This window comes from Rhinoraja longicauda, chromosome 1 (assembly GCF_053455715.1).
Source record: "Rhinoraja longicauda isolate Sanriku21f chromosome 1, sRhiLon1.1, whole genome shotgun sequence".
Lineage (NCBI taxonomy): Eukaryota > Metazoa > Chordata > Chondrichthyes > Rajiformes > Arhynchobatidae > Rhinoraja > Rhinoraja longicauda.
Genome location: NC_135953.1, coordinates 31,175,659 through 31,247,747, shown reverse-complemented (window position 1 = coordinate 31,247,747; position 72,089 = coordinate 31,175,659). Strand labels below are relative to the sequence as shown.

Genomic DNA, 72,089 nt, shown 5'->3' with positions numbered 1-72,089 from the left:
AGTCTACTCCATCATTCACTCATGGCTGATCTATCTCTCCCTCCTAACCCCATTCACCTGCCTTCTCCCCATAGCGTCTGACACCAACACTAATCAATAAATTCCTTCTTCTCCCCGCTCACATTGAACAGAAGATACAGAAGCTTAAAAGTATGCCAAACCATATTCAGAAATAGCTTCTTTCCCTCTGTTATCAGGCTTCAGAATGGTTATTTCCACAAGCTAGGCTACTGGCCGATTCACCTCTACTTCATTGGGGACATTGGACTTTATCTCTGGAAATGGTGTACCACAATGCTGAGAACCATATTCTTTACTCTGTATCTTCCCCTTTGCTCTACCTCTTGTACTTTATTGTATCCATATGGAGTATTATCCAATATGATTGGATAGGGTCATAGAGTGATACAATGTGGAAACAGGCCCTTTGGCCCAACATGCCCACACCGGCCAATGTCTCCCAGCTACATTAGTCCCACCTGCCAGCGTTTGGTCCATATCCCTCCAAACCTGTCCTATCCATGCACTTGTCTAACTGTTTCTTAAACGTTAGGATAGTCCCAGTCTCAACTACCTCCTCTGGCAGCTTGTTCCATACACCCACCACTCTTTGTGTGAAAAAGTTACCCCTTAGATTCCAATTAAATCTTTTTCCCTTCACCTTAAACCTATGTACTCTGGTCCTTGATTCACGTACTCTGGGCAAGAGACTCCATGCATCTACCCAATCTATTCCTCTCATGACTTTATTTAGATCAGGATAGAATGCAAAACAAAACTTTTCCCTTAATAAACATATCATACATTCCCATCCAGATTGCTAATATATATGACAAATAGCAAGAGTCCCAGCACTCTTCCCTACATTGCACCACACCCAATTGGAAGAACATCCTTCCTCCACCTACCTTCTGCCTCCTATTTCCAAAACATTTTGGGATCCAATTAGCCATATCCTCTTTGATCCTATTTACCTTAACTTTCTAACCAGTCTACCAAGCAGGACCTGTAGGAAAATAACTGCAGATGCTGGTTCAAATCGAAGGTAGATGCAAAATGCTGGGGTAACTCAGTGGATCAGGCAGCATCTCAGGAGAGAAGGAATAGGTGATGTTTCGGGTTGAGACCCTTCTTTAGACTGGTCTCGACCCGAAACATCACCCATTCCTTCTCTCCTGAGATGCTGCCTGACCCGCTGAGTTACTCCAGCATTTTGCGTCTACCTACCATGCAGGACCTTGTCAGTTGACTGATAAAGTCCAGAAACACAACATCACCCTTTCTGAATCAATCTTCTTTGTTTACTCAAACATCTCAAACACAGGATTTTCCCTGCACAAAGCCATGCTGACTATTAAAGATCAGTCCCTTACTTTCCAGATAGACACAGCATTGAGGAGATAGAAAGGTTTGTTAAAGGCAGCAGATGTCTTGGTGTGACAACGCAGAGAGGACAGAGGAGAGAAAACAAATGCAGTGGGCCGATGGGGTACGAGAGATAGCTAGGTACCTGCATTAAAAAATGCTGGGAAATGTTGGGGAAATTATGAGCTACATCAGAAATAACCAGGGATCAAAACGCAAATGAAAAACTTCAAATGCTATATATCTGAAACAAAAATACTACTGACCAAGCAGTATCCATACAGTCCAAAAAACACTTTTTCTCAGATGAAAATGCATGCGGTCTCAACCAAGGCAAAATAATCCATTTATATGAGAAAATATTTATAAATATTTTACATAATTCGTTTGTTTAAAATCAAAATAATTTAAAGTAGATCTTTTTCCCAGGCTTTGAAACAATTTACTTTATTGTGTTATTAATTCTCCAACAAATATTCAATGGAGTGAACAGAATGTGCAACTAAATACAAGAAAAAGACTTTATAAATATAATATACAGAAACGATCAAGCAAATCACTCAGAATACGAGCAAGGAAACAAAATGCTTCAGAATAAAGTGTTCACATTGCAGATGCAATATATTTACAATAATTTCTGCATTTGATTGCTATTTTTGCAGATAATATTTTTTCTAAAATGCTTTGCAAACTCTGCCAAATTTATTGGTTTGTGCAAGACTTCATATATCAAGTGATGAAAGCAAATTCTCCAGGAGTGAAATATTACATAAAAGATTAGGATGTCATATAGATATTCATTTTGATGGAGATAGAATCGGGTTAAGAGAACATTTTATTCTGAGAGACAGCCATGAAATGTGTAATATAAATACACAAAAATCTTATTTTTCAGAATTTGATTAAAAAAAAGAACAACTAGATATTTGATTTGAGTAGATGGTTAAGGTTTAGATTTAGGTTGATTATTGTCACATATACTGAGTGAAAAGCTTTGTTTTTTGCATGCTATCTAAACAGATCTGATAATACTGTACATAAATACTTTCAAGTCAAATTCGAATGCAGTTTGAACGATTTTCCGGCACTCTGAGTTCCAGAGCCTTTCTGAATTATCTGTTTTTCTGGAACAACAGAGGTCAGATGATAATGCCATGGCAGTACACCCCCAGCCCACTAATGACACCTCTCCCATGTCTCTAAAGCGCCATGGAGTGCCAGAAACTGAAATAAAACAAATATAAAATGTAAACTGAATATGAATGGAATGACCTGCCGACCCATCCCTAGCTCCCACCATCTCTCCGACCGTTCAGAGCCTCAGCTTCCAACCCCACTCCCAACTGGAAAGATGCACCAGCGAGCCCTTCTTCACCCACTGCATGTTCCAGTGACACGGCAGGTGTTGCGATTGACATTGTAGCCCCTGGGGACAGCACTTTCTTTTAGTTGCCACCCCCTGCTCCCTCCCCCCCCCATCTCACTCCCTTGCCCTCTCCCACCTCCTCATTCCCTCCCGCCCCCTTGTCCCCCTCATGCCCTACTCCCTCCTCCCTAAACCCACTACCCGCACCCCCCCCCCACCTGCCTCTTCTGTTACTTCCAGAAGCATAATTTTGAATGCTCTCCTGGGCATCATTTGCTGGACTCCAGACACACACCAGAACTCACTAAATAGTGGAAGTTGGAACTTTGCTTGATCTTTCCTCTTCCTGTCTCTGAGGCAATTAAGCCATTCCATGTATTGCATTTGTCCTACTGCCAAAGATCACCAAACACCGAACCAACCAGGAAGGGACTGATCCTGGTCATGTTTGTCCTTGGCCATTGGCAGCATTGAGTCAGACCTTTTAAAAACTGTTCATTCACATCTGAAGCATAAGATTATCATTATTTCATTGTAACATGAAACTTCTTGTGGACATTTTGTTTTTCTCTATTAAGCTAATGTAACGTTCTACTATTCCCCATTGTACAGTTATTTTACTTATTACTGGTGCTTAAGCAAAGATTGCTTGAAATGAAAGTGATTTATTTTTTTTGAAATGCCTCTTCGAGTCCAAGACGTGACTTGCTAACATTTTACTTTCTGCACTGTTATAGACAATAGACAATAGACAATAGGTGCAGGAGTAGGCCATTCAGCCCTTCGAGCCAGCACCACCATTCAATGTGATCATGGCTGATCATTCTCAATCAGTACCCCGTTCCTGCCTTCTCCCCATACTCTGCTATCCTTAAGAGCTCTATCTAGCTCTCTATAAATGGATAACATTTCTGTTGATAAATTATAATATACATATGTCTGACATGAACTATTCTGTGAACGCAAAGGAAGCTTGTGTTTGATATTTATAATTCAAATATTTCCATAATTCTGAATGAGCTTGTGAATTGCAAAAAATAGACATTACTTGAATTACGTAAAATAAATTACTTGAAATAAATTGGAACACAGTAGGGAGCTTTAGTTTTATATGATGTAAAGCTGTTTTAACCCAACTTATATTTTAGTATTCATTTTTATTAATTATTAAGATAATGCATGGGATTTCATAATTCAGAAAAGTTGATTGACTTACTTTGTGCACATTGACGGGATCAAGTGACACGAGGCAAAATTGAGTCTGCTGCTTCATTAGATATGAATTCATCTGAACTGGGATCTGTCAAAGGCTGGTGAGTTTGCCTCTAACAACAAAATCAGTCAGAGCATGAGAGAACAATTTATCCAGATTATTGGGCATTATGCCAGTAACAATTCTCAGAATTTGAACAACTGTTTCCTTTGTAAGTATTCGTGTGAAATAACTTGGATTGGAGAAAGTAAGCTCAGCAAATGGATGACTCCAAAAGCAATGACTGGCAATGTGAAAACAATCAGTCAAGGAGCAAGTGCTCCAATATCTCATTCTTTCCTGTAACTTAAGGAGGAAGGAATTTTGATGGACAAAGATGTCTTATTTTAAATTAGTACCACTCTTTCCTTCCAATGCAGTTAAATATTTAGTGGAAATATCAATAATCCAAATAGGAAAACTTCAAATCCTGAACATATGGTATGTAAATAGAAAATGCCAATGAAACTCAGATGGTCATGCATCAACTGTGGATAGAGAAATAGAGTTTGTGATGAGTTTGCCGACGACACCAAAATTGGCCGAGTTGCAGACAGTAAGGAAATCTGTCAGAAGATACAGCGGGATATTGATTAACTGCAGAAATCGGCAGAGAAATGGTAAATGGAGTTTAACACGTGTGAGGTGTTTTACTTTGGAAGGTTGAATGTAATGTGAGAGGAGACAGTTAATGGCAAGACCCTAAACAGCATTGATATGCAGAGTTTAGTTTAGTTTAGTTTATTATTGTCACATGGACCAAGGTACAGTGCAAAGCTTTTATTTGTGTGCTATCCAGTCAAAGGAAAGGCTATACATGAATACAATCAAGTCATCCACAGTGCACAGAAAATGGATTAAGGGTACGACATTTAGAGCAGGATATAAAATAGTGGAACTATTGTAATGGATGATAGCAGAACCTCTTCTGGGACCAGCACACAAAGAGCCACCACATTCCAGCGCCATCTTGGATAATCAAACATTATTTAAGTACCTGGAAAAAAAGTTCATAGCGTACCAAAAATGGCAGTACAAGTAAAGAGGAGGGTAAAGGGCTTGTCCCACTTAGACGATTTTCTAGGCGACTGCCGGCGACTGTCAAAGTCGTAGCAGATCGACAAAATTTTCTTTTACCCGATGACAATGACCACGACAATGCCAAGTCAGGTCGAGATTACACCGTCTTCGGAAACATCGCAAAATTCCCACTCTTATCAATGCTTCTCCGGCGTCCTAATTTTCGCTGAAATCACTGACAAGTCGGTAAGCACTTGAGAGTTTTGAAATATAACATCTTGCCCGGGTTACTTGAAAACCAAGCTTCAAACTAACAAGGCATAAACTGGATTGACATCCAGTTTACTAATAACAGTAATAATTAATTTAATTATATGTGGTTAAATGGATTTTTGTGCGGAGTGTGGGCATTTTTTGAAAATGTAAGGGAGATGCATATCTGGTTTCTGGGTTGCATATCAGGGTTGGGAGCCTACTTTAAATGTAATCGCTGATGGCCATAAACATCGCAAAAATTCCCACACTTACCTGACCGTCAAACTGTCGCCTCCAATCTACCTGTCAAATGTCCTGACGGTAAATAAATTGGTTAAACACAAGTATTTTATGGTATCTTCAAATGACTTTACTTAATTTAATATTATGTGCTTCTAAATGCATCTAAGAGAACCTAGCAAACCTGGGGACAGCATGCGACAGCGCCCGCAATAAGCAACAATACCTGGCGACAATCCAGCTGTCGCCGAGAAATTTCATACCGGTTGGTTTCACAGCGACGCGCCAAGATCCATTATGATTCTTTGAAGACTCCTCACGATCATGCCCGCGACACCCCGGCGAACTGTCGGCGACAGCCTAGTTGCCGGCAGTCACCTTAAAATCGCCTAAGTGGGACAGGTCCTTAAAGAAGGCTTATGGTATGGTTTCCTTCTTTGCTAGAAACATTGAATATAAGAGTCAAGAAGTCATGATGCAGCTCTATAGGACTTTAATTAGGCTGCATTTGGAATTATTGTGTGCAGTTCTGGTTGCCCCATTACATTAAAAAACGTGGAGGCTATGGACAGGATGCAGAGGAGGTTTACCAGAATTGTCCCTGGATTAGAAGGTTTCAGCTGGAGGGAGAGTTGGATAGACTTGGATTGTTTTCTCTGGAAAGTTGGAGGTTGTGGGAAGACTTGATAGAAGTACATGAAATTGTGAGAGGCATAGATAGGGTAGACAGTTGGAACCTTTTTCTCAGGATGGAAGTGTCCAACACCAGAGGGCATAGTTTCAAGGTGAAGGGGAAAATGTAATGGTGATACGTGGGGCAAGTCTTTTACACAGAGAGTGGCGGGCACCTGGAATGCATTGTTGGGAGTGGTGGATAAGTTAATAGAATTAGGCCATTTGGCCCATCCAGTCTACGCCGCCATTCAATCATGGCTGATCTATCTTTCACTCTCAACCCCATTTCTCCTGCCTTCTCTCCATAACATTTGACAACTCTTACAAATCAAGAATCTATCTATCTCGGCCTTAAATATATCCACAGCTTTCTGTGGCAAAGAATTCCACAGCTTTACCACCCTGCTGATAATTTGAACTCCACACATAATGTGAATCACTATATTGGAAGAAAATGAAGTATGCTTGGCAATGAGGGCATCTTTATTATATAGAGACGTTGACAACTGTCAATCTCCGCTTCAGAAATACCCAATGACTTGGGCTCCACAGCCTTCCGTGGCAATGAATTCCACTGATTCACCGCCACCTGACAAGAGAAACTCCTGTCTAAAGGTACGTCCTTTTATTCTGAGGCTGTGTCCTTTGATCCTAGATTCTATCAATGGAGGGATCATCTTCTCCACAACCACTCTATCCAGACTTTACACAATTCAGTAAGTTTCAATGAGGTCTCCCCTCATCCTTCTCAACTCCATTGAGTGCAGGTACAGAGCCATCAAACGCTCATCATGCATTAACCCAATCATTTTTGTAAACCTCGCCTGGAGCCTCTCCAATGCCAGCACACCCCTTCTTAGATATGGGGCCCAAAACTACTTCCTTGTGGTGTTGGAGTCGTATACAATAGTGGCATTTCAGAGGGCTTTTAGGTAGGCACATTGATTTACAGGGATTAGAGGTATATGGACCAAGTATAGGCAGATGAGATCAGTTTAACGGAGCATCACGTTCGGCACAAACATTGCGGACCAAAGGGCCCGTTCCTGTGCTGTACTCTTCTATCTTCTATCTTCTATGATTGTTCCATATTGTAGCTTTTGGAGTTCAACACGAAGGGGGCAGCACGGTGGCACAGCGGTAGAGTTGCTGCCTTACAGTGCCAGAGATCTGGGTTTGATCCTGAATACGAGTGCTTTCTGAATGGAGTTTTTACGTTCTTCCTGTGACCTGCGTGGGATTTCCCTGGATGCTCCCACACTCCAAAGACGTACAAGTTAGTAAGTTAATTGGCTTTGGTAAAATTGTAAATTGTCACTAGTGTGAGTAGCGATAGTGTTAATGTACGGGGATCGCTGGTTGGTGCGGACTTGGTGGGTCGAAGGATCTGTTTCTGCATTGTAAACTCAATGTAACCAGCTGTAACCACACTGTAAACACGGGACTAAACTCAATGGTTTTTGTTCAGTCAGCAAATCCCATCTAGAATTCCAATATTGCAGCACTAATTTCATTTTTTTCTCCCCTTCTGATGATTTCAGATATAATTCAACTCCTTCTGTTTACACCTCTCTCAGATGCATCTTTTGCTGTTCACTAACATTTACCATTCTCAGTCAGTTTGCACCACCTTGGCCAATGCCTTTCAATCTCTGCTCATCTCTGCCCCATCACAGATATCTCCTTTAGATGTCTCCAATTTGCGCCCCTCCTCCCCACCCGCTCCTATCATTTGTAACTTTTCCCTGTTCTGATGAAATATCAGTTACAGGTATGCTTATCTGTCCATGGATGTTGCCTGGTCTGCGGAGTATTTCCAGGATCTTCAAAATATAAATATCATTATGCTTTATTTGGGTACATTATTCCTCTTTTACTTATGTGCTGATTAGTCATCCCCCTCTGATATTACCTCATCTTGTTTGTTGATTATTTCCCCCTATCTTTGCTTTCTTTTACCTCTGGGAGTGAAGGTCAAGCCTAGCCTGAACTGCCTTTCTGCTCTACCTTTTGTAACTTAATATAGTATACTTAGTACAGCACAGGAACAGGCCCTTTGGCCCACAGTGCCTGTATCGAACGTGCTGTCAAGATAAACCAATCTTATCTTGGTTCTTCCCTTGTCATATATCTATACACTGTAAATGGCTCGATTGTACTCATGTATTGTCTTTAAGTGACTGGTTAGCATGCAACAAAAGCTTTTCATTGTACCTCAGTACACGTGATTATAAACTAAACCAAACTCCCATTCACACATTTACCAGATAATCTTGTTAGTAGCATATGGTAGCACTGGTTTTAGCCACTCAAAGATCCCCCTGCATTTTAATAGCTTGTTTTGAACTAAACTAAACATTGAAAAGAATAAAAGTTTTAAAAGTTGTTTTTAAAGTTTCTCCAAATTTACTCAGAATGATACATACATAATAAAGTTGTGACATCCAACTGATTGTCACCTACATTGCTTTCCCTCTTTTAAAGAGGAGAGAAAAAGAAAGAAACTGCAGATTCACTGCGATTATCTTCAATAACTGTACTGGAATTGCTTGGATTGTTTCGAGAGATTCAACAGATGTTTTTGGTATTAGATCCATCTTTGGGCTCATTCTTGAATCCCTGAGTTCAATTCTAAACAATGAAAAGCAAACTAAATTGATAATATTTAAGGAAATTTTGGTCCAAGATGTAGACTTTGAAGAAAACTGAGAACCTAACTGTGGTGATCAACATGCTCATTGTTCCGTTTAGAAAAGTCTGAGGCCAACAGTACTCTGAATCCCATACTTTAATATACAATTTATCCTGCCACCGACCTGTGTTCTGGACAATATAATTGCCCAAAATTGTGTACACGGAAATTCAGATTTAAGATTTAACATAACTGATGAAATGGATTGTATAATATAGGACACAAACACTGCTTCAGTGGAAGTACTTCAAGTCTTAATTACCAGTAGAAACATGCAGATGCTGGTTAATACATAAAATGACATAAAGCCCAGGAATAACTCACCAGGTCAGGCAGCACCTCTGGTGACCATGGATAGACGTTTCGGGTCCTGAACCTTCTTCAATCTGACCCAATACGACAACATTCCTAACAAAAATTATTGTCATTAGCATAGGTGTAATGATGTCTTGTTTACTTAGTTGTGCAAACTCACAGTCAAAAAAAGAAAATAATAAAATGTAGAAACAAAGACCTGCAGATGCTAGTTTACAAAAAACCCCCCACAAAGTGCTGGAGTAACCCAGCAGGTCAGGCAGCATCTTAAATAAGTGTGTAGTAAGGCACTGCATATGCTGGTTTGTAGAAAGGAACTGCAGTCTGAACAAGAGTCCTGACCCGAAACGTCACCCATCCTTTTTCTCCAGAGATTCTGCCTGACCCTCTGAGTTACTCCAACATTCTGAGTCTATCTTTAGCATCTTAAATGAAGTGTCTTTCTGATCTTCCAATGGAAATCCAATCTTTTTCCAAATGTGTTGATTTCCAGATTTCCACAGGCAGGCTAATTACCTCATGGAATGCTGCTGGATGGTATTTGAAGCATGGCATATGGATTCAATTAAATGACATCTGTTTTGGATTTCACTTACAATTCCTGTTAGCCATATGTACTTTTTAAAATCTCAGCAGGAATAGACACTGTCTTGGACTGGTTTCTGGTGGATTAATACTTTCATAAAACTCGGTGTACTTTTAGCTTTGAAAAGGCTCAGACTGGATTATATTTTTAATTTTTGGATTATAGTTTTAGTTTTAGAGGTATAGTGCAGAAACATGCCCTTCGACCAGCGATCCCCGCACACTTACACTATACTACACACCAGGGACTATTTACATTTATACCAAGCCAATTAGCCATGCCAATTTTCTCAAGGCAAGTAGTTTTCCAGCTACTTTGTAAAATATTTCCAGTTGGTGCTGAATATTTGCTTGATAGTTCCATAAAGCATAGAACAATAGACTACAGAAACAGTCCTTTTGGCAAACATTGCATGTGCCAAACATGATGCCAAGATATACTAATCTTAATTGTCTGCACATGATCTGCCTTCATATCCATGTGCCTATCTAAAAACCTCTGAAACACCACCATCTTATATGCCTCCACCATCAACCCTGTCAGCATGTTCCAGCCACCCACCAACCAATGTGCAAATAAACTTACCCCACACATCTCCTTTGAACTTTGCCCCTCTATCTTTAATCATCATAATCATAATCATTATCATAAGCATACTTTATTAGCCAAGTATGTTTTGCAACATACGAGGAATTTAATTTGCCATAGTCATACCAATAAATGGGGAAGTGTAGGGGGGGAGGAGAGTGGGCTGCACCAATGCAAGAGAGGTTTGGGCTCAACGGGTCTACTTGGTCTAGTAATTTTATAAACTTCTATCAGGTCTCCTTGCAACTTCCAATTCTTTGACTATATGTTTATCCAACCTCTCCTTATAGCCAATAAGCTCTAATCCAGGCAGCATTCTGGTAAACCTCTTCTGTGCCCTCTCCAAAGACCCACTTTCTTTGAGTGATGGGGCATCCACCAATGCCCTGACCAATAAAGACTAGTATACCATGTGCCTTCTTTACCACTCTATCTACTTGTGTCGCCAATGTTTTAAAAACATGTTAAACTCACTTGAGAGTACTTCTTCCACCAAACTGCAAAGTTTCTCCAACAAACAACAATGTGTCAACTCCACCTCCCTCCATTATGAATCTGGTTCATCTCCTTCCAATGGAAGCAAGAACTCTTCTATCCAGTGTGACTGCCAAACAGGCATGTGAAAATCTGCCCATCTAACCGTTAAGAACACAACAAATACAATGCACCCAAATTATTCTCACCAGTCTATACTTAATTAGTAGGGAGATGAAAGAAAAGGTCATCATTAGTACAAACTAATGGCACGTATTTATCAAGATTGTGCATATTGATAATAATTTTGAGTTTTCCTGTGATTGCTAGGCTCCTGAACAAATCTCACTATTGGATAAAATATGGATAATGAAGCTGAATTGTGGTGTTGAAATGAGTGAAGGGAGTAGCAAATATAAATTCTGGGCCACGTTGGTTTGGTTTAGGTTTATTATTGTTCCATGTACCAAGGTACGGTAAAAAGATTTGTTTTACATGCTATCAAGTCAACTGAAGTACAACAGATAGAGCAAAGGTGACGTGAAGAATATAGTTCTCAACATTGTAGCTCATTAATTCCATAGACAAAGTCCAATGTCCTCAATGGGATAGAGGTGAATTGGACAGTAACTTGGCTTATGGAAAGACCATTCAGAAGCCTGATACCATTGGGGAAGAAACTGTTTCCGAGTCTGGTGGTGCGTGTTTTCAAGCTTCTATACATTTTGCCGGACGGGAGCAGGGAGAAGAAGGAATGGCAAAGATGGGAAGTCTTTGATTATGTTAAGTACATTTCCAAGGCAGTGTGAAGTGTAGATGGAGTCAATGATGGGAAGTCTAGTCTGTGTAATGGACGCGGCTACATCTACAACTCTCTGCAGTTTCTTGTGGCACCAAAAGCATGGGAGGAACAGAGATGGAATGCTGAGGCTCTGTAAGGCACTGGTCAGGCCACATTTGGAGTATTGTGAGCAAATGTGGACCCCATATCTGAGGAAGGATGTGTTGGCTCTGGAGAGGGTCCAGAGGAGGTTTACAAGAATGATCCCAGGAATTAGTAGGTTAGCATATGATGAGTGTATGACGGCACTGGGCCTGTACTCGCTGGAGTTTAGAAGGTTGAGGGGGGACCTCACTGAAACTTACAGAATAATGAAAGGCATAGATAGTGTGGATGTGGAAAGAAAATTTCCACTGGTGGGAGAGTCTAGGACCAGAGATTTTAGCCTCAGAATTAAAGGGCGCTCCATTAGAAAGGAGGAACGTCTTTAGTCAGAGGGTAGTTAATCTGTGGAACCCATTGCCATAGAGGGCTCTGGAAGTCATGTCAGTGGATATTTTTTAAGGCAGAGAGAGACAAATTCTTGATTGGGTGTCAAGGGTTATGGGGAGAAGGCAGGAAAATTGGATTAGGAGGCAGCGATCAGCCATGATTGAATGGCGGAGTGGACTCAATGGGCTGGATGGCCTAATTCTACTCCTATAACTTGTGAACTTGTGAATTGTGAACTTAAAACGTGATTGAGAACATTATGGAACTGAGGTCTAACATGACTCTTTACATCTTAGAACCCCTTGAATCTGAGAACCCCTTGCACACCTTAAAGTAATGTCCACAAAATTATTGAATACATTGGTTCTGATCTTCCAAAATTCTCTAGATTCTGGAAAGTCCCAGGGAACTGAAATTTGCAAATATATTGCGAATGTTCAAGAAAGGAGGAAAATGAAAATCAGAATAGTATGGACCGATTAGCCTAACATCTAACATTGGATAATGATCTATAGTAAAGAGATACAGCAGGATGCTTGGAAATTCATAATACAATTAAACAAAATCAATATGGCATTGAAAGAAAAATCATGTAACAAGTTTATTAGAATTCTTTGAGAAAGGGCCCGAATGAGACCACACCTGGAGTATTGTGTGCAGTTTTGGTCTCCCAATTTGAGGAAGGACATTCTTGCTATTGAGGGAGTGCAGTTCACCAGGTTAATTCCCGGGATGGCGGGACTGACATACGATGAAAGAATGTGTCGACTGAGCTTGTATTCACTGGAATTTAGAAGGAGGAGAGGGGATCTTATAGAAACATATACAATTTTTTAGGGATTAGACAGGCTAGATGCAGGAAAAATGTTTCCCATGTTGGGGGAGTTCAGAGCCAGGGGTCACAGTTTAAGAATAAGGGGTCGGCCATTTCGGACTGAGATGAGGAAAAACTTTTTCAACCAAAGAGTTGTGTATCTGCGGAATTCTCTGCCACAGAAGGCATTGGAGGTCAATTCACTGGATGTTTTCAAGAGAGAGTTAGATTTAGCTCTATGGGCCAATGGAATCAAGGGATATGGTGAAAAAGAAGGAACGGGGTACTGGATTTGATTGATCAGCTAAGATCATATTGAAGGGCAGTGCTTGCTCAAAGGGCCAAATGGCCCACTCCTGCACCTATTTCGCTATGTTTTTATGTATCTATGTAAAGTAAGAATTTTATTGTTCAGTTGCTAGTACATACGACAATTAAATACCCTTGTCTCTTGGCTTGATGTAATAAGCCATGTGAATAAATCAACAGATACAATGTAATAGGATTTTAAGAAAATGTTCAATGAAGTTCTACCTGAAGTTCAAGTTAACAGCTCATGTCACTGAGTTAAAGGATGGACTAATTAATAACAGAGAGTCAGTGTAAATGTGTGCTTCTCAGATTGGGAAGTTATCACTAATCAGATGTTACGGAGATCAATGCTTGGGCCTTCACAATTTACAATCCATGTTTACAACTTCGATGAGGAGACTGATTGAAGTGTAGTACAAATTATTGATGATATAAAAATCATGCTGGAAAACAAATCATGAAGAAAGTTTTCAACGGTCATAAAAAGAAGACATAAAGTGTTTGAGAAAGATTATAGATAGTTTAAGTGACTGGACAGTCATGATCACCTTGAATGGTGGGGCAGCTGAAGGGGCCATGTGACCTATTCATGCTCCTTTTTCTTACTGACCTTTCTGTCATGGGCTTCAACCATTGCCTGAGTGGGAGCACATGCAAACTGATGGAACAGCACCTCATATTCCCCTTGGGTAGCTATAAACCCAGTGGTATGCACATCGGATTCTCCAATTTCAGGTAACTTACTGACCCACCCCCCCCCCCCCCCATGTCTTCCTCCAACCCCCCCCCCCCAAATTTCCACCTCTCTCTTTCCTGTGCCCCACCCGCACGCACCATTTCTCTCCTCCCCCTCCCCCTCCACCCCTCCACTTACATTCCTTCCTCTGGCTTCACAATTTGTACCTTTTCTAATAATATCTCACACCTTTAATCTTTTCATCTCTGACCTTTACCAGCATACCTCCTTCACCTGTATCCACCTATTACTTGCCAGGCCTTGTCCTGCCCCATTTCTCTTCCAGGATTCTCCCCGCCCCCCCCCCGTCCCCGTCCCCGTCCCCACTCTCGATCTCCCACCACAATCAGTCTGAAGAAGGTCCCAACCCAAAACGTTACCTATTCATGTTCTCCAGAGATGCTGCCTGACCAGCTGACTTACTCCAGCACTCTGTGTCTTCTTTTTCGTATATTCAATCTTATGATTCACTTTGACATTGAGGTACCTTTGACAGGTTATGCAACCAGAGATCTTTGGTAAAAAAGAAGTCAGAAGGAATCAAGTGAATAGGTTTCCATTTGCTAGAGGCATACATTGTTCAAAGGATGGAGATTTTTTTACCCTGAAGATGATTCTTCATCTTTGGACATTGCTGCAAGAATTTTTCAGGTTAATCCCAAAACACAATTGTCTTGAGCTGTTTTACTGCAAATCCCCCTTCAGATTGCTACTTGTGAGAATATTTACTGATAATTCCATTGAGTTCACCCAGCCAGAAATGTGAAAACACTGAAGCAATCTGTGGATCATTCAGCCCTGTAATGTCAACTGCTTTACTCTAATTTTGAAACATTTCATTGTTGAATTCTATTTTACCAACTGGACGGAATATATTGATTCAAGAATATTCTTATTAAATTGGAAATATATTTTTTATTGTAAGAATGTTAATGCTAAAATAACTTTTGCAGAAAATATCTTGGTGCAGTTCATGTAGTATCCTAAATGCTTCTGTATTGATGCTAATGTTTCAGTTGCATTGTACTTTATTAAGAAATATTGTAGACATATTAATGAAATTAAGATGACTGAATAATAATGGTGTTAGACTCTACTGTTATAATAATTTTAATTTTTTTACAACTTCAATTTTGCAAATTCTTCCATACAAGTTATAGGATTGCAAATCACTGCCACAGGCAATGATGGTCCAATTCTATACTGCTATCATTGAATCCGTCCTCACCTTCTCCATCATGGTCTGGTTTGGCTCAGTCACCAAGCACGACATCCGGAGGCTGCAAAGGATCGTTCGCACATCTGCGAAGGTTGTTGGCTGCAACCTTCCCCCCATTGACGAACTATACATTGCAAGGGGGCCAGGAAACAAGCGGGCAAGATCATCTCTGACCCCTCTCACCCTGGTCACAAACTCTTCGAAGCACTTCCCTCTGGAAGGCGACTCTGGACTGTCAAAGCAGCCACAGCCAGACATAAAAACAGCTTTTTTTCCACGAATGATAGTTCTACTCAATAACCAAAGTCTGTAGTCCCTTTTTTGCTCTGGTTTATTGTCACCCACATGTTTAGACAGTAATGTTGTATCCTTATTGTTTTGTTGTGGTTATGCTTTATTCTTAATTGTTAACTGTATGTTTATGTTGTCATTTGTGAACGGAGCACCAAGGCACATTCTTGTATATGCACATACTTGGCCAATAAACTTATTCATTCAATCATTCATTCATTCATTCATTCATTCATTCATTCATTCATTCATTCATTCATTCATTCATTCATTTATTCATTCATTCATTCATTCATTCATTCATTCATCTTTTACAAATCTTAGCACTTTTTCATATATAATTTTAAAAATCTGTGCAAACATATGCTGCATGTCAGATTTAACTGTGAAACGTTCTGAATAGATATAAATTGTCTTAACAGAAAATCAATCTTACAGTTGTGCCATTCAAGTCGAGTAATGAATCACATTGATCATAAAAATGAACTGATCAAGTGTCTTTCGAGTAATCATAGCCTGGCTTGTTAAAGCCACATTATAAAGAAAAGATGTACTGAGATAAAATATTTCAAGATAGGAGCACTGAAACCATGAAAACACAAGAATAGTTAAAAAAAATAGAGAATTGCAGGCAAGATGTAATTTTTTTTTCTCTCACGATCATGAGATCTTGAACTACTCTTCCTGAAGGGCGCTGGAAGCACTCATAGTCAGAGAACACAGAAATAGGCCCTTCGGCACAACTTGTCCATGTCTAACAATATGCCCCATCTCAGCGCGTCCCATTTACCTGCATTTAGCCCATATCCCTCTAAACCTATCCTATCCATGTATCTGTCCACGCGTCTTTTAACTGCTGTTGTAGTACGTGTCTCAACTACCTCCTCTGGCAGCTCATTCCATATACCCGCCACCCTCCGTGTGAAAACAATTCCGATTAGGTTCCTATTAAATCTTTCCCCTTTCACCTTAAACTTATCTAGTCCTCTAGTTCCTGATTTCCCTCCTCCAGCATTTACTCTAACTATTCCCGTCAATGATTTTATACACCACCGTAAGATCACCCCACATCCTGGCTGCTCCAAGGTATAAGGTAGCAGGCCTAGCCTGTACGATCTCTTCCTACAGCTTCCAGGATGGCGCCCAACAGAGGTGACTATTTGTGTGCTAGCCACAGATTAGCATGCTTAGATTAGCAAGTTTGCTGATGATACAAAGACGTACAGGTATGTAGGTTAATTGGCTGGGTAAATGTTCGAGTAATGAATCACATTGATCATAAAAATGAACTGATCAAGTGTCTTTCGAGTAATCATAGCCTGGCTTGTTAAAGCCACTTTAGATATGCAAAAAGGAAAAGATTAGTGAAGACAAATGTAGGTCCTTTACAGTCAGAAACAGGTGAATTTATAATGGAAAACAAGGAAATAGCAGAACAGTTAAACGAATACTTTGGTTCTGTCTTCACAAAGAAAGACACAAACAATCTCCCAGAAATACCAGGGGACCGAGGATCTAGTGGTAGGGAGGAACTGAAGGGACCAAATTAGTCAGGAAATGGTGTGAGGTAAACTGTTGGGACTGAAAGCAGATAAATCCCCAGGGCCTGATGGTGTGCATCCCGGAGTACTCTAGGAGGTGGCCCGAGAAATCGTGGATGCATTGATGATCATTTTCCAATGTTCTCTCGACTCTGGATCAGTTCCTGTGGACTGGAGGGTAACCAATGTAACTCCACTTTTTAAGAAAGGAGGGAGAGAGAAAATGGGGGATTATAGACCAGTTGGCCTTACATCGGTAATGCGGAAGATGCTTGAGTCGATTATTAAAGATGTTATTGCAGCGCATTTGGAAAGCAGTGACAGGATCGGTCAAAGTCAGCATGGATTTATGAAGGGGAAATTATGCTTGACTAATCTTCTGGATTTTTTTGAGGATGCAGCAAGTAGAATGGATGGATATGGTGTATCTGGACTTTCAAAAAGCCTTTGACAAGGTCCCGTATAAGAGATTAGTGTGCAAAATTAGAGCACATGGTATTGCGGGCAGGGTATTGGCATGAATAGAGAATTGGTTGGCAGACAGGAAGTAAAGAGTAGGAATTAATGGGTCCTTTTCAGAATGGCAGGCAGTGACGGGGTGCCGCAAGGCTTGGTGTTGGGACCCCAGTTATTTATAATATATATTAATGATTTAGACGAGGGAATTAATAGTGACATCTCCATGTTTGCGGATGACACAAAGCTGGGTGACAGTGTGAGCTGTGAGGAGGATGCAATGATGCTGTAGGGTCAAGTCAAGTCAAGTCAAGTCAATTTTATTTGTATAGCACATTTAAAAACAACCCACGTTGACCAAAGTGCTGTACATTTGATTAGGTTCCAATAGAAAATAAAATGAAAACATACAGTAGCACGCAAACAGTTCACAGCGCCTCCTCAATGAGCCTCAAACGCTAGGGAGTAGAAATATGTTTTGAGCCTGGACTTAAAGGAGTCGATGGAGGGGGCAGTTCTGATGGGGAGAGGGATGCTGTTCCACAGTCTAGGAGCTGCAACCGCAAAAGCGCGGTCACCCCTGAGTTATCATATCATATCATATATATACAGCCGGAAACAGGCCTTTTCGGCCCTCCAAGTCCGTGCCGCCCAGTGATCCCCGTACATTAACACTATCCTACACCCACTAGGGACAATTTTTACATTTACCCAGCCAATTAACCTACATACCTGTACGTCTTTGGAGTGTGGGAGGAAACCGAAGATCTCGGAGAAAACCCACGCAGGTCACGGGGAGGTTTAAGCCTAGACCGCGGGATAGTGAATAGCCCCAAGTCGGCCGATCTGAGGGACCTGGAGTTAGAGAGGGGGGTTAGAAGATTTTTGATGTAGGGGGGGGAGTGTCCATTTAGAGCTTTATACGTGAATAGGGTGACTTGGATAGGTTGGGTGAGTGGGCAGGTGCTTGGTAGGTGCAGTATAATGTGGATAAATGTGAGGTTATCCACTTTGGTGACAAGAACTGGAAGGCAAATTATTATTTAAATGGTGTCAGATTAGGAAAAGGAGAGGTGCAACAAGACCTGGGTGTTCTTGAACATCAGTCACTGAAAGTAAGCATGCAGGTACAGCAGGCAGTGAAGAAAGCTAGTGGTATGCTGGCCTTCATTGCGAGAGGATTTGAGTTTAGGAGCAAGGAGGTCAATAGACAATAGACAATAGACAATAGACAATAGGTGCAGGAGTAGGCCATTCGGCCCTTCAAGCCAGCACCACCATTCAATGTGATCATGACTGATCATTCTCAATCAGTATCCCGTGCCTGCCTTCTCCCCATACCCCCTGACTCCGCTATCCTTAAGAGTATCTAGCTCTCTCTTGAATGCATTCAGAGAACTGGCCTCCACTGCCTTCTGAGGCAGAGAATTCCACAGATTTACAACTCTCTGACTGAAAAAGTTTTTCCTCATACTCCTACTCACACTCATACTCACACTCATACTCATCCTTTATTAGCCAAGTATGTTTTGCAACATACGAGGAATTTGACTTGCCATAAAGTCATACCAATAAAAAGCAACAAAACACACAAAATACATTTTAACATAAACATCCACTACAGTCACACCTCCCCATTCCTCACTGTGATGGAAGGCGAAAAAACAGTTCAATCTTCTTCCCTTCTTTTTTCTCCCGCTGTTGGGGGATTCGAGCCTTCCGTTGTGGGGACGATCTTGACTTCCGTAGCTGGCGGTCGGGCCCTCCGTGTCGGGGCGATCAAGCTCCCGCATCTGGGTGGAATCGCTCCCCCATGCCGGGCGATCGGACCCCGAGTCGGGGCTGGTCGAACCTTCTGCAACTTTGGAGCTTCCTGACATCAGCCTCTACCCGAGACTGCGAGCCTCTCGATGTTGAAATCCGCAGGCCGCGGTTGGAGCGTCGATCCCAGGCAAGGGATTGCAGGCTCTGATGGTAAGTCCACGGCCCCACGGTGGGGCTCAAAGTCAGTCTCGAGCAAGGCCTCCAGCTCTATGATGTTAGGCCGCAGAGCGACCAGAGATACGATCCGGAAAACAATCGCATCTCTGGCAAGGTAAGAGATTCAAAAAAGTTTCCCCTGACCCCCTCCCCCCTCCCCCCTCCCCCCTCCCCCCTCCCCCCTCCCCCCTCCCCCCTCCCCCCTCCCCCCTCCCTCCACATAAATTAAACCAGAGAACATTAACACATACTTTTAAAACACACTGAAAATAACAAAAAAGACAAAAACACCGTTTAATTTAGGAGATGACTGTTAGTTGCAATGTTACTTCAAATGTCAAATCTGAACCAGTAATATGAATAAATTGAGAAAAGCTAAAAAAACATTATGTAATCGTTTCGCAGAAAAGGAATCACTCACAATAAATGAGTCAGAAATATAAAAAAATGCAGAATTCTGAACAAAGCAAAAAACAGAAAATGCTGGAAACTTTCAGCAAGTCAGACAGCAACCATGGAAAGAAAAACAAAATTAATGTTTCTGATTCAAGGCCTTCTGGCAGAATTGGAAGTGCTGTCGAAAAGTCTCATGAAATGTTTTTCTTTCCACAGATGTTGCCTGACCATCTGAATGAATCAGCTACACAGTCCGTTTTCAAGTCAAATACAATTTTATTAGATCATCCTTTCATTTCAAGGAGGTTGAGGCTGATGGTTGCTACCCCACTTGCTGAAAATCTGCAGCATATTTTGTTTTTTGTTCATATTTCTGCAAAGTTTTTTTCTTTGACTTTCATTTATTGTGAGTGATTCTTTTTCATGATGTTTGTTTGGCTTTTGTCAGTCTGCTCAAAATACTGGTTCAAATTTGGCATTTCATTTTACTGATGCAGGTCGCTAATTGAAAATGTGGTATGTTTGAACATATTTATGGATAAGGGGACCATCTTCATCAATCCACAGGCATTATTTTATTGTTTCGACCCATCGCAGAAACAACACAGTAAAGCATCACCACCAATCTGTGGGTACCTAGAGACTCCTGGAGTCTTCTCCCCTCTCCCATTCAGGGACAGTTTCTTCCCAGCTGTTATCAGGCAACTAAAGCATCCTACCAACAACTAGAGAGCAGTCCTGAGCTACTATCCACCTCATTGGAGGCACTTGGACTATCTTTGATCGGACTTTACCGGACTTTATCTTGCACTAAACGTTATTCCCTTTATCATGTATCTACACACTGTGTATGGGTCGATTGTATTGTCTTTCCGCTGACTGGTTAGCATGCAAGAAAAGCTTTTCACGGTATCTTTGTACACGTGACAATAAACTAAACTAAACTAATCTAAACTAAACTAAACTAAACTAAACTAAACTAAACTAAACTAAACTAAACTAAACTAAACTATACTAATCTAAACTAAACTAAACGAAATGAAACTAAACTAAACTCATGGTGTAGTAGGTCTCATGCCCAAAGTATCCTTTTGTACAGCTAAGGTCTTGGTTCCTGTTGGTTCCTGTACAGGTCTCCAACTGTCTCCAGTTCTAATCCTCACTGGAATTTAGTTATAGAGTGATTGGGCAGTACATTGGCACAACTGGTAGAGTTGCTGACTCAAGGCAAAAATGGCCTAACTTAATCCTGACCTCTGGTGCTGTCTGGGTGGATTTGGCACATTCTCCCTGTGACGGTTTGGCTTTCTTCCAGATGCTCTGGTTTCCTCCAGCATCCCAAAGGCATGTAGGTTGATTGGCCACTGTACATTGCCCCCAGTGTGCAGGTGAGTGGTAGATTTTGGAAAGGGTTGATGAGAACGTGAGGAGAATCTAAAATGTAGTTAAGACAAGGATCAGTATAAATGAGTGATGAGACCTGTCTGCTGAAAGGCCTGTTATACCGTGCTGTATATCTCTGAATCTACTATCCAATAGCAATGAAATCACTCACAGTAAATGAAGGCCAAAGAAAAAACTGCAGAAATCTGAACAAAAAAGCACTAAAAACTCTCAGCAAGTCAGGCAGTAATAATGGAAAGAGAAACAAAGTTACCATTTCAATTTTAAGGCTGTCTCTCAGAATTTGGAGAGAGAACAAAATAATTCTGGAAATATTTAGGCAGTATGTGTGGAAAAAAAAAATCTTTGCTTCAGAAGTGTTGCTTTTTTAATCATTCCGTAGTCCACGATCAATTTTAGCCTGAGTAAATCATGAGCAATCATTTTGAGGTAAAATACCACCACTCATGAGATTAGCCAAGACCCTCTGGCAATGATTGATGTCGATGTGTCCAATTATTTTCCTGGTGCCAGATTTAAACCTGATGATGTCAAATGTTAAATGATTTGCCAGAAGAAGCTGTGGAGGCAGGTACAATGGTGACATTTAAAGGACATGTAGACAGGTACATGCCATTCACAGCTCTGCCATACTGACATAAAATGGAGCTCAGATCTTCAGACAACAACTGTTGTAGAACAGTTTCAGGAGAACAAAGAGTGCAGCATGCCACGTTCTAGGTTTACTCATAACTGACAGAATCACAGGGTTGCTTCAGAATTGACAGCAGTCTATACAAACAACCCCCCCCCATCAGAATCATGGAATGGTGCTCAAAGTAGTATGGTTTTAACATCTGTGCTGGTGAGCTACTCATTCCATGGCACTGTTTAATTACATTTGGGAAAGTGTGGGACCATGGATACTGAAGTGTAGGAATGTCCATCTGTGATGACTGTGCACAGAAAGTCTTCAGAGACATCATGCGATACCTGGACTTCTGTGATGAGCAATGTCTTTGGAAATTCTGGTTTGCAAAAGCTGGTTTGCAAATTCTGGTTTGTAATGACAGAAATAAAATACTTATTGCTGCCTTCAGCCACACTCTCATGCCTGGACTATTTCCTTCTAGATGTGAATGTCATGGAATTTCGTAACTTGGCCACAGGCTGAAGGTGAGTGGGGAAAGATTTAATAGAGACCTGAGGGCCAATTTCTTCACACATAAGGAGGTGCAAGCTGCCAAAGAAAGCCGTAGAGTGGGTACAATGGTGGTGATTTAAAGACATTTAGACAGTTAGACAATAGACAATAGACAATAGACAATAGACAATAGGTGCAGGAGTAGGCCATTCAGCCCTTCGAGCCAGCACCGCCATTCAATGCGATCATGGCTGATCATTCTCAATCAGTACCCCGTTCCTGCCTTCTCCCCATACCCCCTCACTCCGCTATCCTTAAGAGCTCTATCCAGCTCTCTCTTGAAAGCATCCAACGAACTGGCCTCCACTGCCTTCTGAGGCAGAGAATTCCACACCTTCACCACTCTCTGACTGAAAAAGTTCTTCCTCATCTCCGTTCTAAATGGCCTACCCCTTATTCTTAAACTGTGGCCCCTTGTTCTGGACTCCCCCAACATTGGGAACATGTTATCTGCCTCTAATGTGTCCAATCCCCTAATTATCTTATATGTTTCAATAAGATCCCCCCTCATCCTTCTAAATTCCAGTGTATACAAGCCCAATCGCTCCAGCCTTTCAACATACGACAGTCCCGCCATTCCGGGAATTAACCTAGTGAACCTACGCTGCATGCCCTCCATAGCAAGAATATCCTTCCTCAAATTTGGAGACCAAAACTGGACCTCTTTGCTCCTATACTCAACTCCTCTTGTTACGAAGGCCAACATTCCATTGGCTTTCTTCACTGCCTGCTGTACCTGCATGCTTCCTTTCATTGACTGATGCACTAGGACACCCAGATCTCGTTGAACTCCCCCTCCTCCTAACTTGACACCATTCAGATAATAATCTGCCTTTCTATTCTTACTTCCAAAGTGAATAACCTCACACTTATCTACATTAAACTGCATCTGCCATGTATCCGCCCACTCACACAACCTGTCCAAGTCACCCTGCAGCCTTATTGCATCTTCCTCACAATTCACACTTCCCCCCAACTTAGTATCATCTGCAAATTTGCTAATGGTACTTTTAATCCCTTCGTCTAAGTCATTAATGTATATCGTAAATAGCTGGGGTCCCAGCACCGAACCTTGCGGTACCCCACTGGTCACTGCCTGCCATTCCGAAAGGGACCCATTTATCCCCACTCTTTGCTTTCTGTCTGTCAACCAATTTTTTATCCATGTCAGTACCCTACCCCCAATACCATGTGCCCTATGTGGGACCTTGTCGAAGGCTTTCTGAAAGTCGAGGTACACCACATCCACTGACTCTCCCTTGTCAATTTTCCTAGTTACATCCTCAAAAAATTCCAGTAGATTTGTCAAGCATGATTTCCCCTTCGTAAATCCATGCTGACTCGGAATGATCCCGTTACTGCTATTCAAATGCTCAGCAATTTCGTCTTTTATAATTGACTCCAGCATCTTCCCCACCACTGATGTCATGGATGGATACATGGATAGGAAAGAAATTAGAGGGATCATGGGCCAAAAAAAGGCAAGTGGGACTAGATCTGTTACAAAATCTGCTCAATATGGATGACTTGGGCTAAATTATCTAAATTTATGCTTTGACTTTCTGGTGCTGAACCATACATTGCGTGTTGCAAACACCAAATTAGATTGTTTAAGCAGGTGGGCTTCTTTTTGATACGCTTAAGTCTTGGAATCATATGAACTTTTCCAATTGATTTAGAATGAGGTTCTGGAGGAAAGGAAGTGGAGGGAATCCAGGGAACTATAGGCTAGTGAGCCGCACGCACGCTTGTGGGAGAGGAAATATTGGAGAGGATTCTTCAAGACAGGATTTATTCTCTTTTGGAAGAGTATAGGTTAATTTAGGGATAACCTGAAGGGCTTTCTACGTGAAGGTAATGTCTTACAAACTTGATTGAGGTTTTTGAGGGGGCGGTGAAGGAGATCGATGAAGGTTCGGTGGTGAATGTTGTATACGTGGATTTTATAAGGGTTTTGATAAGGTCCCTCATGGTAGGTTGATCCAGAGGATTGAAATGTATGGGATTCATGATGACTTGGTCGTATGGATTCAGAACTGGCTTATACATGGAAGACGTGGAGCTGTGGCGGAAGGTAGATATGCTGGCTAGAGTTATGGCACCGATGGAGTTCCACAGGGATCTGTGCAGGGACCTCTGCTATTGGTGATATATCTATATATATTAATGACTTAGACGTAAATGTCGATGGGTTGGTGAGTGAGGTTGCTGATGACACCAAACCTGGAGGAATTGCAGACAGTGAGGAATGCTCTCAGATCAGCTGCAGAAATAGGCGCAAAAATTGTAGATTTTAACGTGGGAGGTGTTGCACTTTGGGAGGTTGAAAGTAAGGGGAGAGAATACAGTTAATGTCAAGACCTTTAATAGCATTGATGTGCAAAGAGATCTTGGACTCCAAGTTCATAGCTCACTGAAGGTGGCAGCACAAGTAGATAGGGTGGTAAGGAAGGTGTATGATATGCTTGCTTTCATTGCTAAACGTATTGAATATGAGTCAGGAAATCATGATGCAGCTCAATAAGATTTTTGTTTGGCTGCATTTGGAATATTGCATGTAGTTCGGTTTGTCCCTTTACAGGAAAGATTCAGATGCTTTGGAGAGGGTGCAGAAGAGGCTTACCAGAAAGCTGCCTGGGTTAGAGGATTTCAGCTACAGGGAGAGGTTGGATGGATTGCTTTCTCTGAAACATCAGAGGATGAGGGGAGACTTGATAGAAGTATATAAAATTATGAGAGGCATCATAGGGTAGTCAGGACCTTTTTTTCAGGGTGCAAATGATCAACACAACAGACATGGCTACAACGTGAGAAGGGGAAAGCTTATTGGAAACGTGTAGGGCAGGTTTTTTTACATAGAGAATAATGGGGGCCTGAAACTAATTTCCAGCGGTGGTGGCAGAGGCAGGCAGACAATAGACAATAGACAATAGACAAATGTACAAGGATGTTACTGGGCCTGGAAAGTTTGAGTTATAAAGAGAGGCTGGATAGGCTGTGCCTTTTTTCCCTGGAGCTTAGGAGGCTGAGTGGTGACCACAAAGCAGTTTATAATTCCATGAGGGATATAGATTAAGGGAATAGTCAGAGTGTTTTTCCCAGGGCAGGAGAGTCAAAGGCAAGAGGGCATAAGTTTAAGGTGAGAGAGGAATGGGTTAAAAGGGAGTGGAGTCAAAGAATCAGAGCTATGCAGCTCAGAAACAGACCCTGAGGGCAAACATGCTCATGCCGATCAAGTTGATATTCTGAGCTAATCCCATTTGCCTGCATTTGGCCCACATCCCTCTTTCCCCTCCCTATCCATATATCTGCTCAAATGACTTTTGAAAGTCATAGTTATATCAGTTCGAATGCTTCTTCTGCCAACTTATTCCACAATTTCTTCTGCACAAAGCCATGCATACGAAAAAGTTTCAAGTTAGTTACAATCCATATCTCATGACCAACCAGCTTCCTACTTTGCACTAGTAACCTGTGCTCTGTAGACAGTACTGTGTGTTTTGCAAAGCTGTTCTTTGTTGATGGATCCTTTCTTAAGAGTGCCTCATGTAGATGCTTTCAATGGTGGGAATGGCTGTCTCATGATGGACCTGGCTGAATCCATGGGTCTGTCAATAACTGTGCATTGGAATCGCTGTACCAGGCCATGATGCAACCATTCCAGAAACTTTCTAGAGTGCAACTGTAGATGTTTGTTGGAGTATTCAGTAACATACCAAATACCTTTGAAATTCCAATAAAGTAGAGGCATTGATGTGCTTTCTTCCTCGGTGCATCTATGTGCTGGGTCCAGGACAGTTCCTCCGAGATGATAACATTCAGAAACTTGCTGCTAACTCTCTCCATCATCAACACACCAATGGAAACTGGTGCATTGTCTCCTGATTTCCCCTTTCTAAAATTAACGATTAGTTCCTTAGTTTTGTTGATGCTGAGCGAGAGGTTGTTGTTGCAGCATCACTCAACAAAGTGTTCTTTCTCTCTCTTGTACATTGATTCATTGCCATTTGTGATTTGGTCAGATACATACAGCGCGGAAACAGGCCCTTCGGCCCACCGGGTCCGCACCAACCAGCGATCCCCGCATACTAACACTATCCTACACCCCCTAGGGACGATTTTTACATTGACCAAGCCAATTAACCTGCAAACCTGTACATCTTTGGAGTGTGGGAGGGAACCGAAGATCTCGGAGAAAACCCACGCACGTCACGGGGAGAACGTACAAACTCCATACAGACAGCACCCGTTCCGTAGTTGGGATCGAACCTGGATCTCCGACACTGCATTCGCTGTAAGGCAGCAACTCTACCGCTGCGCCACCGTGACCGCCCATAGTATCATCTGTAAATTTATAGATGGCATTGGAGTTGTCACGCGTGTAAAGAGAATAGTGCAGGGATTTAGCACATAGCCCAGTGGTGCATTGGTGTTGATGGTCAATGATGAGGAGATGTTTAGGAAAGAACTGCAGATGCTGGTTTAAACGACCTAGCCTCTCCCCTATCAACTCCATCCACACTTCATATTGCCCTGGGACAGCAGACAACATCATCAAGGACCATTTGCAACCTGGTTTTCTCTTCTCTCCCGTCGGGTTGAAGATACAAAAGCTTGAAAACACATACCACTAGACTGAGGAATACTGTAGTTTCTCCATTACTACTATCAATCTACTGAACGGTCCTCCCATAAACTGCCGATGACATTTTCACATCCCAATTTATCTCATTGTGGCTTTTTTATTTAACTTTTATTTCCATTTTCTCTGTAACTGTGAATAGACACAAAAAGCTGGAGTAACTCAGCGGGGCAGGCAGTATCTCTGGAGAGAAGGAATGGGTGACGCTTCGGGTCGAGACCCCTCTTCAGACTCCTCTGTAACTGTAATGCTTTCACATTGTAACACTATATTCAGCACTCAGGTATTTTTCTCTTTGCAATGCCTGCTGTGCTTGTGTAGTGGCTTCATTATACTTATGTATGGTATGATTTGGCTGGTTAGCATACCAACAAAGTTTTTCACTGTATCTTGGTGCACATGGCAATAATAAACCAAAACCAATACTAATTACAGTGGCTAAAGTGCTACCAGACGGTAGTCATCGAGGCAGGTCACAATGCTCTTGGGCAACTGTATGATAGATGCCCTCAGCCTCAGCTGGGAGACTCAGGCCACAGAAATGAGAGATTGAGGATGTCCTTAAATACACCAGTTAAATGGCCACACAGATCGTCAGCACTCACACAGTTACACCATCGGAGCCAGGATTCACTTCGTTGAAGTGCACTGACTTCAGCCTCAGAGACTGAGATCACAAGGTCATCAAAGGTTGTGGGGAACTGTGTAGCTGTGCAATTTTTCTCTCTTTCAAAGTGTGACTAGCAGAGTCACCTGGAAGTAACGCATCATTGCCACTGAGGCAATCCAGTGGCAGCTCTCACAACTCTATCCACACATTTGCAGGGCAGCCTATTCTACCCTGGATGGACCCCGAAGGATAATGAAACCCACTAATTTCAAAGCATCTCATATCTGCTCAGTAGACACAAAGAGCTGGAGTAAGACAGCATCTCAGGAGAAAAGGAATAGGTGATGTTTCGTGTCTTCTTCGGACTCAACCTGAAATGTCACCTACACTTTTCTCCAGAGATACTGTCTGATCCGCTGAGTTACTCCAGGTTTTTGTGCCCATCTTCAGTTTAAACCAGCATCTGCAGTTCCTTCCTGCACATATCTGCTCAGATCTGGTTGTAGATATCAGCCTAACTACAACCAGGTAGGACGACAGCCACTGAAGCATGAGGGTGGTATTGAAGGAAGCTAATTGTTGCATGAAGATGAGACTTGCCAGAGTGGAGGGGCACATTGCATGATGGTTCCGCCAAGGGGACCTCTATATTCTATGTAAGTTGGTGCTTCTGGGAGAGCAGATGGAAGACCTGGAGCCTAAAGGCCAGGACACAGATCCAAATGACCAGCAGGAGCAAGAGCATGATAAAGGCTGTCGGGATGATGTACCTCACCAACTATCAGAAGAACTAATCTCCCAACTGAACATTGGACAGAAGCATTATTCTCAAGCAATAAGGGACCGCTTTAGAGAAAGGCACTTCTCAAATGAGCCTGCGCATCCTAAAAGCAAAGTGACATTTAGATTTAATTTAGTTCAGTTTAGAGATAACAGCGAGGAAACAGGCCCTTCGACCCACCTAGTCCGCACTGACTGGCACAATAACACTATCCTACACACAACTAGGGACAATTTACAATTTTACCAAGCCAATTAATCTACAAACCTGTACATCTTTGGAGTGTGGGAGGAAACCGGAGATCCCGGAGAAATCCGACACAGGTCACCGGAGAACGTACAAACTCCATAAAGACAGCATCTGTAGTCAGGATCGAACCCGGGTCTCTGGCGCTGTAAGGCAGCAACTCTACCACTGCACCACTGTGCCGTCCTTCTCCACTCTCCATTCATTACGACCACTATGGCCGACCAATAAGTCACCAGGAGCACCACTGTGGTCCACCAAGAAGTCGCAAGGAGCATGTAAGGAATTATACAAAATCTATGCATCTGAGACTGAACTCCGGTTTTCTTGGATTCCCCGACTAGTGGACCAACACCTCGGTCTGTTAAAACTATGTGGATGATTTGTCACAGAAACACACCATTTAAAAAGAATTCATGCATTGCCACTCTTCAGAACAGCAGTCTTCCTCACCCGTAAACGAATTTCTAAGAAGCAGCAGCAGAGAAGGTGAAGAAAGCAGTTCATAAACAAGAGAGACACGAGGAAACAAGTAAACAGCATGAGTTAACAAGTCAAAATCAAGCAGAGGTACAAATAGTAGCCCAACATCATTCTGTTCCCAATCTGAGCCAGGCCTGGCAAAGAAGTGTGGAAATGAAACGTGGAAATTTTAACAGCAGAGAAGTGTAATAATTCTGCAGTTTCAGGCAGCTTCTAACAGCTGCCTGGAGAAGAGATTGGCAGCTCCCAGGGAATAAATCTTGCATTGGCAGTGGGATTCAGAGGAAAACTAATAAAAAGATGGAAAGCAAATACAAACACATTAATTCAGCCTCTTGAAGATGCATTCAAGACACAATTTTCAAGTCAGGTCAAGATTAATGTCATACGCACGTACAGTGTGAGGTACAGATACAATGAAAAAGTTGCTTGCGGCAGGATCACAGACACGCAAACTCAGGCACACAGAACACAGTAAATATACAAGACCGTTGTAAAAGAAAAATACTGTGTAAAAACAGGACATGAGTGTAAAAACACAATTAGAAAACAAGTTGACTTTAGTGCAAGAGGTGACCCACAGAGTTCCATTGCTGAGGAAGGAGGAGGGTTGTGCAGCTTTGTTCAAGAACTCAATGGTTATCGGAAAGTAATTGTTCCTGAACCTGGTGGTGTTAGGCTTCAAGATTATTGGTATAGTGTGTGTTACAAAGGAAAATAGGAAAATGTGGGACAAAATTTTGGAGTATCCTATTAGGTGGGAGTTTGGTGGAATGATCATGCCATCAATAGACAATAGGTGCAGGAGTAGGCCATTTGGCCCTTCGAGCCAGTACCACCATTCAATGTGATCATGGCTGATCATTCTCAATCAGTACCCCGTTCCTGCCTTCTCCCCATACCCCCTGACTCCGCTATCTTTAAGAGCTTTATCCAGCTCTCTCTTGAAAGCATTCAGAGAATTGGCCTCCACTGCCTTCTGAGGCAGAGAATTCCACAGATTCACAACTCTCTGAGTGAAAAAGTTTTTCCTCATCTCCGTTCTAAATGGCCTACCCCTTATTCTTAATCTGTGGCCCCTGGTTCTGGACTCCCCCAACATTGGGAACATGTTTCCTACCTCTAACGTGTCCAACCCCTTAATAATCTTATATGTTTCTATAAGATCCCCTCTCATCCTTCTAAATTCCAGTGTATGCAAGCCTAGTCGCTCCAGTCTTTCAACATACGACAGTCCCGCCATTTTGGGAATTAACCTAGTAAACCTACGCTGCATGCCCAAAATAGCAAGAATATCCTTCCTCAAATTTGGAGACCAAAACTGCACACAGTACTCCAGGTGTGGTCACACTAGGGCCCTGTACAACTGCAGAAGGACCTCTTTGCTCCTATACTCAACTCCTCTTGTTATGAAGGCCAACATTCCATTGGCTTTCTTCACTGCCTGCTGTATCTACATGCTTCCTTTCAGTGACTGATGCACTAGGATACCCAGATCTCGTTGTACATCCCCTTTTCCTAACGACACCATTCATATAATAATCTGCCTTCCTATTCTTACCACCAAAGTGGACAACCTCACACTTATCCACATTAAACTGCATCTGCCGTGCATCCGCCCACTCACAAAACCTGTCCAAGTCACCCTGCAACCTCATATCATCTTCCTCACAGTTCACACTGCCACCCACCTTTGTGTCATCTGCAAATTTGCTAATGTTACTTTTAAACCCTTCATCCAAGTCATTAATGTATATTGTAAATAGCTACGGTCCCATCACCGAACCTTGCGGTACCCCACTAGTCACTGCCTGCCATTCTGAAAAGGACCCATTTATCCCCACTCTTTGCTTTCTGTCTGCCAACCAATTTTCTATCCATGTCAGTACACTACCCCCAATACCATGTGCTCTAATTTTGCCCACTAATCTCCTATGTGGACCTTGTCGAAGGCTTTCTGAAAGTCAAGGTACACTACATCCACCGGCTCTCCCCTGCCCATTTTCCTAGTTACATCCTCAAAAACTTCCAGAAGCTTAGTCAAGCATCCAACCAATGGTACCAAAACCTCTCATCTCATCAGGTCTCATCTACAAAATGTCAGAAAATTACAGGCTGACCCCGTTTCAGCAGGGTTCCTCTCCTGTGAACTGTTTGTAATTCAACTGGTAAATCCATAGCCTCGGTCTCCCAAATGCTCATTCGTATACAAGCTGTACACAAGCCAGTTATTCATAAGCTAGAGTGGCACTCTAAATACTAATGGTCAGCTTGCAACATACCACACTTGTCAGATACCACACAGACTTAAGAAAAAGGAACGTAGAACAGCACAGCACAGGGATCGTCCCTTCAGCCCACAAGGTTTGTGCTGAACATGATGCCATGATAAGCAAATCTCACCTGCATGCTCATGATCCATATTCCTCCAATTCCCTGCATAGTGCCTATCTAAAAGCTTCTTAAGAACCACTATCATATTTGCCTCCACCACCACCCCTGACAGCACATTCCAGAAATCCAAACCCTCTGTGTAAAAAAAACTTGCCTCACACATCTCTTTTAAACTTTGCTCCTCTGCTCTTAAATCTGCGCCCTCTAGTTTTTGACAGTTCCATCCAGAGGAAAAGGTTCTCACTGTCTACCATATCTAGACCTCATAATTTTATACTTTGCTACCATGGCTCCCTTCAACCTTCAGTATTCCACAGAAAGCAATCCAAGTCTATCCAGCCTCTCCTTGTAGATAATACCCTCTAATCCAGGCAGCATTCTGGTCAACCTCTTCTGCACCTTTTCCAAAGCCTACACATATTTTCTGTAATGTAGCAACCAGAACTGCATGTAAATATGGTCTAACCAAAGTCTTATTGAGCTGCATCATGACTTCCTGACTCTTATATTTAATGCTTCAACCTTGGGAGTTTGCAAAAAAATAATTCATAAGCATAAGGAATTCAAATTGCAATTTAGTTCTCATTGACTGAAAATGTTCTGTCTTTTTTTATGTAACATAATGTCTGGTTGTGCAATGAGTCACTGACTGGCAATGCCTTCTGCATTCAACAAGAGCATTACCGTTAATTATATTCACTGAAATGAAAGCACAATTTCTCTGTTGCTTCTCTGCCATACAAACCATTTTTATGCAACAACTTAAGAAAAGAAAACAAGATTTTAAATAATCATTAAGCACAGAACTGAATATTGCAAGTTCTTACAAACTTTATCTCTTAACTTTGTGTGGCACGGGAACTAGAAGCAGACATCAAAAGGCTGCAGGACCTCAGGGACCTCAGGGACAGAAAGATTTATGGGACCCGTCAGGCAATCTGGGCGTACCCCTGGCTTTCCTTTCTTTTCTTTCCATATCTTTTTCCATCTCCCTTATCTCTATCTCTAAGCGCTTTATGGATGCCTCTATTTCCCTTCTACACTCCCTTGTTTTTTTCTCTAGCCGAGCACTGTCTGGTCAGTTATTTCTCAGGGTCGTATTGTCGAGTCAGCTATTTCTCAGGATCCGTTTTTTTAGTCAAGCATGGTCGAGTCAGCTATTTCTCAGGATCCTTAGTCTAAATCAATTATCCCTTTTTACCCCTCTCTCACACTTTGAAATATTTTAGTTGTTAAACTTTCTGCACACTTAATACCCGCTAAAATGTCAACCGTGCATTTACCCACTTGGGGGAACAGTATAATGCGATTACCACATGGTTCCATTTAGGAAGGTTCCGCATTAGTCACAACTTCTCACTTTTAACTAGGTTTTTCATACTTGAACAGAAACAGACCTATTCCAAGTGTTATAGGAATAACTAATACCAAAAAAAGGGAGACAAGGGAGCTATCAATTATGGGTGGACATAATCTCTGGAAATCCTTCTCCCTATTTAAATCGGTTAAACTAATGAAGAAGTCATACTTCATTTAAGTAATGTGAACCATTTTTCTCCATAGCTTTGACTGTTGACAGCTGAGGGATAACATCACTGGCCTGTCCCAGCTTCCTGTACCAGGGACTGACAGCGCTATAAAGCTGTACGCCTGGTGCAGAATTCACAGGGATTGTATTTGTCCAGAGGATAAGACTGGCACCTTGCTGCTGGCCCCCAAACAATGGATATGGCGCTGAAGTCCTTTGAATGCTGTTCCCTGCTCTTTTTCCTCTTCCTTCCATTTTGCCTATGTCAGGAAGAATACTCGGAGGTGAGCGACAACGTTATTGCAAACTTGACAAAAGTAGTTGAAAACCATGAAGCTTCCAGGTATTTAAAGAGCGGAGAGACTGAAGCTGCAAACCACACAAGTGGGGTAAATCCCAGACCAACCGCAGCTGGCAAGACAGAAAAAGTACAAAAAAAGCCGAAAAGAAAAAAAATTGAAACTAAGGTGATAGAACAGACAACCTCTATTAGCATCCAGGTACACGGAACTGATTTTATATGCAAAGATAGTTATAGTCCTGGGGCAGTTTAGGTTTGCCTGGCTTAAACTGAAACAATTTAAATTGTAGGATAACAAACTTTAATCAATTTGTTGTTAATGCTTATGTTTCTTTCATCTTGAAACTCCAATAAGTCTTTTGCTGAGAAGGAAAAGAGCAACAACTTTGTATATTAATTGCAAATTATGTTATTGATAGCTTTCTTCCAAGATCAAATAAAACCAACAAATAAAAACATTGACAAAATTGAATAGTCAATTAAATTGTTAATGAATTTTAATGATCTCATTATACAAGTACGATTGAACTACCTACCTTTTCTGTTTGAAAAATAATGGGGCAGCTAAATATTAAAGTTTCTCTCTTAAGTAAGCTGTTAAATTTGATACGCTGGTTAATGGTGTAAGTAGTTGAAATTTTGCTAAAAGTTTCAATTACAAATTATTGTTTATTCTCAGTCTCAATTTGAAAAGATTTATTGGTGACATGATGAGGTGCAATGTTTATCTTATCAAATCAAACAATGAATACTAAGAAAAGACGATAAAGACCTCTAATGGTGCTGGTGATTTCAATAATTTCAGCTAAGCTGCAGTCTATTTCTTTTGCTGCTTAATTATTTTAATGGCAGTTTTGAATGATAAGACATGAATAATTTAGCACACAAAATTTTATGTTGAGCTGTTCTGTAAGTGCAGTTATTCCTGCAAATTAGGTTAAACTGTCAAAATGTAAAATGTCTTATACATTTTGTATGAGGTGACAAATTGTACTGATATACTCCTATTAACCAATGCTATCATTTATTGGTAACGAGAGGATTCTAACTCATTAAATAAAATGTTACCCTAATCACCGTTTTAAACTTGAGCCTTCAAATTGGTCAGAATGCAATGGCTTGTTTTTGCTCAAGCACATCAAACTAAGATTGAGAAAAGTCAAGTCAAGTCAAGTCAAATTTATTTGTCACATACACATACATGATGTGCAGTGAAATGAAAGTGGCAATGCCTGCGGGTTGTGCACAAAAAGAATTACAGTTACAGCATATAAATAAAGTTAATAAGTTACTATTAGTGTCGACAAAAATTTAGTCTCTGGGGTTATAAAAGTTGACAGTCCTGATGGCCTGTGGGAAGAAGCTCCGTCTTATCCTCTCCGTTTTCACAGCGTGACAGCGGAGGCGTTTGCCTGATCGTAGCATCTGGAACAGTCCGTTACTGGGGTGGCAGGGGTCCCTCATGATCTTGCTTGCTCTGGATCTGCACCTCCTGATGTATAGGTCCTGCAGGGGGACGAGTGTAGTTCCCATGGTGCGTTCTACCGAACGCACTACTCTCTGCAGGGCCATCCTGTCCTGGGCAGAGCTGTTCCCAAACCAGACTGTAATGTTGCCGGACAGGATGCTCTCTACAGCCCCAGAGTAGAAGCAATGAAGGATCCTCAGAGACACTCTGAATTTCCTCAGTTGTCTAAGGTGGTAAAGGCGCTGCTTAGCCTTACCCACCAGTGCGGCAATGTGCGTTGCCCACGTCAGATCCTCTGCGATGCGGACTCCCAAGTATTTAAAACTGCTCACCCTATCCACAATAGACCCATTTATCTCCAGTGGCGTGTACGTCCTTGGATGTTTAGCCCTTCTGAAGTCCACAATCAGCTCCTTTGTTTTAGTGACATTCAAGAGGAGGCTATTGTCCTGACACCAGAGTGCCAGATCAGCCACCTCCTCCCGGTAGGCCTTCTCATCGTTGTTGGAGATCCGGCCCACCACCACAGTGTCATCAGCAAACTTGATGATGGAGTTTGAGCTGAACCTGGCCCCACAGTCATGTGTGTACAGGGAGTACAGTAGGGGGCTAAGGACGCAGCCCTGGGGGGATCCTATGTTCAGGGTGAGGGAGCTCACTGAGGGAGTCCATCTGTCCCTTATAAATATATTAGAGTTAACTGTTTCAGTGCCATCTATCAATATTTGACAACTCTGTTTTTGCTTGCATTCTTTAATACTCAACCCTTTAAGGATTTATATAATTTTATCTAACTGTTGTAATTCGTTTGGCAACTGGTATTGGTTTATGATTGTCACATGTACTGAGATACAGTGAAAAACGTTATTTTGCGTACTATTCAGGCAAATTGTACCTGATATCAATAGAACAGCTAGGCAAAAGAGAACATAACTGGAATTCAGAATATGGTGTGACAGCTGCAAAGATGGTGCAGATAGAGGCTGCGACGAGGCAGATTGAAATATCGGGAAGAACATTACTAGCATTAGAGAGGTCTGTTCAAGATTCCGATAACAGCAGAGGAGAAGCTGCCCTTGAACCTGATGGTGCATGCTTTCAAGTGTTAGTATCTTCTGTCCGATGGAAGAGAGAAGAGGGAATTACCGGAGTGTAAACTGTTCTTGATTATGTTGGCTGCTCTCCTGAGACAGTATGAAGTACAGGTGAAGTTAATGGGGGAGAAGGTTGGTTTGTGTGATGCATTGAGCTGTGTTCACATCTTTCCACAATAATTAACCCGGGTAATAGTTTTCGTCCGAGTACCATTTTCACAATGACTGCGGAATTCAGTAACTTGGATGAGGATAAATGTGAGTTCAACAGGGGTGTCCCCTTGTTTGTGAATAAAAGCCTGGTCAAAGATCTGTCATAAGCTTGTCCAAGATGAAGTTACAGTGCGGCATTTCACTACACATTTATGTGTATGTGACAAATAAATGACTATTGACTATTGGAAAAACTGATATAACTATGAATCCTGCTATGGATCCACATCCCTCTATGCCGCGCTAATTCAAGTACCTGTCCATATACTTCTTCAATGTTGGTGTAGTTCCTGCCTTCGCCACCTCTACGGCAATGCATTCCAGATACTAACAACTCTTTGTGGGAAAAACCTGACAACCTCGGATCCTATGTAAGCCTCCTCCCTCTCAGCTTGAACCCATTCCCTCTAGTTTTGGCCATCTGTATCGTGGGAAACAGATTCTGGCTTTCTATACCATTTATGCCTTTCATTTATTTGGACCTCTATCATATCACCTCTCAGCCTCCTGTGCTCCAGTGAAAACAGGCCTAGCCTGTCCAATCTCACCTGACAAATCAAGCCCTTCAATCCAGGAAACATCCTTGTGAAACTTTTCTCCATCCTCTCCCGCGTAATCACTAAGTGGATCGAGAATTGGTTTCATGGAAGGAAGCACAGGGTGGTGGGGAAAGGGTGGTTTTTGGACTGAAAGCCTGTGATGAGTGGTGTGCCTTTGATTGATGCTGCTTATTATCTATATAAGCAATATAGATGAGAATGTACTAGGCATGATTGGTAAGTTGGTAAATTGGTCAGAGCAGTTTAAAGAAGGGTCTCGACCCGAAACGTCACCCATTCCTTCTCTCCAGAGATGCTGCCTGACTCACTGAGGTACTCCAGCATTTTGTGCCTACCTTCGATTTAAATCAGCATCTGCAGTTCTTTCCTGCACATGATTGGTAAGTTTATAGGTGACACCAAAATAGGTGGTATAGTAGAGAGTGAAGATGGTTATAAATTACAGCAAGATCTTGATCAGCTAGGCTAGTGAGCTGAGGAATGGCAAATTGAGTTTTATGAAGATAAATGTGAGTTTTACGAAGATATGTTGCACTTTGGGAGGCCAGGGTTCAACACATCACGGTCCGGATTCAGAAAATCCTAGTGAGGGAAGGCAATCAACCTGAAGTCGTTGTGCACGTGGGCACGAATGACGTCGGGCGGAAGAGGAAGGAGGTGCTACAGCGGGAGTTTAGAGAGTTGGGAAAAACACTGAGAAGTAGGACGTCGAAGGTGGTTATCTCTGGACTGCTACCGGTACCTCGTGCTGGTGAGGCCAGGAACAGAGAGATAGAGGGTATGAATTTATGGCTGAGGGGCTGGTGCAGAGAGCAGGGATTTAGATTTCTGGACCACTGGGATCTCTTCTGGGCTAGGGGTGACTTGTACAAAAGGGACGGGTTACATCTTAACAGCAGGGGGACAAACATTCTGGCAGGCAGGTTTGCTAGTGTGACACCTGTGGCTTTAAACTAAGTAGTGGGGGGGAGGGGTTAACAAATTGTGAATATGAAGATGAGGTAAAAGGTAATACAGGAGATATTGCAAAAGACTCTCGGAAGAATGGGAACAGAAGTTCTAGAGGGGAAAAGAAATTAAGGGCAGGGCCAATTGTGACCGATGTGAGAGGGGAGGTAAATACAGAAGTTAAAGTGTTGTACTTAAATGCGCTTAGTATAAAAAATAAAGTGGATGAGCTTGAGGCTCAGTTAGTCATGGGCAAGTATGATGTTGTGGGGATCACTGAGACATGGCTACAAGAGGACCAGGGCTGGGAACTGAATATTCAGGGGTACACAACGTATAGAAAAGACAGACAGGTGGGCAGAGGGGGTGGGGTTGCTCTGATGGTAAGGAATGATATTCATTCCCTTGCAAGGGGTGACATAGAATCAGGAGATGTTGAATCAGTATGGATAGAAATGAGAAATTGTAAGGGTAAAAAGACCCTAATGGGAGTTATCTATAGGCCCCCAAACAGTAGCCTCGACATAGGGTGCAAGTTGAATCAGGAGATAAAATTGGCGTGTCAAAAATGTAATGCTACGGTGGTTATGGGAGATTTCAACATGCAGGTAGACTGGGAAAATCAGGTTGGAAATGGACCCCAGGAAAGAGAGTTTGTAGAGTGCCTTCGAGATGGATTCTTAGAACAGCTTGTACTGGAGCATACCAGGGAGAAGGCAATTCTGGATTTAGTGTTGTGTAATGATCCTGATCTGATAAGAGGACTAGAGGTAAAAGAGCCATTAGGAGGCAGTGATCACAACATGATAAGTTTTACTCTGCAAATGGAAAGGCAGAAGGGAAAATCGGAAGTGTCGGTATTACAGTATAGCAAAGGGGATTACAGAGGCATGAGGCAGGAGCTGGCCAAAATTGACTGGAAGGAGGCCCTAGCAGGGAAGACGGTAGAACAGCAATGGCAGGTATTCCTGGGAATAATGCAGAGGTTGCAGGATCAATTTATTCCAAAGAGGTGGAAAGACTCTAAGGGGAGTAAGAGACACCTGTGGCTGACAAGGGAAGTCAGGGACAGCATAAAAATTAAGGAGAGGAAGTATAACATAGCAAAGAAGAGTGGGAAGACAGAGGATTGGGACTCTTTTAAAGAGCAACAAAAGTTAGCTAAAAAGGCTATACGGGGAGAAAAGATGAGGTACGAGGGTAAACTAGCCAATAATATAAAGGAGGATAGCAAAAGTTTTTTTAGGTACGTGAAGAGGAAAAAAATAGTCAAGGCAAATGTGGGTCCCTTGAAGACAGAAGCAGGGGAATTTATTATGGGGAACAAAGAAATGGCAGACGAGTTAAACCGTTACTTTGGATCTGTCTTCACTGAGGAAGATACACACAATCTCCCAAATGTTCTAGGGGCCGGAGAACCTAGGGTGATGGAGGAACTGAAGGAAATCCACATTAGGCAGGAAATGGTTTTGGGTAGACTGATGGGACTGAAGGCTGATAAATCCCCAGGGCCTGATGGTCTGCATCCCAGGGTACTTAAGGAGGTGGCTCTAGAAATAGTAGAAGCATTGGAGATCATTTTTCAATGTTCTATAGATTCAGGATCAGTTCCTGTAGATTGGAGGATCGCAAATGTTATCCCACTTTTTAAGAAAGGAGGGAGAGAGAAAACGGGTAATTATAGACCAGTTAGTCTGACATCAGTGGTGGGGAAGATGCTGGAGTCAATTATAAAAGACGAAATTGCTGAGCATTTGGATAGCAGTAACAGGATCATTCCGAGTCAGCATGGATTTACGAAGGGGAAATCATGCTTGACAAATCTACTGGAATTTTGTGAGGATGTAACTAGGAATATTGACAGGGGAGAGTCAGTGGATGTGGTGTACCTCGACTTTCAGAAAGCCTTCGACAAGGTCCCACATAGGAGATTAGTGGGCAAAATTAGGGCACATGGTATTGGGGGTAGGGTACTGACATGGATAGAAAATTGGTTGACAGACAGAAAGCAAAGAGTGGGGATAAATGGGTCCCTTTCGGAATGGCAGGCAGTGACTAGTGGGGTACCGCAAGGTTCGGTGCTGGGACCCCAGCTATTTACGATATACATTAATGACTTAGACGAAGGGATTAAAAGTACCATTAGCAAATTTGCAGATGATACTAAGCTGGGGGGTAGTGTGAATTGTGAGGAAGATGCAATAAGGCTGCAGGGTGACTTGGACAGGTTGTGTGAGTGGGCGGATACATGGCAGATGCAGTTTAATGTAGATAAGTGTGAGGTTATTCACTTTGGAAGTAAGAATAGAAAGGCAGATTATTATCTGAATGGTGTCAAGTTAGGAGGAGGGGGAGTTCAACGAGATCTGGGTGTCCTAGTGCATCAGTCAATGAAAGGAAGCATGCAGGTACAGCAGGCAGTGAAGAAAACCAATGGAATGTTGGCCTTCGTAACAAGAGGAGTTGAGTATAGGAGCAAAGAGGTCCTTCTACAGTTGTACCGGGCCCTGGTGAGACCGCACCTGGAGTACTGTGTGCAGTTTTGGTCTCCAAATTTGAGGAAGGATATTCTTGCTATGGAGGGCGTGCAGCGTAGGTTCACTAGGTTAATTCCCGGAATGGCGGGACTGTTGTATGTTGAAAGGCTGGAGCGATTGGGCTTGTATACACTGGAATTTAGAAGGATGAGGGGGGATCTTATTGAAACATATAAGATAATTAGGGGATTGGACACATTAGAGGCAGGAAACATGTTCCCAATGTTGGGGGAGTCCAGAACAAGGGGCCACAGTTTAAGAATAAGGGGTAGGCCATTTAGAACGGAGATGAGGAAGACCTTTTTCAGCCAGAAAGTGGTGAAGGTGTGGAATTCTCTGCCTCAGAAGGCAGTGGAGGCCAGTTCGTTGGATGCTTTCAAGAGAGAGCTGGATAAAGCTCTTAAGGATAGCGGAGTGAGCGGGTATGGGGAGAAGGCAGGAACGGGGTACTGATTGAGAGTGATCAGCCATGATCGCATTGAATGGCGGTGCTGGCTCGAAGGGCTGAATGGCCTACTCCTGCACCTATTGTCTATTGTCTATTGTTAAACCAGGGGCAGGACCTTCACAGTGAATGGTATGGCTCTGAATAATGTTGTAGAACAGAAGGATGGTGCAGAACAAATACATTGTTCCCTGAAAGTGGTATCACAACTGAAGTGGTGAAGAAGGCTTTTGGCATGCTAGCCTTTATCAGTCATGGTGGTTGGAATTTTATGTCATAGTTGAATGGACGTTGGGACATTATGTAACAGCTGTACAAGACATTGGTGAGGCCACATTTGGGGTATTGTGTTAATTTTGGTCACCTTGCTGTGGCAAATATGCTGTTAAGTTGGAAAATATGCAGAGAAGATTTAGGAGGATGTTGCAGGATTTGAGGGTCTGAGCTGTCGGAGTGGTTGCGCAGGCTAGGAATTTATCCCTAGGATTGCAGGAGTCTGAGGGGTGATCTTAAAGAGGGGTGTAAATTAGGCTGAGCACATAGTCTTTTTCTCAGGATAGTTGAATCAAGAAATCCTGGAAATTGTCCCTAGAGTGTAGGATAGAACTAGTGCATGGGGTGATTGTTGGTCGGCGTGGACTCGGTAGGCCGAAGGGCCTGTTTCCACACTGTATCTCTAAAATCTAAAACTAAGAAATAGAGGGGATAGATTTAAGGTGAGAATGGAAAGAGTTAATAGGAACCTGAGGGGCAATATTTTCACACTGATGATGGTGGGTTTATGAAACAAGCTGCCAGAGAAGTAATCGAGGCAGATACAATAACAACATGTAAAAGACATTTAGACAGATACATGGTTTACTTTAGTTTAGTTTAGAGATGCAGTTCAGAAACAGGCCCTTCGGCCCACTCAGTCCACTCTGACCAGCGAACGCCAGTTCACACTAGTTCTATGTTTTTGCCACTTTTGCATCCACTCCCTTCACTAGGGACAATTTGCAGAAGGCAATTAACTTATAAATCTGCACATCTTTGGGATGTAGGAGGAAATGGCGGCACGGTAGCGCAGCGGTAGAGTTGCTGCTTTACAGCGAATGCAGCGCCGGAGACTCAGGTTCGATCCTGACTACGGGTGCTGTACTGTAAGGAGTTTGTACGTTCTCCCCGTGACCTGCGTGGGTTTTCTCCGAGATCTTCGGTTTCCTCCCACACTCCAAAGACGTACGGGTATGTAGGTTAATTTGACTGGGTAAATGTAAAAAATTGTCCCTCGTGGGTGTAGGATAGTGTTAATGTGCGGGGATCGCTGGGCGGCGCGGACTTGGTGGGCCGAAAAGGCCTGTTTCCGCGCTGTATATATATGATATATGATATGATAAACCAGAGCACTCTAAGGAAACCCACATGGTCACAAGGAGAATGTGCAAACTCCACACAGACAGCACCCGAGGTCAGGATTGATTATTAGGTGTTATTGTACAAAAATTTGAAAGAAGAGCATTTTGTTAATGAAGAAATATGAGCCACCAGTTAAAATTCTTTTATGGTTGTGAGTATGAATATTTTTGACTGTGTCCAGAGAACAGTGCACCTTCAGGAGTTTGATCAATGATAGTCTGGAGAACGAATAAAAGTGCATCATAAATAAAATCAAAGGATTTAGAAACAAGCAGATTAAAGATTGTGAAGGGGGTGAGGTAATGTGGATGAATTAAATGTTAAATCAGGCACAGAATGAGAAATAGAGGGACAGGAAGTTTGGATTTAAACCCAGAAAAAGACTGTTTAAGAAGCGAACTATTTAAAGATTTTGGAATTTTTCATTTCATTCAAAAATTCAAGAGTCAAGAGTCAAGAATCAATTGTCACCTGCACCAGAGCAATAACAATTAAAGTCTTACTTGCTGCAGCTTTACGCCACATTAAATTACAGGCACATGGCACGACAGATAGTTTACAAGAAATTATCAGTTATACTAGGTAAACCAGACCTTAATAGTGCAAGCAAGAATATCTAACTTTGCAACAGAATCTTGATCAGCTGGGATGGTGGGCCAAAGAATAGCAAATGGAATTTAACTAAGTTTGAGGTGTTCACTTTGGTGTGTCAAACCAGTTCAGGACAAGTCACAGAACAGGAGGGTTATTGATAATTGTGCCAGATAAACAATACTGCTCTTCACATTAGCATGACCAAGGAGCTGATTTTTGACTTCAGGAAAGGAAAGCTGAGGGACCATGCACCTGTCTTTGTCTGTAGCTTCAAGTTCCTGGGCACACACATCTCCAAAGATCTGTCCTGGACCCAGCATATTGATGAAAGTGCAAAGAAACCTCACCAATGCTTCTTCTTCTTCTTCAGAGGTATGAGAAGATCAAATGCTCAAAAATGAAGTAGGTTACAGAAAGCGGTGGACGTTGCCTGGTCCATTATAGGTACTGACCTCCATACATCAAAGGGACCTACATGGTGTTGCCTGAAGAACACAGCTAATATCATCAACGACCCACACCACTGTGGCCATGCTCTCATCTTACTACCATCGGGAAAAAGGTCCAGGAGCATGAGGATCATTAATTCCGAGTTCAAGAACAGCTTCTTCCCATCAACCTTCCAGTTCTTGAACCACCCTGTATAACCCTAACCATAACCCTACCCCAACACTGAACCACTACCGGCTTTGCACTATTATGAAGAAAGGCACAAAATGCTGGGGTATCTCAGCGGGACAGGCAGTATCTCTGGAGAGAAGGAATGGGTGACATTTTGGGTTGAAACCCTTCCTCAGACTGAGATCAAAACGTCACCCATTCCTTCTCTCCAGAGATGCTGTATGTCCCACAGAGTTACTCCAACATTTTGTGCCTATCTTCGGTCGACCAATTCCTTCCTACACATTTGCACTATTATGGTTGCTTTACATAAGTAGGCTTCTTCACTATCCTGATCTGATTTACAGAGAATAATTGATAACTTGTTGTATATATTTTGTTGCTGTGTCTAATGTGCCTGTAAAGCTGCAGCATGTAAGACTTCCATTTCTCTGGTTCATATCCGGTGCCCATGAAATTAATCACTCTTGATATTGTAGAGGTAACTCACCAGTATAAATCAATAAACCAAGTGGTATGTTCCATTCTTTCCTAAAAAAGAATCGTAACAAACTAACCTGGTATCCTAAAATCAGATCAGTGGTAGCAGGTTAATTGAAGTTGTTGCTGAAGTAAACCAGAAAATTAAGAATTAATTTTCTTTTTTCGAGGAACAACACGAGGTCGTGGAAAGGTCAGAATGTAGCCACTGCTGTTATCGGGGTGAGCCTGGTAATCGGGGATGGCCAGGTCCACCTGGTCAATCTGGTATTCCAGGTGAGTTCATTCTGCCTTTTTTTGTAACCTTATCCACCAGTTATATGATGTGATTTTCTTGGGAGTTGGTATGAATTCCACAGGAGAAAAGCTTGTGGGAACGTCAATAATGTGAAGCAAAAATCCCGCCACGTTACATTTTTTTTACACGTCTGAGACTCTCATTTCCTCTTTTTCCACGTTTCCTTACATGTCTTATTATAAGGCAGCACACTGCCAAAATAGTCAGATTCGCCATTGCAACTTTTTCACTGCAATACTTTAAGTTGAAAAGCAAAAAAGAAAAACTAGCAATGCTGAACATCCTCAGCAGGTCAGGCGGCTTCTGTGGAGAGAGAAACGGCATTAATGTTAAATGTCATCAGGAAGGTTGATTGATAAAATGTCATCAACCTGTGAGGTTAAGTGGAGACACAAGGAACTGCAAATACTGATTTACAACAAAAGAGACAAAGTGCTGGAGTAACTTGGCAGGTCAGGCAGCAATACTGTTGAACATGTGTATGTGTTAATCAGCTCAGGACTCTTCTCAGGGACCTTATCCAAAACGTGACCTCACCAAGTTCTCCAGAGATGATGCGTGACCCGTTGAGTTACTCCAGCACTTTTTGAGGTTGTGATTTTCTCAATATGTGTACTGTTGGATCATTGGGGATTTTCAGCTTTGTCTGGTTTTCCATGCATAGGAAAGGTTTAGAGGAATATGGGTCAATGCAGCCAAATGTGACTAGCTTAGATGGGTCATTTTGGTCAACATGTATGAGATGGGCCAAAGGGCCTGTTTCTGTGCTATATGACTCCATGACTCTATCTGCAAATTGATTTCACAAATGTTTCCTGGCCAATATTCATTTTAGCTGAAAAAGGACACAAAATTCTGGAGTAACTCAGCGGGTCAGGCAGCATGTTTGGAGAACATAGACAGGTGATGTTACGGGTCGGGACCCTTCTTTGGGAACTATTTATGCCCAGTCGGAAGAAGGGTCCAGACCCGATGTGTCACCTATCCATGTTCTCCAGAGATGTTGCCTGACCTGCTGAGTTACTCCAGTACTTTGTGTCCTTTTGTGTAAACCAGCATCTGCAGTTCCTTGTTTCTGCATTCATTTTAGTAGCCTTTTTATGCAAATGAAAGAATGAGAAGTAGCATTGCAGTTAAATCAGATATTGTTTTACAATATTGACAGATTAAGTTCGCTACAGAATAGAACAATTATTGGAAACATGCACAAGGTCCTCTGGCATTTGTGAAAAACAGAGTGTGCATCTTGAGCAGTGTAGTGTTAACATGACTCGACTAGCAATCCACCAACTTGGTCTAATAGCATGAAATAGAATCTTACATTGGCAGCTTGAGGATTTTAATTTAATTTGCAAAAACTGGAGGAAATGCTGGTACAGAGAATAACGATCACAAAAGGTGCCAAGTGTTTTGTGAAACACATTTGGATAGTTAAAATTCGCAGAAGGTAACCTACCATTCTGATCCACTCTGAATTGTATATTAAATATGGGTAAGTTTTAACTGCCTTCTAAAATGACTTCTTAGATCCATCTGTTGCAGAAAGGAAATGTTTCTCAACCATGGATTGGCATACAATCACAGCCCTGTCAACAACACCACTCCAAGAATGGAACCTTCATTTTAATTATCACTAATTAATACTATTTAGATTAACTTTTATCTTAGAATGAACAAGTTGAAAGTACTTGACAGTTATTTTATTATCCCTAGTTGCCTGACCTCTGGTTAACAATACTGATTGGAATAATCTGCTTATTTAACCAATGAAATGTACAGTATGATAATGGTATTGTTATTTAACAGCTACTAGAGTTCAATGTTTCTGTATTTTGCATGTGTGATTACACAAGGATAACCTAAGTAAAAATCAAAGAGTGGGAGGAGTTCATCTGGTCAGTTCTGCTTTGTGGAGGGAAATGGACAACCACGTTTTGGGTCAGAACCTTTCTTCAGACTGAATGCAGTAAGGGGGAGAAAGCTGGAAAAGAGAGATAGGGGTGAAACAAATCCTGGCAAGTGATAGGAGGATACAGTTGCAGGAGGATGACAGCCAGATGGGTGGAGTAAATGACAAAGGCTAGAGATGAAAAAGAGATTAGATAAGGAGGTCTCCACCACTCTCTGTGTAAAAATGTGTTCCCTGCATCTCCATTAAACTTTCCCCTCTCACCTTATACCTACGGCCTCTAGTGCTGGACATTTCCACCGTGGGAAAAATGTTCTGACTGTGTATCTATCTATGCCACTGTCTACCCTATCTGTGCCTTCCCTATCTATATTACTTGAAACTAAAGAATGCAATCTTAGTAACTTTGGGCTGTAAAGTGCCCAAGAGGAATTTGTGTTGCTGTTCTTCCACTTTACATGTGACCTGACTCTGGTAGTGGAGAAGGCCAAGGGCAGAAAGGTTAGCAGGGGAGTGAGAAGAGGAGTTAAAATCTTTAGCAACCAGAAAGCCAATTTGTTCAGCGACCAGTTAGTGACAGACAATGAAAGCTGAACTGACCATTGACTTCTGCACCTGTAAATGAAGAAACTAAATTCATAACTTAGGAAGGCCCATTTATAGCCTCCCATATATTCTCCTTTGTATGTTATGTCCTCTAGTAACTTTACATGAAGAGGAAGATTTGGAGGAAGATCTATAGGAACAGAGTTAGAACCTTAAGGCACATTTTAAAAAAACACTGTGTTAAAGATTACCAATCAAGAAGTTACTTTCCAGATTTCCCATGAAGAATTCCTTAATGATAGATTGGAACTTTTTATACCACTGTCTGGTGAAAACAGATTTAAGTGGGCAATTGAGAGAAAAGAATGGGCAAGGTGGGAGGAAAATAAGCAAAATCAGAAAATGCTGGAAAAATTCAGCAAGTGAAAAGCATTGCTCTGAGGAGGACAACCCAATAGACAAAGGTTTAAAAGGACATAGGTTTAAGTTTATTGATCGATGATTGGCGCGGACATGGTGAGCCAAGGGTCTGTTTCAATCAATAAACTTAAACCTATGTCCTTTTAAACCTTTGTCTATCCACCCTATATTTGCCCTTCATGAATTTATAAATCTCTATAAATGCACTGCTCACCCCCCTTCGATCAGGGGAAAATAAAATCCCATCCTATCCAATTTTCATTTGACTAATATGGCGAGTCTGGAGGCTCGTTCTTTGTTGAAGAAGTTTATTGCGACAGCAACATTCGATTACAAAGTTTAACGAACGAGATTACAGACAACCATTAATTCTAACTGTTCACTTCGAAGAACTCTCCTAACTGACTGGTTTTGGATGCCAAAACCACACGTGACAACGCTGTCCAATCAGCGGGCTCAACTCCCTGGACCAATCCCTACGGTCGCACTCACACGTGACCTTGCTGGCCAATCTGAGGGTTCGACTCCCAGGACCAATCTCTATGGTCGCTACACTAAAGCCCTCCAGTCCAGGCAACATTCTTGTGAACCTTTACTGTACCCTGTCTGGATTGACTGCATCCTTCCTATAGCATGGAAACCAGGATAGCACCCAAAACTCTAAATGTTGTCTCAACGGCATCTAGTACAACTGTAATATGATGCCCCAACTCCTGCACACAATGCCCTGCCCAATGAAAGAAAGTGTGCCATATGCCTTTAGCATCCCCTGTCTAAGTGTGTCAACACCTTCAGGGAACTATGCACTTGTACCCCCAGGTCCCTCTGTTCTATACCATACTCCTGGGCCCTGCCATATCCTGTACACATCAGGCCCTATTTTAATTTCCCAAAATGCACCACTTCACAATTGTCTAAGTTAGATTCCATCTGCGAAGCCTTTGTCCACTTTCTCAGTTGATTAATACCATGTTATAACCTTAGACAACTTTCTTCACTGTTCACCAACACACAATTTTCTGTTATCCATGAACTTACTAATTTTGCTACCTAAGCTCTCGTCCAAATTATTAATATATACGATGAACAACAAATACCCAGCACCGATCCCTATGGCACACCACTGATCACAGGCCTCCAAAATGAAAACAACCCTCCACTCTCATTCTCCTACTACCAAGCCTATTTTGCATCTAAGTGCTTAGCTCATCCAGGATCCCATTTGATAAAGCCTTCTGAACCATCCTACCATGTAGGTCTTTGTCAGAGGCTTTGTTGAAATCCATGTAGGGAATAACTACTGCCTTGACCTTGTCAATCCTCTTGGTCATCACTTCAAAAACCTCGATCAAATTTATAGATACCATTTCCCATGCTGGAAACTATGCTGACTAATTTAGCAGAGAGAACTTGTATCATCATCAACAAAATCATATTCCACTTTACATCTCTGCCCTTGAGATTGTTACCCTCATATGAGTTATTATTTATTATTCTCCAAATGCAATTGATAGTAATGAAATAAAAGTAGGTTTAATGGACTAAAGGTTTTGGAATCAATAGGAAACCATGGAAACAATGGAAATAATGGGCTCTCAGGACGTGAGGGGGTGAAAGGAGACCAAGGAAATAAAGGTGTCTTTGGACCTCGAGGAGAGCGTGGGGTTCAAGGAATTAAAGGACAGAAAGGACAAGCTGGAATTCCTTCAGAACTCAAGGTTAGAATAGTAATATTCTGTTTGCATGAGAGTACCATGTTGCAGTTTAGTGTGAAACTAATGCAAAATATATCAGTCAATGTACAGCAAACTGCAAATTTAGCAATCAAACATGCAATTAATCTTTTCTTCATGGTTATTTGTGCTTTTCCGTATCAATATGCAGTTTAGTGCAAATACTCGAATATCACATTCATTTGTTCCACCAATTTTACTTGGCCATGCTTATTACGAGACCTGTTGTTATATTCGCCAGCATGATCCCACCACCAGTCATATCTTCCCCTCTCTTCCCCTTGCTGCATTTTGCAGGTATCTCCCTCTTTGTGAATTCTTGGGCCACTCTTCCATCGCCACTTACCTCTCCCCTCTAATACCACATTCCCATGAAACTGGAGGAAACGCAACATCCATCCATTCTCCTCGTCCCTAAAAAAGTAACGCCAGCTGAGGCAGTGGTATTCACCTGCACTTCCTCTGGTCTAGGGGAATACTTTTAATGTTCACAATATGGCCTCCTCCACAATGGAGAACCCAAGAGCACATTGAATCATTGTTCTGCGGTGCTGGAATTATCCCGAATTTTCTTTTAATACCCCTTTACTTCTAAGTCCGACTATCATCCAGAACGACTTGCGTGTGGCTTCATCTACTGCCATAGTCAGTCTCCTCTTTTGTCCTCTCCACCCTTTCCCTTTTCACTGTATCTTAAAACTTATTCATCCCGACCTAGTCCCATTTCTGATGAAAAGTAATTAAATTGTAACAGTGACTTTCTCTTACTACTCATAGATGCAGCTGAGCTACCAAGTTTCTCCATAATCCTCTGGGGTTTTTCTTTCTGCCATTCATAATGTTTTCTTCCTGTGTTATAATATCAGGATTGTTTTGATGTCTATGCTTGTAGAGATCTACTGTTAATGCTGAGAGCTTGGGTTTCTTGAGCTGACCGTAACTAGCAGCCCTCAGCCTCAGCAATTTTGATGATTTTATAAAATGTTGTGCTGTAATCCTTTAATTTGCCTTTCTCGCTTCAACTAATTCCTTTGAATGTTCATAGGTTGCTTTTATGGCTTCTATGGCAACCCATTTCACAAACAAGAACAGTGGTATTATTTTCAGCAGCGTGGAGACCAATGTTGGGAGCTATTTCGATGTTATGACCGGAAGATTTAATGCACCCATAGCAGGTAGGTTGATGAGATTTTCATAGAATCGTACAGTATTGCAACACATAAACAGACCCTGCGGCTCAACATATCCATGGTGACCATTAACCACCCATCTATATCAATCCCATTTACCAGCACTTAATCCATAGCTTTCTCTGCCTCCGCAATTTAATTGCTTGTCCTGATGCTTCTTGTATGTTTTAAGAGTACCTGACCACCACCCCCTCAATCCTTACAAACTGATCTGTAATTGAAAGAGTATTATTACATTTACAACTGAATCACCTACCTGCAAAGGGTGGCACAGTGGCATAGGTGGTAGAGCTGATGCCTCGAAGCACTAAAGATTCAAGAGAGAGTTAGATATACCTCTTAGGGCTGATGGAATCAAGAGATACTGGAAGAAAGCAGGAACAGGGTACTGATTTTGGATGACCAGCCATGATCATATCGAGTGGCGGTGCTGACTCGAAGGGCCAAATGGCCTACTCCTGCACCTATTTTCTATTTTCTATTTTTCTATTGAGACCCAGGTTCAATCTTGATGTTGGGTGCTGGCTGTGTGGAGTTTGCAGGCTTTCCCTCTGACCGCATGAGTTTCCTCAGGATACTCTAGTTTCTGCCCACATCCCAAAGATGTGTAGGTTTGTAGATTAAATGGCCTCTGTAAAATTGCCCCTAATGTGTAGGGTTTTGATGAAAACGTGGGATAACATAGAACTAGTGTGAATGGGTGATCAATGCTCGGCATGGACTAAGTGGGCCAAAGAGCCTGTTTCTGTGCTTTTATCTTTAAAGCTGCAGATATTTAGAAAATTGGTAGTTTTTTATTTCTGAGAGAGATTTTGGATAGGTATGAAGGAACATGGTGGAAAAGCGCATATATGCTTTTGAGGTGTGTGCGCCTCGATTGTATTGAATGACCATGAACTTCACTCCTGTTTCGGTATTCCTAAAATGTTTATAAAATTAAAAGTAAAGTATGCGCTTTGCTTAGTGGATATTGGTTAATTATGATGAATGGTTACATCTATTAACTTCAATGCCCATGAAAGATGATTAATGATAAAGCCATGGAACGGGAAGCTGTTCATTTCACAAAGGCAGCAAATTCATCAAACGCTCCCATATTGTTAAATGTGCTCTGCCACTTTACATCAGTAATATGTCCAAGCTCATAGCTGAAGACTCTGGCAGTGGTACCAGGACTGTAATAAAAACATTGGAAAATTAATGGGAAGTTGGGAGTAGTTTGGTAAGAATAATGTGAGTTAGAATCTTGTGTCCTGTGGTCTTTTCCATCCAAACTCTTGGAGTTGATTTCAGATAAAGAAGCAACTTTGCTCTTGAAAATACTTGTTAAATGAGCATGTGCAAAAGGTCACAAGTGATAGGAGCAGAATTAGGCCATTTGGCTCACTGTCTAATCAGCCATTCACTCATGGCTGATTTAGCTCTCTCTCCTCACCCCATTCTCCTGCCTAATCCCCATAACCCCTGACACATGTACTAATCAAGAATCTATCTATCTCTGCCTTTAAAACATCCATTGACTTGGCCTCTACAGCCTCCTGTGGCAAAGAATGGCACAGATTCACCACCCTCTGACTAAAGAAATTCCTTCTCATCTTCTTCCAAAAGGAATGTCCTCTGATTGCTCTGATCCCTGGGATGGCGTGACTGTCATATGAGGAAAGATTGAAAAGACTAGGCTTGTATTCACTGGAGTTCAGAAGGATGAGAGGGGATCTTATAGAGACATATAAAAATTATAAAAGGACTGGACAAGCTAGATGCAGGAAAATTGTTCGCAATGTTAGGCGAGTCCAGATCCAGGGGCCACAATCTTAGAATAAAGGGGAGGCCATTTAAAACTGTGAGAAGGAACTTTTTCACCCAGAGAGTTGTGAATTTGTGGACTTCTCTGCCACAGAGGGCAGTGGAGGCCAAATCACTGGATGAATTTAAGAGAGAGCTGGATAGAGCTCTGGGGGCTAGTGGAATCAAGGGATATGTGGAGAAGTTGGGCACAGGTTACTGATTGTGGATGATCAGCCATGATCACAATGAATGGCGGCGCTGGATCGAAGGGCCGAATGACCTCCTGCAACTATTTTCTATGTTTCTATGTTTCTAAGTAAGGGTTGAACTGTTCTGACATAAAAGATCTCTCTCCTGTATTGGTTGCTCCCTCCTCACTTCAGGCTATAAACTAACTCCCCTGCTGCCTGGACCTGATCCCATACTTCCTCCTCAAGTCCTCCAGCTATGCAACATGTGCATATTTGTTTACAGCCCTTTTCCAGTTTGGTAATGACCATCGGTACTCCAATGAGGAACCCTGTTTGAATTTTGTAAATTAGTATTTATTGCCTTTGATCTTTGCAGTGGTGCGTGTGTGTAAATCATAGAACTGCAAAATAAAATGATTCATACCACATTTTTCGTGCTATCATAGGATCTCTGCATGTCCCAGACTAACCCGCAAACTATTGAGTGATTATTTTGCCCCAGAAGCTTCGGGAGGTGAATTAAATGTTAACCAGGCAGTTCAGAAATTGGCTGCTTTTATGAGTGACACTACATTTCGCAGACAAGAAGTTATGCAGTGCAAAGATAATGAGACTTGGAGTTAAAATTGCCATGATTCTTTCCCTCTGTTGGGCAAGCAGGGTAATAATTTGCCTGTTGGTAACTCGTTATGAGTTAGATTCACTTTGTGCAATGCAATGTTTATGCTTCCTTCATGTCTTCATGCTTTAATTTTGTTCTCTTCAGTAAATCATACAGCTTCTCTACCTATGCCACATTATCTACATTGTTCACATTATCCAGTGAATAGATACTGTAGTCGTACAGTCATAATGTCTTATCTTTATAGTTAGGGACTAACTTTGCCTACTAAATATCTGTCACATTTCCTATGACACAGTATAAACAGCTAAGAGAGTTTTTTTAAAGAGAGAAGGAATGGGTAACGTTTCGGGTCGGTTTCACTGGAGTTTAGAAAGATGAGAGGGGATCTTATAGAGACATATAAAATTATAAAAGGACTGGACAAGCTAGATGCAGGAAAAATGTTCCCAATGTTGGGCGAGTCCAGAACCAGGGGCCATAGTCTTAGAATAAAGGGGAGGCCATTTAAAACTGAGGTGAGAAGGAACTTTTTCACGCAGAGTTGTGAATTTGTGGAATTCCCTGCCACCGAGGGCAGTGGAGGCCAAATCACTGGATGGATTTAAGAGAGAGTTAGATAGAGCTCTAGGGACTAGTGGAATCAAGGGATATGGGGAAAAGGCAGGCACGGTTACTGATTATGGATGATCAGCCATGATCACAATGAATGGCGGTGCAGGCTCGAAAGGCCGAATGGCCTCCTCCTGCACCTATTTTCTATGTTTCTATGCCTTGTGTCTGAAGAAGGGTCCTGACCTGAAACGTCACCCATTCCTTCTCTCCAGAGATGATTCCTGTTCCGCTGAGTTACTCCAGCATTTTGTGTCTATCTTCAGTGTAAACCAGCATCTACAGTTCCTTCCTTCTGAGTTTGCTTTTAATTGTGTTGTGTTGTTGTTCATTATTGTGCGCTGAAGTGGTGAATTAATAAGAAACATCATTTCTGTTGATCACATGCCATATGAACTGCTGGGGAACTGCTGAGAAGCTTATTACCATGAGAACCTTCTTGTTATTATTCATTGGGATGAATCAAAACTAGGCAATTACGAAAATACTTTTGTTATTCATGATAAATTAGAAAATAAACTGAGCTTTCTTCTTTTCTTCACATTTCAAAGAGTGGGACCTGCTGTGAAATGCTAACATCCCATAGCGCTTTGTTGAAGGATTAGCAGATAAATTTTTCAATTTGGAAAATAATTTGTTTTTTAATTACTAATAGAACTGTGAGTTCTCATTTTCACATTTGGTTCATTTACCTTGATATCGGTTGCGTGAAGTAATGACAAATTTTCAGCATTACGAAGATCATGTTAAATTACAAAAAGTAACCAAGCATTATGTGAAAGGAGTCAATGAGGTGTGTTAAATGGAACAGATGAAATCAGATTTTTAGGCACAGAACTGTTAGTACATTTATGAAATGACAGAGATGCCATCTCAACTCGACCTCAAGGCCTGTCTGAGTGCAGGCCTTGATCACCTGGACCAACTGATGCCATATCCTGACAGGTCCAACCAGACTGCAGGCCTGACCTGCTGGAGTGGCCAACGTATCTACCAGAGTCCCCGACTGCCCCAAGTACAATCACTCAGCTGATGGAGCAGCCAACTCCACGCTCCAGCTCCTGGGCTCCAACCTGGAGCCACCATCCTTTGAGGAAACGTAGGAAATGAGCTGGTCCGCAGGTGAGACTGAAACAACAAGGATTCAAGACTGAAGATAGACACAAAAAGCTGGAGCAACTCAGCAGGTCAGACTGCATCTCTGGAGAAAAGAAATAGGTGACGTTTCAGGTCGACCCTTCTTCAGATTTCATGACCACTCGCCCCGGCAAATGCTGCCAAATGTCCAAGCTATTGAGAGCAAACTGGATTAAACTAGAATGGAGAAAGCTACCTGTATCTGTCTCGGAGAACTGAGGGACTGCTGTGTGCTCTGTTTTACAGAGACATGGCTCACCCCTGTGTCACCTGACTGTGCCATTCAACCCGAGGGGTTCGTGTTGCAATGGATGTCACAGGCAAGGTAAAGGGTGGAGGGGTCTGATTTATAATTAACTTCACATCATAGTTGGATGTGGCGGTCCTGGCAAACTCCTGCTCCCCAGAACTGGAATCTCTTACAGTGAAGTGTCGTCCCTACTACCTGCTGCAAGAATTCACTTTGGCCATCCTGACTGTAGTCTTCATCCCACCCCAAGCTTGCACTGGAGGAACTACACGCTGCCAACAATAGCCGTGAAACAAAGTACCCTGAGGTCTTGGTCATAATAGCTGGGGACCACAATCAGGCCAATCTCAAGGCTGTGCTGCCAAAGTACTATCTGCACATCTGCTGCACAACTAAAGGCCCAAACACCTCAACCACTGCTACACAATCATCAAAAATCCATACTGCTCCATTCTCAGACAGCATTTTTGGTAAATCTAATCTAATTCAGAAACTGAAGTGGGAGGATCAGGTACAGAAAGTAGTGCCAAGCTGGTGCAATGAACCAGGTGACACCCTTTGTGACTGCTTTGAGTCAGTGGACTGGTCCATGTTCAAGGACACTGCGACTAACCTGGACGAATAAGCCATAGTTGTTACTGTGACTTCATAAGTAAGTGTACAGAGAACTGTGTACCAAAAAAGACAATACATGTGCATCCCAACCAGAAACCATGGATGAACCGCAAGGCCCACCCTCTGGTGTTGTCCAAATCTGTAGCATTCAAGTCAAACAATCCTGAGCAGAACAAGAAATTGATCTCTGACCTTCTCAAAGCCATTAAGGATGCCAAGTGGAAATTCTGGACCAAACTGGAGTCTTGAGGCAATGAATAGATAACCACAGATTGTGGTAAGGCTTGCAGGCTATCACAAGGTGAAGGTGGAAGTATAGCTGACAAAAATGAGTCTCTCGCTGATGAACTCACTGCATTCTATGCCCGCTTTGTACAGAGGGGCGGTGGAGGGATTCCATCTGCTCTGCCAGTTTTGGATGTATCTGTATCAACTGTTATGTTCGCAGACGTAAGATTGGCCTTCCTGAGAGTGAATCCACGGAAAGCAAATGTCCGGATGGAGTCCCTGGCCGTGTCCTCTAGACCTCTGATTCAGCTGGTGAGGTATTCACAGACATCTTTAACCTCTCGCCACTCCATTCAGAGATCCCCACCTGCTTTAAGAAAAACATTATCATCCTGGCAGCAAAGACGAGTCAGGTTGCAAGCCTTGTTGACTACTGTCCCGTAGCTCTGATATCCACCATCATGAAGTATTTGAGAGACTAGTGATGGTGCACATTAACTCCAGCCTCATAGACAGCCTTGATCCCCTGCAGTTTGCTTACCGTTGCAACAGGTCCACACCAGATGCCACCTCCCTGGCCCTGATCTCATCTCTGGAACACCTAGGATTCCTACGTTAGATTTCTATTGATCAAGTACAGCTCTGTCTTCAGCACCATCATTTCAACCAAACTCATCTTCAAACTCCCGGACTTTAGAAACAGTATTGTACGACTCTATGACTTTATGACTCTGCGAGTTTACAGGTGACACCATAGTGGTCAGCCAGTTCACAAACAATGTTGAGACAGAGCACAGGAATGAGACAGAGAACCTAGTAACATTGTGTCAGGACAATAACTTCTCACTAGTTATTGATTTCAGAAAGCATGATGATGTACATTCCCCAATCAGCACACATGGTTCAGGTTCCTTGGTGTTACTATTTCCAACTATCTGGCATGGACCAAGCAGATTGATGTGACAGCCAAGAAGGCACACCTTTACTTCACACTGTGTTCTTTACTTCTTGAGGCAACTGAGGAAATTTGGCATGTCTTCAATGACTTTTACAAACTTCTAAGATGCATCAAAATAAGCACACAGTTGGGCTGTATCACAGCTTGGTTTGAGAACAGATCTGCCAAGACCGCAAGAAATTGCAGAGAGTTGTAGAAGTAGTCCAATCCATCACACAGACCAGGCTCCCCGTCAGTGGCTCCATCTACACTTCCTGCTGACTCAGAAAAGCGGCCAACATAATCAAAGTCTTGTTCCAACCCCGTCAATCCCCCTTCTCCCTGTTCCAGTCCAGCAGAAGGCACGGAGGCTTGGACACGCACAGGTCCAGTCTCAGGAACAGCTTTCTCTCCTTCGTTATCAGGCTTGTGAATGATCATTCCATTAAGTAGATTCCTATCCGATTCACCTCTACTCCATTGCACATATTGGCTTTGTCGATGGAACTGGAATGCCACAATGCTGAGAACTATATTCTGCACTCTGTATCTTTCCCTTTGCTCCACCTATTGTACCTGAGTTTGACTTGATTATATTCATGTACTGTCTACTGATCTCTTTGGATAGCAAGCAAAACAAAGCTTTTCACTGTACCTTGGTACACGTGACAGAAAAAAGACTAAAACTAAACCCAAACTAGCATACAAAATCTATTACGTTTTAGTATATGCTTAGATTTGGGTTTATTGTTGTTATGTGTACTGAGGGACATTATAAGCATTGTTTTGCATGTTATCCAATAGATCAGATTGGATAGCACTGGGTGGCACAGAGGTGCAGCGATGGAGCTGCTGTTTCACAGTGCCAGACACTCAGGATCGACCCTGATCTCTGATGCTGTCTGTGCAGAGTTTGTACGTTATCACTGTCACCAGGTGGGTTTTCTCCGGGTGCTCCAGTTTCCTCCCACATTCCAAAGACATGCAGGTTTGTAAGTTAACTGGCTTCTGTAAATTGTCCCTAGTGTGTAGGATGCGAAAGTAGGATAACATGGAACTAGTGTGCGGGTTATCAATGGTCAATGTGGACTCGGTAACCGAAGGGCCTGTTTCCATGCTGTGCCTCTAAACAACGCTAAACTGTACATCAATATAATCAAGTAGAACAAAGGCAAAGATACAGAGTGCAGAATATAGTTCTCAGAATTGTAGCACCTCAGTTCTATAGAAAAAGTCTATACTAAACTTCCTTAATGGCGGTGGTGAATCGGACTATACCCATACCTTCTGGAAGGAATATTGAGAAGCCCGATAACAGAGGAGAAGAAGCTATTTCCTAGTCTCGTGGTGCATGTTTTTAAGCTTCTGCGTCTTTGGCCCAATGGAAGCAAGGAGAAGAAGGAATGACTGTGGGGGGACAAGTTTTAGTTTAGTTTAGTTTAGTTTAGAGATACTAAGATTAGTTTAGAGAAAGTCTTTGAATTTGTTTGCAACTTTTCTAAGGCTGTGTAAAGTGTAGATAAAGTCAATGGTGGGGAGTCCAGTCCTTGTGATGGATTGAGCTGTATGTGTGAATCTGCCTTTCTTGCAGTCTTAGGCAGAGTTGTTCCCAAACCAAGCTGTGATACAATCTGACAGAATTTTTTCTATGGAGCATTTGTAGAAGTTTGTAAGATTCATTGGAGACATAGGAAATTTCCTCAGTCTCCTCAGGAAGTATAGGCATTAGGTGCCTTCTTGGCTGTCACATCAATGTGGTTGGCCAAGGAAATTAAAGCTCTCATCCATTTCCACTTTAGCACCACGGATGCTGATTAAGGCACGTACTCCATCACGCTTCCTGAAGTAAACATTTAACTAGAATTCATTGAAACCGAGAGATTTGGAAAAAGAGAACTTAACTTCAGTAATGAAAAAATAAATTCAGTATTTATATCCTAAGAAACTGATATTTGGGTGTTCATATATTCTCTTTCATCTTCATTCACCTCATTTAACCTTCTTGAATATTTTTCCAGTTCCACATTAATATGAATCAAATTTGACTCCAGAATATCATGTAAGTTCTTAGCTTGCAGAGTGATGAGTAATTGTCATATGCGCTAGGAACAGAATAGTGAAATGCTTACCTAATTCATTTATCAATATCTCGAGTTTAAACTTGAGGTTATGCAGTGAGTCAGTACCCACCACATAAGTTTATTCCAAATGTTTTCCTATGGGAAAATAAAAAGCTGTCAACTCAGTCTCTTTTGGCAACTCCAAGGTGTTAGTCCATGGGCATTAGCCCAGAAACAACACAGACACATTGTGTTCACTCAAGCACAATAACAGAGGAATATTATTCTTGCACATATATTATTCTTCTGATTCTTCTGTCGTCTTTGAGCAAAATATTAAAGCAAAGGCCTGTCTGGTTGTTGTTATGATGAAAGATCCCATGGCCATTTTTATATCCTGACCAATATATATCCCTTTATCATTGTCCTGAAAATTAAGTAGGGTTCTGGTCATCAATGTTGGTGTTTGTGGGATCCTGCTCTGTGTGATTCAGTGATCACTCTTCAAAGAATCATAAATCCACCGTAAACCTATATTCTCTAGTTCTCAATTCCAAGCTACTTCAAAACTAGTGCATTTGTTATGAGGTTGTGAAGGTGCAAGATGACCTGTAAATGTACAATCTACTTTACTGTGTTATTACTTTTGTCTCACTAATTCCACCTGCCTGTTAATTTCAAAATCTATCAATAGACTTATCCAGACATGCTTTTTATTTTATGGACTTCTATTATTAGAGTCATAGAATCATACAGCACAAAAACAAGTCCTTTGGCCCAACGTCCATGCCAACCAAGATGCCCAATCTACGCTAGTCCCATCTATACACATCCCCATATCCATCTAAACCTTTCCTATCCAAGTACCTGTCCAAATGTCTTTTAAATGTTGTTGTAATACCAGCATCAACAACCTCTTCTGGCAGCCTGTTCCGTATATCCACCACCCTTTGCGTGAAAAAGTTGACCCACTGCTTCCTATTAAACCTTCCCCACTTACCTTAAATGCATGTGCTCTGGTTCTTGATTCACCTACTCTGGGTAAAAGACTGTGCATTTATCCCATCCATTCCCCTTATGATTTTTTACACCTCTATAAGATCACACCTCAGTCTCCTGTGCTCCAAGGAATAAAGTCCTTGCCAGTCTAATCTCTCCCTATAGCTCAGGCCCTCAAGTCCTAGTAACAGCCTTGTAAATCTTCTCTGCACTCTATCGAGCTTAACATCATCCTTCCTAAAAACAGTGTGCCCAAAACTAAACACAATGCTCCAAATGCAGCCTCATAAATGTCTTGGACAACTGTGACATATTTGTCCTTAAATTGTACTATTTTATGTGAGTCCTCAAAAAATGGCCAATTGAGTCATATTAAATGAACTCTGTAACTTTTCATTGCATAATGCATATGCTGGGTTTAGGTCAATCGCATACTTGTACCAGAATTAATACGGATTAAGGGGCTGAAGAAATTTGAAACCAAGAAACAAAATATTATTTTCTTGAAGCCCGTGGTAAATGCACGATATGTGAATGCAATATTTAAACATTCTGCCTTCATTTACAAGTGTATTTATCCATAAGTAAAGACTAATATCAGATGTTAAAATGACCACAAACTAGCTCTCAAAATAAAGATAATTGAGATGGAACAATGCAGAGGTTATTTATGGTTGGGCAATTTTGTGGGTATGGATGCATTGGGCTGAAGGGCCTGTTTCCATCTGCATTCTTCACATAGAAAACAAACAACAGAGGTCTGTTGTTTGTTGCTGTCCCTGCAGATCGTCACTTGTCACAAACCTCCAGCCTGAATATCCATCTTCCACCACAACCCTCTGTTTTCTATCAGAAAGCCAGAGATGAATCCATCCGACCAACAGGGAAATTTATCAAATGTATTACTAACATCCAAGTGGACTACATCCGTCATCCTGCCCTCATTGATCACCCTCAGCACCTCTTCAAAAAACTCGATCAAATTAGCAGGACACAACCTGTTTAGTGCAAAGCTGACTGCCCCTAACTAGCCCATTCTCTTCCAAATGGAAGTAAATCCTACCCTGAAGAGTCCACTCCAATAGCTTCCCTGTCATGAGGCTCACTGGCATACAATTTCCTGGATTCTCTCTACTTCATTTCAATAAAGGAATAACATTAGTCAATCGCAAGTCCTCCAGAACCTTGCCTGAGGCTAGTGATATAAAAAGAAGCAGCAAAAAAAAAGTATAAAATGTAACAGCCAGATTCTTCATTTATTGAAAAAGAATTGTTTAAATGAGAACTAAACGGAAGTGATTTATCATTTATAAATTAAAAGCGGACCAATCTATTTTGCAGGAGTTTATTTCTTTATTTTCAACATGATGAAGCATGAAGATGTAGAAGAGACAACTGTTTACCTAATGCACAATGGAAATGCCATCATCACCATGTTTAGGTATGAAACTAAAACTCACATTCCAATTAGTTTTAATGTCTAATTGTGTATGAAATTACATTAATCTTCTAGGTCATCTGCAGAACGATCTACAAGAGGTAAATCATCCCTGTTCTTGTGCTAACTCTGGTTCATGATCATAAGTGCTAGGAGCAGAATTCGGCCATTCGGCCCATCAAGTCTACTCCGCCATTCAATCATGGCTGATCTATCTCTCCGTCCTAACCCCATTCTCCTGCCTTCTCCCCATAACCTCTGACACCCATACTAATCAAGAATCTATCTATCTCTGCCATAAATATATCAATTAACTTGGTCTCCACACCCTTCTGTGGCAAAGAATTCTACCCTGCTGATAATTTATCCACACATAATGTGAATCACTACATTGGAAGAAAATGAAGTATGCTTGGCAGTGAGAGCATCTTTATTATACAGAGAAAATGGTCACTGCATTTCAATGTACATTTACCTCAGAATATATACAAGTCTGCATTGGGGAAGGGCTAAGCTATTCTGAACAAGCAACACTTTTTTTTTCCTTGAGTATATGTTCGCTGGTTTCTTTGAGTTTAAAAATCTCATTAAAATTGCATTTCCCCGTGTACATTCTATCAAGTATCTCTCATTCCATCTTGTACCAATTCAGTTGATGTTGTTTTTTGTAAATAATGCAGAAAAAATACATTGATCAACAGAAGCAAAGGGTATATAATATATAGAACGCAATGTCAACATCAGCTTACTTTTACAATTATCATTACCATTACAATGCATTATTTTCTTTCTCTGATTGTCAATTCCACAATATCTAAATCACCAGTGTACATAAGTTCATTGTAAGTCAGTCAGATAAACGTTATCGGATAACAATGATTTGATAAGCAAGCCCAAAAGTTACTGACATCAGGTGGAATAATATAAAAAAATAACTGCAGATGCTGGTATAAATCGAAAGTATTTATTCACAAAATGCTGGAGTAACTCAGTAGGTCAGGCAGCATCTCAGGAGAGAAGGAATAGGCGCGATACACAGATTCTTAAGTTATCTTTGAAACACATTTCAAGGTTTTTTTTCAAATGGGGCTTTGAAAACAAACTTTTCTTCTTTAACATTAACCTCTCTCACTGATATTTACAAAAAATGTGCTCCATCCTTAATCCCCATGCATGACTTACAGTACATAATGTTGTGATCCTTCTTGTAGGTCTCTTTGGGTGACTTTCCATATCTGTGAGGAATAATGTCAATCTAAATAAGGTTCACAAGATACACATGATAGTGTTGCATCCAAAGATCGCTCTTTTGATGGCAAATCAAAAGTAAACTTAGAAAACCAATAAGTAATTGAAATCAAAAGAAGCAAGCTGTTCCTCATTTGGCTTCATATTTAATGTTCTTGTATGAATAGAAAGTGTACAAAGCTTTCTGCTTAAATGTTATGCATGTTTATTCCATTTTATAGACAATAAACAATAGACAAAAGGTGCAGGAGTAGGCCGTTCGGCTCTTCGAGCCAGCACCACCATTCAATGTGATCATGGCTGATCATTCTCAATCAGTACCCCATTCCTGCCTTCTCCCCATACCCCCTGACTCCACTATCCTTAAGAGCTCTATCTAGCTCTCTCTTGAATGCATTCAGAGAATTGGCTTCCACTGCCTTCTGAGGCAGAGAATTCCACAGATTTACAACTCTCTGACTGAAAAGTTTTTTCCTCATCTCTGTTCTAAATGGCCTACCCCTTATTCTTAAACTGTGGTCCTTGGTTCTGGACTCCCCCAACATTGGGAACATGTTTCCTGCGTCTAACATGTCCAACCCCTTAATAATCTTATATGTTTCGATAAGATCCCCTCACATCCTTCTAAATTCCAGTGTATACAAGCCTAGCCGCTGCAGTCTTTCAACATATGACAGTCCCCCCATTCTGGGAATTAAACTAGTAAACCTATGCTGTACGCCCTCAATAGCAAGATATCCTTCCTCAAATTTGGAGACCAAAACTGCACACAGTACTCCAGGTGCGGTCTCACTAGGGCCCTGTACAACTGCAGAAGGACCTCTTTGCTCCTATACTCAACTCCTCTTGTTATGAAGGCCAACATTCCATTGGCTTTCTTCACTGCCTGCTGTACCTGCATGCTTCCTTTCAGTGACTGATGCACTAGGACACCCAGATCTCGTTGTATGTCCCCTTTTCCTAACACATCCTACAAATAAAACTCCGATAATCACTGGAACAACACATTGCATTGTGGAATTAGAATTTTTTTTATCCCAATGTTTTAATTTTTTTTCCTAATTCAGACCGAGATGCATCATTCATTGTATACCCTCAACCTTTGCATTTCGCTTAACAATGGAACATTTTGCCATATTTGGATCATTCTTTGACATTGGGGAATGCTTGTGGTCAGTATTAAAAATATTCATTTCTTGAATACACCCTTCGGAAACAGACCCTTTGGCCCACCGAGTTCACGCTGACCAGCGATCCCCATACATACACTAGCACTATCCTACACACACTAGGGACAACTTACAATTTTTGCCAAAGCCAATTGTGCGAGAAAACTGGAGCACCCGGAGAAAACCTACGCAGGTCATGGGAAGAACTTACAAACTCCGTGCAGACTGCACCTGTAGTCGGGATCGAACCTGGGTCTCTGCCACTGCTGTAAGGCAACAACTCTTCTGCTGCGCCACCATGCTGCCCAAGTTAATACTGCATGTGCATAACTGTTCTAACTCGCCAGCAGTGCTTAAAATTCACCCACAGAATCAACAGGTGGGTTAGGTATTCTGTGATGCTATTGAGTTTCAGATCTGTTTCTGATGAACGATGGAATGGAAGCATTCAAGTGTAGTTATGAGGCCAGAGCTGGTTTATGAAATGTAGCGCATAACATTTATTATTCAACTTCTATGACGTGTCAGAAGAAATATAAATAAGTCTTAAAAATAGGACCGACGGCTTGGACTGACTATTGATTTTAACAAAACAAATGCATACATGGCATTGTTCATGTTCATTGTACATGACAATGGGGCTATAAACAAAGCACAATGCTAATACCACTAATTATTCATTTTATTTATTTTGCCCTCTATATAATTATATCAAATCATTACAATAATACCAATTTAAGAGAAAACCTTTAAGTAAGGTTCCTAAAAATCTCAGAGAATTTTTTCATAGGAGCAGTCTGCATAATAGGCAGGCTCTCAATGTGATATTAAAATTGACTTTGTTCATCATTCAAAACATATTCCTTCTCTTTCAATGGTGATTTAATAACATTTAAATGTAGGTACATTTTCTGAACTTCAGATTGTCTTATCCACTTTCCTGTGTAATTGAACCTTAAAATTTATTGAGAATCATTTCATGTTCCATATTATATCAATATAATTTCAACTAAATGTGCACTCATATGCCTTTTTTTTATTGATGTTTGGATGTTAATTAAAGTTTAAAGATCTAATACAGAAGCAGTAACTGCAAACTAATACAGTACGAAATAATGAAAGATGAATAAAATACTAAGTAACAAGGGAAAAAAAACCCTGGTGATTTGAGGAGTTTTGGCACTGTAGAAGGAATGAAGTAATCTTTTCCAATGCACTATTTTTAAATTCCCTTAAAGCCTGGCACACTTAATTATTAGTTTTGCCATAATTTGAGAAGTTCTAAAGCTTATTTTTTCAGCAAAAAAAAGTTGATTTCTCTCTAGATTTAAAATCCCAAATATTTTTTTCTCTATCCATTTTGTACCCTACAATGTTATGAATTTCACTATTTTACTGATGCTCTTTGAATAGAGTTATTCCAGATACTGTGTAGGAAGGAACTGCGGATGCTGGTTTAAAACAAAGATAGACGCAAAAAGTTGGAGTAACTCAGTGGGTCAGACAGCATCTCTGGGGAAAAACATCAGAGATGCTGTCTGACCCGCTGAGTTACTTCAGCTTTTTGTGTCTATTCCAGATACTGGCTGGACAAGGCTGGTTTAGCAGCTGCCATGAAAGTTGCCTGCTTGGAATTGCATGAACCAAGGAGAGACAGAGAGAAACACAACTTTGCTCTGCTAATTACAGAAAGCCTTTCCATGGTTATGAATTTTTACTGTTAGCATTGCATTCTTGAGTTCCTCTCTGTGCTCCCCTCATTTAGTCTGACATCTTGCTTCACCCATGCAGTGTTCCTCCTGCTGCTCGGTAGAATGTCAGCTTGCAACTTGAGTTTAATAACTAGGCTGATATTCCAGTGCAATAATGATGGCATTCTGTGCTAGTGAATTAACTGTCATAGGGTCGTCTTTCAGATGAATGCCAAAGCACCATTACCATTATATTCAAAGTGAAGTTCAAATCTTAAAGGAGATGCCATGCGGGGCAAGTATTTTTTACACAGGGAATGGTGGGTGGCTGGATAGTGCTGCCTGGGATTGTGGTGGACGTAGATACAATGGTGGCGTTTAAGAAGCATTTTTAGATAGGCACATGGATATGTGGGGATTGAAGGGGTGTGGATCATGCGCTGACAGAAGAAACATTTTTTAAATTTGACGTTATGTTTGACACAGACATTGTGGGTGAAGGTGCCTGATCCTGTGCTGTGTTCTGTGTTATTTGTGAGTATTGGAATTCCCCCTCATATCCTGGTGAATTTTATGCCTCAACCAACGTCATGAGCAAATTACCTAGTCATTTTCACCTTTCCATATTCGGAAATATGAAATGCGCTTATTGCACTTCCTACTTTACATCCAGAAAAGGTGAGAAAGTATCTTAGGCAGTCGTGAAGGATGCTGTGAAATGGTGCATTATTTCTTTCTTACATTGTAACCTTTGCCCACAAAAAATCCACCCTTAATTCTTCTACCCTTAAAAACTCGCCTTTTCAACTCCAAACTCCTTGAATACACTGTTGTGTGCATGGTAACTTTTTCCAAGACACAGTTACAAACTTCCCTTTAATTTGCTTTATCTCCAACAGTCTTTGACATGGAAACAAATCTCCTAATTTTGATATAACTAATCCATCTATGGCTTTCTATTTACAAGCCAATCAATGGTTGAATGATTTCTTTATTATCAGGTGTACCAAGGTATAGTGAAATACTTTTTTGACATGCAGGTCAGCCAGATTACCATACAAAAGCAACCCCCCCCCAGTTAGTACAGAATGTAGAGAACATCCCACTGAGTCTATTTGCAAGGGGCAGCATTTTTGGCACCATTTTACAGTCCCAGCTGCAGCTGGCCACAAAGGCCGTTTCCAGCCATTGCCTCAATTCCAGTCAACCCACTAATTGTCGTCCCCCTCCTTGCATGGCCCTCTTCAGCCCTTGTCTCGGGGGGATTCTCCCGCAGCCTCCCCCCCCTCCCGGTTCTTACCGGCTCTTTAGTCCAGTTTCTGCCACCATCACTGAGTCCTTCCACCTCCTCTCCGGTTCTCTGGGCAGGTTCATGGTTCCACGGTGGCTGAGCCAGGCCTGCTGTTGGGAGATGGTTGAGGCTCGCCGGGAGGCCTCCTCCCTGTGCTCGCTTTGCCAGGAGGCCTTCTCCCTCTTATCCGCCCTCTGTTTCAGACTCTCTCCACTTTCCAATTCCCAGTCTTCAAGGTGAGCAGGAGATGAGCCTAGGGACCCACTCCAGTCGGCCCGCCCGGAGCTTCTGCAACTTGCGGCAAGCAGATATTTTTAGTCAGCATTATATTATATGAATGTTTTTCTCATTTGAACAGATGGTGAAGTTGATGTGGTGGCCTTTTAAAGTAAATCATAACATAATTGATATATTGTTTTTCACCTTTTAGTTCTGAATCCAAAGGAAAACATGATACAGCAGGGAACAGCGGAGTTCTTAAGCTCGATACAGGAGATGAAGTGTGGCTGCGGATGGGGAATGGAGCACTGCATGGGGACCATCAAAGATACAGCACATTTTCTGGTTTCCTCCTCTTTGAGAGTATCTAACAACCACCAATAAGCAAGAGTCTCACTATTGTAAAACATGGTTACAAGTTGGATATGTCCAGAAACACGTCTCACATTGTGCAGTATCTAAAAAAAAAATGGAGTTGGTTGGGAGCTACAATATTTCATCCCGAATAAGACATACCTGAATTACTAATGACAGATTATTAAAACATGGCATGAATAACATGTACTCTATGTAGAAAGGACAAATAGCATTTGTCCATTTAACTACTACAGGTACATACCAAGATGCATTGAGAAAGTTGATTATTTCAGGGGCAACATTAAAAGAAGAACTGAAGCTTTATAATGCAGTTTAATTAACAAGTGATAAGTACACATACTGATAGCATTCCAGTGTCCATTGATTTTTGCATCTTTTGTGATAGGGATTGTACAGTGGCAGCAAATAAATCTATATACAAGATGCCATTGGGTTTTGATTAATTATGTTTTGTTACTATCATTCTCATTTCTTTTGTTATATTCTTTATCTTCTATTGAGTCACAATTTTAAAAAAAATAGTTATTTACTTGTATTCTGTTTATTCTTTGATGTTCTTGTATGGTCTAATGATGTTACAGTCTGTTTACCTTGAACCATTTAGCCTGTCAGATTTGCATCTGAAATGTGGTTTTCAGTTTATATTGATGGAATAACAAGAGATCAGCCAGGATTTAATGTATTTTATGGCATATTTTGTTTCTGCCCATCAGGCAGAGAATGGTTTAGAAATTTTATTATTCCAGGTATTTTTCCATTATGCTCAGATATTAATTAATGAAACTATACATTTCACCTTCTTTGAGGAGTTGAGCATCTATTTGAAAAGGTTTAGGTTTATTTTTGTTACCTGTACTGAGGTAAATGAACCTTGTTTAAACAAGGTTGTGAGATGTGATGAGCAGAATTGTGTGCCCAGTTTCAGAGAGTAGATGATAAATGATCTGAAATTGTGCATTAAAAAGATCAGATATAACCAAGTCATATAGATGGAGTAAAGGGAAGCATGATAGCTGAAGAAAAGTGAAAGGTACTGAGTGCAGAATATAGTTTTCAGCGTTGTCGTACATCAGCTCCATAAACAAATCCCGATGTCCACAATGGGGTAGAGGTGAATCGGATAGCACACTAGCTATGGAAGAACTGTTCAGAAGCTAGGTAACAGAGGAGAAGAAACTATTCTTGGGTTTGGTGGTGTGCACTTTCAAGCTACAGTACCTCCTACCGGACAGGAATAGGGAGAAGAATGAATGACCAGGGTGGGATGTCTTTGATTCTGTTGGTTGCTTTTCTGAGGCAGCATGGTATAAATGGTGTAAATGGTGGGAAGTCTAGTCTGTGTGATGGACTGGGTTACATCTACAACTCTCTATCATTTCTTGTGGTCTAGGGCAGAGATGTTCCAAGGCTGAAACTGTGTACTCGAGGCCTTTATATGAAGACCTTGTTTAAATAAGATTGTGAGGTGTTATGAGTGGAATTATTTGTCCAGTTTCAGAGAGTAGATGACGTATGACAATGAAATTGTACATTAAAAAGGCTACCACTTGAACCAGTCAAAGGTCCAGCTGCCCAAAGGTAAGCACCAATAAAAGCGAAGGGGGATTAGTAAGTCGACTGAACACATTTTGAATAATTATTATCTTTTCAATGCTGATTTCATCAAGCTAATATCAACTCTGTAATGTGAAGAATCACGAGTGGAAACTCATGCATCGTTTATGATAATATATACGTGGAATAAAATACAGACTGCGACTGTTCTACAGAAAACTTTGTTTTGCAATGTTGCCTTATTAATACATGCCAATTAAAAAAAAAAAAAGATTTATTTGCATTTCACTTTTCTTAGATTTTGTACACAAATCTTTCAAAATTTGCACAATAATAATAATAATACATTTAATTTATATAGCGCTTTTCTGGAAACTCAAAGACGCTCTACAGAGCAAACAAAACATAAAAACAAACAAACAAACAAAAGATTTATCCAGACGGAGAAGCGGCGAACAAACAGCGCCAGCGTCCTCTCACGCCAGCGTGCTCTCACGTCAGGGTCCCCCCACGTCAGGGTCCCCCCACGTCAGGGTACTCCCTCTCACGTCAGGGTCCTCTCACGTCAGGGTCCTCTCACGTCAGGGTACTCCCTCTCACGTCAGGGTCCTCTCACGTCAGGGTCCTCTCACGTCAGGGTCCCCCCACGTCAGGGTCCCCCCACGTCAGGGTCCCCCCACATCAGGGTCCTCTCACGTCAGGGTCCCCTCACGTCAGGGTCCCCTCACGTCAGGGTCCTCCCACGTCAGGGTCCCCCCACGTCAGGGTCCCCCCACATCAGGGTCCCCCCACGTCAGGGTCCCCTCACGTCAGGGTCCTCCCACATCAGGGTCCCCCCACGTCAGGGTCCTCCCACGTCAGGGTCCCCTCACGTCAGGGTCCCCCCACGTCAGGGTCCCCCCACGTCAGGGTCCTCTCACGTCAGGGTCCTCTCACGTCAGGGTCCTCCCTCTCACGTCAGGGTCCCCCCCACGTCAGGGTCCTCTCACGTCAGGGTCCCCCCACGTCAAGGTCCCCTCACGTCAGGGTCCTCTCACATCAGGGTCCCTTCACGTCAGGGTCCCCTCAAGTCAGGGTCCTCCCACGTCAGGGTCCCCCCACGTCAGGGTCCTCCCACCTCAGGGTCCCCCCACGTCAGGGTCCTCTCACGTCAGGGTCCCCCCACATCAGGGTCCCCCCACGTCAGGGTCCCCCCACGTCAGGGTCCTCTCACGTCAGGGTCCTCTCACGTCAGGGTCCCCCCACGTCAGGGTCCCCCCACGTCAGGGTCCTCTCACGTCAGGGTCCCCCCACATCAGGGTCCCCCCACGTCAGGGTCCTCTCACGTCAGGGTCCCCCCACGTCAGGGTCCTCTCACATCAGGGTCCCCCCACGTCAGGGTCCCCCCACGTCAGGGTCCTCTCACATCAGGGTCCCCCCACGTCAGGGTCCTCTCACGTCAGGGTCCCCTCACGTCAGGGTCCCCCCACGTCAGGGTCCTCTCACATCAGGGTCCCCCCACGTCAGGGTCCCCCCACGTCAGGGTCCCCCCACGTCAGGGTCCTCTCACGTCAGGGTCCTCCCTCTCACGTCAGGGTCCTCTCACGTCAGGGTCCTCTCACGTCAGGGTCCGGCGTAAATGGTTGACAATAAACAATGAACAGTAAATGGTTGACAGTAAACAATAAAGAACATAAGACACACAATTATAATTTAACACAGACAACCATCACAGTGATTGCTCCAGGCACACCCTCACTGTGATGGAAGGCAAAGAAAAATCTTATCTCCTCCTCATTCTTCTCCCGCGGTCAGGCAGTCAAACTGCTGCCTCGAGGCGATCGAGGCTCCCGACTTTTGAAACCCCCGCCGGGCGATGGAAGGTCCCAGGGCCGAGCCGAGCAGGCCGATGAAGGTCCTGAGCCCCCACCGGGCGATGGAAGGTGCCGCGGCCGGGCCACGCAGGGCGATGAAGGGCCTGCGAGCGGGTCGATCGAGCTTCGCGATTCGGGGCGGTCGAAGCTGCTACGGCTGGAGCTCCCGAAAGCCGGTCGCCAGCCAGGGACCTGCGAGCTCCCGATGTTACGGTCTGCAGGGCCCACGGCCGAAGCCTCCGAGATGGTAAGTCCAGGTAAGATGGTGAGTCTAGGCCCTGCGACCGGAGCCTTCAAGATCGCTCCCAGCTGGAGGCCGCCAACTCCACGGTGTTAGGCCGTAGCGCGAACGGAGATACGACATGGAAAAAGGTCGCATCTCCGTTGAGGAGGAGATTTAGAAAAAAGGTTTCCCCCACCCCCCACCACCCCCCACATATACACAGCTAAAAATAGGTCAATACATTACATTTAAACGGTAACAATAGACAAAGACAGAAAAAAGACAGACAGACTGCCGTTGAGCCGCAGCCGCAAGGCGCAGCCACGCCCCCCTTTGTTGATGGTAAATGTATTTATGCACCATATTGAGTGAGGATTGTTCCAGAGACTTGGGACTAAATTAAGGCTGACAGTCCAGTGCAGTACTGAGGGTGCTCCAGTGTTAGAGTGTTAGATACCTTTTGGACTGGGTCGACTGGGCTTGTATTCACTGGAATTTAGAAGGATGAGAGGGGATCTTATAGAAACATTTTAAATTCTTAAAGGATTGGACAGGCTAGAGATAGGAAAAACATTCCCCATGTCGGGGGAATCCAGAACCAGGGGTCACAGTTTAAGAATAAGGGGTAGGCCATTTCGGACTGAAATGAGGAAAAACTTTTTCACCCAGAGAGTTGTGAATCTGTGGAATTCTCTGCCACAGAAGGCAGTTGAGGCCAATTCACTGGATGTTTTCAAAAGCGTTTGATTTAGCTCTTAGGGCTAAAGAAATCAAGGGATATGGGGAAAAAGCCGGAACGGTGTATTGATTTTAGATGATCAGCCATGATCATATTGAATGGCGGTGCTGGCTCGAAGGGCCGAATGGCCTATCCTTGCACCTATTTTTCTATCTTTCAAAGTTACAAAATGGAGACCTTGATTGTCCTCGGGGGCAAGCAGATAAAAGTACATTTTCAAAGAAGTGCAGAAAGTTTCTCTCAACATCTTGGCTCCTATTAAACTTTTAACCAATTATAACTAAACAGATGTCCTTTTAATCAAAGTGGAATCCTGTCACATGCTAATTGGTTGCAGCAATTCCCATTCTACAGCAATGGCCAATCCTCAAATTTATGCTGGAGGATTCAAAGCATTTTCAGGCATTACAGCATCATGAAAAACTCTTTATAAATGCAAATCTTTCTTCTCTTACTGGCAACTGAAAGCGTAAAATTATATTACAGGGAAATGGAATTCTTACATTTAAAGTGCGCTCTTCATTAACTCGAGATGTTGTATTGTGGATATTGATGCCACACAGGGAATTATTATTGTCTTCCTCATCCTTCTCCTCATCTTCCTCATGTTGGATTGTAGATTGGCCAATAAGTTAAATAACATGTTGATTTGGGCAGGGCCGTTTTTACAGCATTATGGGCTCCCGGGCAAAGCAGTGTACTGGGGCCCCTACCGTTACTCTCCCCCACCCCCCTTTCCCTACCAGCCCCCCCTGTCGTGCCGACGAAAAGCACTTACCGAAAAGCACTTAGCGATGGACTTAGGGTGCTACATCGTTGCGAAAAGCACTTACAGATCGCTGTGAGAAGCACTTAGTGACCGAAAATGTTGCGAAAAAAGCACTTATTGAACCTACATTTTAAAAGTAGTATTTATTTATTGCAAGTCACTTAACATACACAGATCAGCATGGGGCCCCTATGCTCGTGGGCACC

The 72,089-nt window shown here is 42.1% G+C and overlaps 1 protein-coding gene across 1 annotated transcript; it reads left to right on the top strand.

Moving 5' to 3' along the window:
* Positions 1–33,317: 33,317 nt before the first annotated feature.
* Positions 33,318–68,442, top strand: LOC144598966 (uncharacterized). Its single transcript, XM_078409633.1, has 6 exons — positions 33,318–33,617; positions 43,947–44,052; positions 48,513–48,667; positions 49,728–49,857; positions 60,653–60,752; positions 66,579–68,442. Exons 1-6 carry the CDS (start codon positions 33,318–33,320, stop codon positions 66,736–66,738), a joined length of 951 nt encoding a protein of 316 aa, XP_078265759.1. The 3' UTR covers positions 66,739–68,442.
* Positions 68,443–72,089: the final 3,647 nt, after the last annotated feature.

Excerpts from the sequence above, each read along its gene's own strand:
- LOC144598966 (XM_078409633.1), top strand. The coding sequence starts at position 33,318 with ATGGCGCTGAAGTCCTTTGAATGCTGTTCCCTGCTCTTTTTCCTCTTC. Across the intron at positions 44,053-48,512 it reads TGGTCAATCTGGTATTCCAG|GAAACCATGGAAACAATGGA; the intron begins GTGAGTTCATTC and ends TGGAATCAATAG. Across the intron at positions 49,858-60,652 it reads ATTTAATGCACCCATAGCAG|GAGTTTATTTCTTTATTTTC; the intron begins GTAGGTTGATGA and ends TCTATTTTGCAG.